Consider the following 67,149-nt stretch of genomic DNA (forward strand, 5'->3'; position numbering starts at 1 on the left):
CCCCCAACATGATCCCAGATCCTCCCAGTGTGGTTCCACTCACTCCAAGTTGCCCAAGCATGACCCCAGTTGCTCCCAGCATGTTCCCAGATGCTCCTACTCCCTCCCAATGTCACTCCCAACGTCATCCCAGTTGCTCCCACTTGCTCCCTGCATGATCCCAGTTCCTCCCAGAGTGCTTCCAGTCACTCCCAGGTGCTCCCAGCATGCTCCTGGTTGCTCCTAGTTACTCCCAACGTCATTTCAATTGCCCCCAGTTGCCCCCAACATGATCCCAGTTCCTACCAGTGTGGTTCCAGTCACTCCCAGTTGCTCCCAGCATGATCCCAGTTGCTCCCAGCATGATCCCAGTTGATCCTAGTCACGCCCAACATCATTCCAGTTGCCCTCAACATGATCCCACTTCCTCCCAGTGTGGTTCCAGTCACTCCCAGTTGCTCCCAGCATGCTCCTGGTTGCTCGTAGTTACTCCTAACGTCATTCCAATTGCCCCCACTTGCCCCCATCATGATCCCAGTTCCTCCCAGTGTGGTTCCAGTCACTCCCAGTTGCTCCCAGCATGATCCCAGTTGATCCTAGTCACGCCCAACATCATTCCAGTTGCCCTCAACATGATCCCGGTTTCTCCCAGTGTGGTACCAGACACTCCCACTTCCTCCCAGCATAATCCCAGTTGCTCCCAGTTTATTCACAGTTCCTTCTAGTCACGTTGAGTCACTCCCAACTTCATTCCAATATCGCCCAGTTGCCACCAACATGATCCCGGTTCCTCCCAGTGCTGTTCCAGTCACTCCCAGTTGCTCCCAGCATGCTCCTGGTTGCTCCTAGTTACTCTTAACCTCATTCCATTTGCCCCCACTTGCCCCCATTATGATCCCGGTTTCTCCCAGTGTGGTTCCAGTCACTCCCAGTTCTCCCAGCATGATCCTTGTTGCTCCAGTCATGTTCCCATTTGCTCCTAGTCCCTCCCAATGTCACTCCCAACGTCATCCCAGTTGCCCACAATTGCCTCTATCATGATCCCAGTTCCTCCCTTAGAGGTTCCAGTCACTCCCAGTTGCTCCCAGCATGATCCTAGTTCCTCCCAGCATGATCCCAGTTCCGCCTAGTCACTCCCAACATCATCCTAGTTGCCCCCAGTTCCCCCCAACATGATCCCAGATCCTCCCAGTGTGGTTCCAGTCACTCCCAGCTGATCCCAGCATGATCCCAGTTCCTCCCAGCATGATCCCAGTTCCGCCTAGTCACTCCCAACATCATCCTAGTTGCCCCCAGTTCCCCCCAACATGATCCCAGTTCCTCCCAGTGTGGTTCCAGTCACTCCCAGTTGCTCCCAGCATGATCCCAGTTGATCCTAGTCACTCCCAGCATCATCCCAGTTGCCACCAACATGATCCTAGATCCTCCCAGTGTGGTTCCACTTACTCCCAGTTGCTCCCAGCACGATCCCAGATCCTCCCATTTGCTCGCAGTTGCTCCTAGTCCCTCCCAATGTCACTCCCAACGTCATTCCGGTTGCTCCTACTTGCTCCCTGCATGATCCAAGTTTCTCTCAGTGTGGATCCAGTCACTCCCAGTTCCCCCCAGCATGCTCCTGATTGCTCCTAGTTACTCCCAATGTCATCCCAGTAGCCCCCAGTTGCCCCAAACATGATCACAGTTTCTCCCAGTGTGGTTCCAGTCACTCCCAGTTGCTCCCAGCATGCTCCTGGTTGCTCGTAGCTACTCCTAAAGTCATTCCAATTGCCCCCACTTGCCCCCATCATGATCCCAGTTCCTCCCAGTGTGGTTCCAGTCACTCCCAGTTGCTCCCAGCATGATCCCAGTTGATCCTGGTCACTCCCAACATCATTCCAGTTGCTCTCAAAACGCTCCCACTTCCTCCCAGTGTGGTACTAGTCACTCCCACTTGCTCCCAGAATGATCCCAGTCGCTCCCAGTCTGCTCCCAGTTGCTCCTAGTCACTTCCAGTCACTCCCAACTTCATTGCAATTGCCCCAGTTCCAACCAACATGATCCCAGATCCTCCCAGTGTGATTCCAGTCACCCCCAGTTGTTCCCAGCATGATCCCAGTTGCCCCCAGCATGATTCCAACTGCTCCCAGTCCCCCCCGATGCACAGAACCTGGTGACCCTCGCCTTCTTTCCTCCCTGGAATCGGGGGACACGGTGACCTCGGGTGACGCGGGTCCTGCCGACTCCTGTCGGGAGAAACCCCGCCGCCGACGTTTCCGCCTCCCGAGCTCAGGGTGCTGCTGCCGGGAAGAAAGCGTTTCGCCGACCCTCGGCCGCCGGCTTCACCCAGTTCCTGCCCGCGGGAATTCCGAACTCGGCGCGACTCCCTGGTCTCTGCAGCCCGGGTCATGACACTCCCTGACCCCTGGGACCCACCGTGACCCCCAACCCCTGCCGCCCCCTGACCCCTCCACCCCTTTGGCACCCCTAGACCGCCGTGACCCCCCTCAGCCCCCTACCCCATCACCCTCTGGGTCACTGGGGAGCACTAGGATGGACTGGGAGGCACTGGGATGGGACTGGGGGGCACTGGGATGGAGTGGAGGGGAGGCTGGGAGAAGACTGGTCCATACTGGGCGCACTGGTGCCGCTGGGCAGGAAGGGAGGTGACGCTGGCGGTGGTGACCTTCCTGACCAACACGGTGGTGGAGGAGCGGCTGCAGGAGCTGTGCCGTGTCCATTGTGCCCTGGTCAGCACCCCAAAACCGGGGGGGACCGCAAAACACACCCAGGACCGCCAAAACACTATGGCGAGACCCCAAAAGCTCTCCAGGACCCCAAAAGCCCCTGGTAGGACCCCAAAAAGTCCCCGCAGGCCCCCAAAGCCTCTGTGGGGATCCCAAACTCCCCCAGTGACATCCCCAAACCCTTCCAGGACCTCCAAAACTCCTTGGTGGGAACCAAAATCCCCCCCAGGCCCGCAAAAGCTCTTGATGGGATCCTCAAAGCCCCCAAGAACCAACCCTAAACCCTTTGGTGGGACCCCCAAAACCCCCAGGATCCTGAGGAGTTGGAGGGAGGGATTTGGGGAGGGGTCCTATGGGGTTTGGGGTGTCCCTGGGTATTTCGGGGGTGCCTGGGGAATTGGGGTCAGACACTGGCGGGTGTTTTGGGGTGCATCACCCCCCCAGCACACGCTGGCCCTGCAGCACCCCCGGGACTCGCTGTGCCCCCCCAGCAGCCCCAGGGGGCCCCGCCCCCCGCCCCTGCGCCCGGCCACGCCCCCACCCCCGCCCCTTTCCGCTCTGGATCCGCCCACCTCCTGCCCCCTTCCGCGGCTGCCACGCCCCCTCATCCTCCCCGCCCATTTTAACCATGGCTCCACCCCTTTCATCCATGGACACGCCCCCTTCCGCGGTCACCCCGCCCCCTCAATCTTCCCGCCCTTTGTAACGGCCATTCCCCTTTCCATTTCCTCACAGACTGAGGCGCGCAGGGGTGCTGGTGCCGCCACAGCTGGCAGGCGACGGTGGGGAAGGGGGGGACGGGGACACGGACACCCTAGCAGGCGGCTGACCGCCCCAGCATGGACTGGTTCCAGTACAACTCCTGCTTATGCCAAGAGGGAGCCTGCTTTGCTGTCGCCAGGTGCGGCCACGTCCTCCGCACAGTGTGCAGGGGCGCAGGTAGGAGCCCCTTCACCCCTGCAAAATGGAGGGGCACACCCCCACTTCCCCCTCACCTTGAACCCCTAAAATGTCAGAAGGGAAGGAGCCCCCTGACCTTAACCTGCTAAAATGGCAGAAGGGAGGGATGCCCTCTCACCTTATATCCATAAAATGGTGGAAGGGAGGGATTCCCGCCCCCCGTCCCATCTTGCCAAACATTTTCCCTCATAACCGCCATTTTGGAGGGGTGCTCGTGTCTGTTTCCTCACGCAGGTCCGTGCCCTGTCTGCGCCACCAACTGCTGCTGCCTCCCCATCTCCGACAAGGCGAGTTACTGCCCCGTCCTGGCTGCCATTTTGAACCCTTCTCCTCCTTCATCCCTGGCCACCATTGTGAACCTTCCTCGTCCTCCATCACTGGTGGCCATCTCCTCCGCTCCCCACAGGTGTGCCTGCAGGAGAAGCTCTTCTTCAAGAGCCCGGCTCAAGCACTTGACCCACAAGTCCCAGGCAAGGAGGAGGAGGAGGATGGAGAGCAGCCCACCCCACCCCAGCCATGGGGCCAGCCCCACAGCTCTGCCCCACAGGTCTGGCGTTTCCAGCGGGCGCAGTCCAACCTGCTGCTGGCCTCTCACAAGGAAGCTGGCCGCCATGTCCTGGACCCCAGCAATAGGTGACACTGTCCTCCCTCAGGGCTGCCATCTTGAGAGGAGTCCACCTTCCTGGAGGCCATCTTGGAAGGGTCTGTCCCCCCACACCCTCTCCCTGCCACCATCTTGGGAAGGTCTGCCCCACATCACAGCCCTGCTCCGGCAGGGTGCTGGAGGCGCTGTGGCTGGAGAACAGGGAGCTGCGCCGCACTCAGGTGACCCCCCCCCCCCACTCCCCCCACCCTTCTCGTTCAGTCCCCCCATCTCTTCCCTGCCCATACTGACCACCCATTTTCTCCCACCACAGCTCTCCCCTGGCTGGCGAGGGGGCAGCAGGTGAGACCCCCGCTGTGAGGTTTCAAAGGGGGGGCTGTGACAGCATTGGCAGTGGCACCCCCATATATCTCCACACACGAGCAGCATGCCCCAGCCGGTCAGCATCCCCTCCCTGGTGCAGACAGGTAGGTGCCCCCCTGCCCTCAAATTTTTGGGGTCCCGCCTATCCCCTATTCCCCCCCCTCTTTACTTATGACGACCACTGGGACCACCCTAGGGGCATCTGGGGTCATACTGGGAGCAAGTGGGACCACACTGGGGGCAACTGGCATCATACTGGGAGCATCTAGGACCATGCTGTGGGACTCTGGGACCATGCTGGGGGCAACTGGAATCATAGTGGGAGTGACTCTCAGGGTAAACTCAGTTATGCATGTAAACCAAAAACTTGGCATACATACTGCACCGAAACGTATTCTCTAGCTTTGCCCTGAAAACCACTGGGGGATTTTTGTATTTTCACATGGAAAACACCCTTACAGAAGCTTCAAGAAGTATCTGTATCGCTGATACACCAATGCAGTGGAGTAAAATGAGTTGAAGACAAAACTGAGTCACCAAACCCACTCTCTTTTCTTCAAATTAGCCATCTGTTCTGTTTCCATCACTTTCAGCTTTGTCTGCCAGATTTCTCTGAAGATTTCTTTGAGGTTTGTTATTAAAGGATCTCCTCCCACATTTCCGTATCATTTTACCTAGAGGAATTCCAGGAAACCAACACTTTTGTAAGCACTATACGTTGCCCATCAACCACGCTTTCTTCTGTGCCTAGCTCCACGTCCAAAGCACAGATCTGAAGGTAGTTGTCAGAACAGCAACTGCAAAAGAACAGCTCTGTGAGGTCCCCAACACGAGTCACAGCTACATTATCACTTCCCACCCCACTTCATCCCTGGTGACACTTGATCAGCCTGACTCATGCTACATGGGCATGAGCCACAAAGGGCAGAGCATGGCTCCCGCAGGCCATGGCCGTCGCAGGGTCACCTGCGACGCCACCAGCCGGGCAGTCCCCAAGGCCCCGTTCCTCTTGCCCCCACGCACCTTCTTTGGTCTGGGCATTGGTGACGTGCAGGTCGCAGCTGGCTGCCGTCAGCTTCTCGGGGCCCATGATCTGGAGCTTGAGGTCACGCAGAGAGATACAGAGGCAGTCGAAGGTGACTGTACCATAGTTCAGCTTGGAGAAGAACTTGTGGTGGACACACGATGTGGTCAGGGCCAGGCGATGCCTGCTCTGCGACGGTATCTACTGTGGCAGATGGCGACGGCGCCCACCCGGCTCCTCCTCGCAGCCTCGTGTCCTGTCACCCCCCAGGCTGTCACTGACCCGTGTCCTTCCTGTCATACGCCTAGCCTGTCATTGACCCGTTTCCCTCCTGTCATTCCCAGGTGTCCCTCCTGTCACCCTGCAGGCTGTCATCACCCCGTGTCCCCTCCTGTCAGCAGCCAGCCAGGACAAGGCAGCCTGGCGGAGATGCAGCGTGCCTTGCCGTGGGGCACTCGGCTGCCAGTGCCGCAGTGACAGTGAAGGGAGAGGACATCTCGGCAACCCGAGCGTGCCAGCCAAAGCTGTGAACAGGCACGCTTACAGCCCTGGGCAGGCTTTTATTCATCCAACCCATGCAGCTGCAGGAAGAGGTGGGAGCTCTGCCGGCAGACAAACAGCCCTGCGCCAGCAGCATGTGCGGAGGTCCAGTGACTGCCGGCTATAGGAGGTGCCCGGGCTGTGGCGACTGTGGTGCTCAATGGCCTCAAGGGGACATGTCCCCGTGCAGCCCCGTGTCACAAAGGGGCAGTGATGTGGCACCTGCCCGGCGCTTGTGAGCACACCTGGCCAGGTCTTGGGATCCTGAAAAGCAGGCCAGCAAAAGCTAGTTGGGCTGAGCTGACCTTCGGGATAACTCAGCTCCTTCCTTTGCTACTTGCGTGCCTACATTTTTCCAGCCAGTTATCATTTACAGCTCAATTCTCAACTTCCATCCTCTTTAAAGGTAATTATGATTTGACTTTCAGGACAGATCATAGAGTAGGTAGATACGGGATGAAAGTACAGGCTGGTCTGTGCCTTCTGAGCTGCAGGCTGAGCTATTACACCTTGATAGGCTGGCCAGAGATGGGCTATGGGTAGAGTTCCTGTTTGCTATTTCCTTACCATATCCTAGGATAGGTAAGTAGGGGGTGGCAGTGTAGTCTGAGGTGTTGGGCTCAGCCTAGAATGACAAGAAGCCTGCCCTGACTGAGGCGGTAGGAAGGGAGACAGAAAAGGAGCACGGCAAAGGCAGACGTTAAAATAGCGGCCGAAAGCCGGTCACTCCTGCATCCAAGGTGAGCAAGTGTGGGCTGGAGAGCCCGAGGGCTCTGCTGCTAAGGCTAGCCACAGGTAAGCAGCAGGTCCTCTTCCGAGAAGGTGACACGCAATGCAGTCTTTCAAAAGGGCCTCGGTAATTGCTGTCAACTGGAGTCCTGTGACAGGGACAGTGGGGCCATCAGCCTGCAGCTTGACAGCGGTTACAAGAGCCACTGAAACACTGTTGATGGTGGATGCTGTTCTGTGGGTTGCATTTGGGGTTTTTTTTTAAGCATCTTGTTGAGCTACAATTATTTCTTTGTGATCAGGAGACGGGATTGGCGCTGATCTTCTCTTTCTGGAGCACGTCCTGACCTCCTTTGTCATCCAAAGCTTTCCCCTCTGTTCCTGAGAGGAGTGATGGCCGCAATGGGGAACGACTCCCGTAAGTAACGGCTTCGCCAGCAGGCTTGGGCTTTGTGAATCCCCAAAGGCAACGGACGTGGCTGGTGCTCCATCCTTGAATGTGCTGACAGCCTAGAGTGAATTCTGGGGCATTTCCTGATAGCAGCCAGACTTATCCAGGTGCTTCCGATTAGACGCAGGAAAACGCTCCTCTGTCACTCCTCTGCCACTAGTACAAGACTTTGAAAGATGACCTTGCTCGTAGAAAGATCTGACATCAGTTGGGTTACCTTCTGTGCTAGATACTTGCTCGTTTTCATCAATTTACAATCAGGAACAGGGGAGACTTGACCTGATAATCCAATTCAAGTCTCGAGAGGGAAAGGAAGGTAGCCCTGGGCACAGAAATCGGAGTGTGGGCTTGTTGGACTTTTGGCACAATAAACAGGGTAACAGCCTATTTTCCAAAGCTGTTTCTTGACCAGTAAGTATCAACGGCAGCATTAGGCTTCCCCCAGTGTTTCTGGGTTGGAGGTTGGAGCTGGTTGTCCTGAGTGCTCCTGTACAGAACTCGACTTTTAAAAATGCTTTTGTGCAACAAAATTGTGTCATCTCTTTTCAAACGTCATTTCCCTGCAGTCATTGCCAAGGAAATGGCTCCACAACAAAGGATCCTCTTTCCCCCGGAGAAGATTTGCATGGATTGGCAGCAAAGACAGAGAGCTGGAGCGGGACTGCACAACCTGGGCAATACGTGCTTCGTCAACTCCGTCCTGCAGTGCCTGACGTACACAGCCCCTCTGGCCAACTACCTGCTCTCTCGTGAGCACAGCCAGTCGTGTGAGTACTTTGAGGAACATTTCCTTGTACATCTGTGGGGCACTTCCCCAGGATTCCCAGAATCTGGAATTTGATTCAGGAGAAAAGCAGCCCTTCTTTGTCGACCCCACAAGGAGCTGTTCTTTGAACGCTCAGGCCTAGCAGCCGCTTGTCTTATCTAGGTGTGTTCACCTTCAGATAGGCACTTCTTTGTAGCCCCGGGTCTTGGTCCCTATTCCTGCAAGTCAACCTCTCTTTGCTTATTGCGCAGAAAACTTCTGTCAGTTAAGCATCCCTCTGAAGAAAGTTTTCTACACACTAAAATGTCCCGAGCTGGTTGGGACGTTGGCACCTTGGGAGGAGTGGAGACTGTTCTTAAAACTTCAGGATCTCCATGAGGCTTCCCATCGCTATGGCTATTTTGCTAACCTGAGGAGCTTGCTTCCCTCCCTCCCTCTCTCCCTCTTCAGGTCGTCAGCAAGACTTCTGCATGATGTGCATAATGGAAGCGCACGTTAACAAGGTCCTGCATTCCTTGGTCAGTGCCATCCAGCCTAGCGCTGTCATCAGTGTCCTCACACGTAAGTCATTTCAGGTGCTTTTACAGGTTTTCTCCCCTTCTTGCAGGAGAGAATTACTAGCTTCTTCCTTCTTAGGAATAGGAGAACATTTCCAGCTTGGCAGGCAGGAAGATGCCCACGAGTTCCTATGCTATACTGTCGATGCCATGCAGAGAGCTTGTCTGAGTGGAAGCAGCAAGTAAGCACAAGCAAATTACCTTTTCAATGTTCCCGAGCCCTTTGGACTCCTTGATGTATTCGCACCAAGGAAAACTTATGCCCAGGGCTTTCTGACAAAACAAGACTCTTGGAGGAGATCACCCTCTGCCTTACCATTTATTTCCAGATTGGACATGTCTTCTCAAGCAACTACCGTCATCCATCAAATATTTGGGGGCTTTCTGAGATCCAGAGGTACTTTTCCGCAACTATTGCTCAACTTGGAATTGTCTGTGCCCTTCTGTTGGCCTGTGATAAACAGCCAATCGTGTGACTGGCATAGTAGGTATGAAGGACGGAAACTGGCACAGCCAGTGACGTCCCCTATCGCTGAGCATTTTGATTTGCCTTCCAGTCACGTGCTTGAGCTGCAAAGCAGTTTCTGATTCCTACGAGGCTTTCCTGGATGTCCCTTTGGATATAAAGGTAAGAGGGTTTATAGCTGTGCTTCAAGACATCCCAAGGCCCCTGTAGCTTTCCGGAATCCATGCGGTCGACTTAAAAACGTATACTGCGACCACAAGAGAGCTTGGTGGAGGGTCGGAAGTGGAATGGGCTGAGTTCTTCTGGGGAGGCCATGGCAGTGGTCTCCTTGGAGGTGCTGGCTTAAAGCTGGACAAGTACGAATTATCCTCTCTGCACCCTTGACGTACTCTCATCCTTCTTCCTTTTGCCCTCCCTCAGCACCCCATCTGGCTCCCAGGCTGATGGGTTGTATCGTTTTCATTATTGATGACCCTGCAGTGCCACAGGGAAGTAGCTCCCGATAGCCCCGGGAATCCCTCAGGATTTCAGTTCCCTGAGGGAAATGTTCAGCATCATACCCTCTTTCTGCCTCCTTCTGGACACTGCTTGCGGGCTCAAAGTGCGTCTCCTCAGCATCAGCTACCTGGGTCTTCTTGTCAACTCCTAGTAAGTGTTTGGGCAAGGGCATTGCCCGCAGCTCACTGCTCTCCTTTCTCACTCCTCCAGGCAGCCTCTTCTGTCACTGCAGCTCTGGAGGACTTTGTGAAACCGGAGCAGCTGGATGGTGAAAACTGCTTTAAATGTAGCAAGTAAGATGATTACTAGCGACCTAGTAGTACTAGATCCTGCGGGAAGGTGCTGCATGTCATTGAGCAGAAGTCATCGTTTCACATAGGCTTAATGCATGATAATGAGACGCAGCTTTTTTTAATATGGCCTTATGGTACTGAATAGCCTTAAAATAGTGTAAGGCTGTGTGAGACATGAAAGCTTGTCTGGTCTTCTTGGGGGAAAATTGGGTGCATTTCAGCACTTGGCTCTGTGCTTGCTTTCAAGGTGTGACAAGATGGTTGCTGCCTCCAAGGGGTTTACAGTCCATTGCGCGCCCAGGGTTCTCACAGTGTGTCTGAAAAGGTTTGAAGATTGCACCGGCAGGAAGATCAGCAAGGTTTGTATGCCACTGGAGGGCAATTTTCTCTTCCCGGAGCAGGAGATTTCCCAAAGCAGTACGCTCTTTCACAAGCTGTTCCTGTGGGGTTTTTCGTATTCCCTTCCGAGGAGAGGAGAGTTCCGGTGGGAAGACAAGCATGTACTCTGCTCCAACAGAGCTGCTTTGGCTGGGAACAGTTTCCTGCCAGCCAAACCATGCCATGTTGAAGGCTATTTCATGTAGTACTTCAGGATCATATCTGAGCCCTCCTGCTCTCCCTGTAGGTTGTGGAGTATCCTGAGTACTTGGATCTTCAGCCATACATGTCCCAGACAGCTGGAGAAGTGCTCCTCTACTCCTTGTATGCTGTCCTGGTGCATCATGGTGACAGCTGTGGTGAAGGACACTATTTGTGCTACACAAAGGTAAAGAGCAACTTCCTTCCTAGCAGGGGAAAAATGTGTGCTGGGGAAGACAAACCTTCCTGGCAGTGTAACTGGCGGCCAAGGGTTGGGGGGAGAAGGTCTCCTTAGGGGCTGGATTGGATTTGTGTTGGCGTACGCTTGGTTCTGTAGTTTTCCGCCCGTGTTTTTGTGGAGAATCCATGCGGTTCATCTCCAGAGACTGATGCCTTTCTTTGCAGGCCAGCAATGGACTGTGGTACAAGATGAACGACATGGCTGTGGATGGTTGTGGCATCGAGACAGTTCTCAGGCAGCAAGCCTATTTACTGTTTTATGTCAGGTGATGACAAGTATTAAAATGTGTTCAGAATACGTTTCCTTTTCCTGTCTTTGCTATTTTTCTTCTCCTCCTCCTGCCTGTTTCTCTTTCTGTCATAGGAGACAATTACTACCTGCCTCCTTCAGTGCTGTTGAATCTGAACTACCCCACGTCAGTCCTTATCTTCCCTTGCCGGGCTTCAGGCTGCTGCCCTGGTGTAAAGTGCTACTTGTCTGCTGTCTGAAGCTGGCTAATGTAGAGAAGAGTAGTTAAAGGGGGCCTACAGGCAAGATGGGGAGGGACTCTCTATCAGGGAGTGTAGTGATAGGACGAGGGGTAACAGTTTTAAAGTGAAAGAGGGAAGATTTAGATTAGATATTAGGAAGAAATTCTTTACGGTGAGGGTGGTGAAACACTGGGAGAGTTTTCCCAGCGGGGTTGTGGATGCCCTCTCCCTGGAGGTGTTCAAGGCCAGGTTGGATGGGGCTTTGAGCAACCTTGTCTAGTGGAAGGTGTCCCTGCCCATGGCAGGGGGCTTGGAACTAGATGATCTTTAAGGTCCCTTCCAACCCACACCATTCAATGATTCTATGATTCTATGAAATGGAGGCTGTAGGGATGATAAAGACGAGGACTTGCTCTGACAGGGGCAGACCTGGTGGGTTAGACCCCAATCAATTTTCCCATTTGTAGTCTTGGTTACATCTTCTGTCTGTTGTAGAAACCGCTCCAAGAAAATGACTGAACCCCAGACAAAGCTGCAAGAACAGCCCTAAATGCAGATCACTCTTTTTTTCTCCAGGTGCTCTGATTTGAAAATGGGAGAAAGGGTGCCTTCCTCACTGGCACCAGCATATGCCTGTTCCTCCCTCAGTCAATGTGGGGCCGACAGCAAGCAGGAGGGTTCTGTGGGACCAGAGGGTCTGCCTCCTAGGACTAAGGTAACCTGGGGAGGTGGGTCAGGGCACCAGATGGACAGCAGGTTTCTTTCTGGGATCTTGGCATTGCTCTCTTCTCCCACCCATGCTGCCGCTTTCTTCATAGCCACTCCTCCCTCTCAAAGCATCCCACCTCCATCCACCCCATTTGTCTGCCTTTGGCCCTTCTGCCTTTGCAGCCCTCCAGGAGAGCCTTTGGGAGGCCCTTAGCTGTCCCCTCCCACAGCTTCTGGGGTTTCCCCACTGTTCAGGTCCTTTCAGCAGGAAACGGCAGGACCTTTGCACAGCTCTCTTTGCAGGACGTGGCGGTGGGCATGGAGGACTCTCCAGAGGACAGCAGCTCCTCTGCACCAGCCAGCACCAGCCAGCTAACCCAGGCAGGTGCACGGGAGGCATCTGCAGGCTGGCCAGGCAGGCTCAGCATCGCCTCCTACGTGGGCTCCTGCTTGCATCGCTTCTTCTGCGGCTGCCTAAGGCTGGTGTCCAGAAGGAAAGCTGCATGCCCGGTCCGCTCTCCACCATTTGCCCCTCTGCACACTGTGCAAGAAGACAGCAACAAAGAGGAGCACGGATTCAGCCCTTCTTCCTGCTGCCAGAGGAACGGTGCCAGGGAGAGGGCCCGGAGCAGATCCCCACAGTGGGGAAGAGAAGTCCGCAGCTGGTTGGTAGACACCACAGACTACGACCACTCAACAGGGAGGAGGAGGAGGAGGAGAAGTAGTCCTCCAAGTCGTGATGACACTCCCAGGGATGGTGCTGCTCCAGGGCCCTCCAACAGCACCTCCCAGTCGGCTCCTGCACCCAGTGCTGCTCAGGAGCAAACCCTGCCAATGCAGAAGCAGAGCAGATCCCTGCAGCAGGGCTACGCTCTCCGCAGCTGGTTTTTGGAGACCACAGACTACCACCACTCAGCGAGGAGGAAGGGGAGGTGGAGAGCAAGTCCTCCACGTCATGACCGAGCCCCAAGGGATGATGCGGCTGCAGGGTCCTCCAATGCCAGCTCCAAGCAGGCTCCCACAGCCAGGGCCGCTCGGGAGAAAGCTCAGCTGCGGCCGAGAGAGCGGAGCAGATCCCCACATCGGGGCTCTGACCTCTGTAGCCAGTTTGTGGACACCACCGAGTGTGACCCCTCAGCAGGGAGGAGGAGGGTTTCAGCACCCCGGAGATGCACATCAGGCAATCACTCGGGGTGTTGAGATCGTGACGGGGGCAGATTGTTGACCTGGATGAGGGAGGAGCACGGCATCTGACTGCTGCAGTGCTAGAGAGGAATTGAGGAATCCAGGAATCCAGGAAGCATCAAAACTTCCCCCAGCAGGGACCAAGCTGCACAAAGGGCACCAGCCGCCCACCCTGTCTCTCCTCCCAGTGCTGCCTCTGGCCAGGAAGAGCTCAGAGAGACCTTCCAGAGACTCGGACAGCTCTGCCGGCTGGCCTGCCTGCCCACAGGTCCCTCCAGGAAGAGCTTTAATCCGTGTTCAGCTTTGGGGATCGCCTTGCAGAAACAACACTCGTTTGCACCCAGCAGGCAGAAAAGCCAAAGCCAGAATTAAAAAGACTCGTTGGCCTTCCCTGTTGAATTTAGAGGGCGTTTCTTTCTCTGTAGGTGTTGCGGCAATTGGTGGAAATACCCAGTCCGAGAAGTTTACATTGTGGGATTTTGAAAGCAGTGTGTTTGCGTGTGCCCGTCTTGCAACCTCTTCTTTTTAAAGATGGAGTTCAAGTCACTTGAATGGATGTGGGCTGGATGAGCCGACAGCGAGCGGGACTGCATCAGACTGAACGGCCGGGCCCTGAGGGTGCTGCTCAGTGGCACCAAGCCTAGTGTGAAGCCAGGAGCTAGCGGTGTCTCCCGGGCGTCAGTACCGGGTCCGATCCTGTTTAACATTTTCCTTAACTAATGGTCTGGGTGATGGGCAGAGTGCACCCTCAGCAAGTTGGCAGGTGACAGCAGGCTGGGAGGAGAGGTGCTTCAGCCAGGGGGTCGTGCTGCCATCCCGAGGGGCCTGGGCAGGCTGGAGAGATGGGCTGACAGAGACCTCACGCAGTTCAGCAAAGGGTGCTGTGCGGGTGACGAGCCTGTGGAGTCTCCATCCTTGGAGATGTTCCACAGCCCTCTGGACATGGTCATGGTCAACCGGCTGCAGGTGGCCCTGCTTGAGCAGGGGGCTGGGACCAGGTGACTTCACCCTCCAGGTGACCTCCTGGGCAGCCTCAAGTAGCCTGTGATTCTGTGAAATGGGTGCCTGGAGGAGGATCCAGCCACCACCCCTGTCGCCCTCAGGCAGCCTTTGACAGCTCCACCAGGAAGTTGCAGCCCCTGGAGAGGAGCCCTGGCAGCAGCAGGTTCTCTGGCCGGAGCTGTGGCCCGTGGGGTCCAGGCGGGAGCAGGGGAACGGTGTGAGGACAGCGCGGCAGAGACGAGGTGCTCTGGGCTGTCCAGCAGCCCCATTCCCTGTGCTCCTGCACTGCTTGGGGGGGTGAGGGGGTCAAGGAGTTGGGAAGGGAGGAGTGAGGCTGAGCCTGGGAAGAGCGGGGCTGGGGGAAGCTGTTCTCGTTTGGGTTTGTTGCTGCTGTCCTGCTCCCTTTTTAATTGGCAACAAACTGGTGTTCTAGTCTACCCGTCAGGGAGGCTTTGTTGCAGTTACAGGTCTTCAAGCAACCCAGCAAAGAAGTTTTCCAAGGCTGCTGTCCCAATGGAAGTGCAGGGTTTGGCTCCGATTGCTCTCTGTGTGGATTGTGTCTGGTGTCAGGCAGGCGCAGAGCAGCTTTCGGACAAGGAATGGGACTACTCCCGGCTTTTTTTTTCTCTTTTGGGGGAGGAATGTGAAGAGAAGAGAAAAATAGGTTTGGAATAGAGAAAACACCTGCCTTGGGTTTTAGGAGAACACTAAAACAAATGACCTGACCCGTCGCCTGTGCCCAAATTGTTGCCATTTTGAGGTCAGGATCTTTTAAAGATGTTTTAAAGCAGGGCCTCAACTTCTTAGGGGAGGAAAAAGTAAAAAAATCATTGATCTGTTTGGACCAGGGACTTGCCCAGTGGTTTTGGACACAATGTTACTAGATCCAACACTGCTATGCAAAATAATACCCCTTCAGTACTGTCAGTAGCCTGCACCCCAAGTAGGAATTACAGCGAGGTCAGATGGGAGACCTCAGAGCAGCGGCCGTGAGCCAGGACCCCACCAGCATGAGCTCCAATGAATGTAAAGTGGGTCCTCGTACTTTCAGCCACCCATGGCTTCGTTAACTCTGTAAGTCCTGTAAGTAAGGGACTATTCTAATAGGTGTTTTCTGACCTAGAATAGGAAGCATCGGATGTACACCAAAGACACATCTAACATACTTTTTTCTCATGCCACACAAACCAGCACTTGATCTGGCCACCTTTACCTGGATGACAAAACAAGCTGGAGTTGCATCTTCTGTCTAACCATGCTCACTCCCCTCAGCCAGGACGTTTCACTATACGTAACTACGCTCGCTTACCAGTTTGAAAAAGTAGCGCGTCCTGGCAGCCACTGCACACGTACCATTCTCTGGGAATGTATTGGTTTTGTGTGGCAAGGTTTTGGTAGCGGGGGGGGGTTACAGGGGTGGCTTCTGTAAGAAACGGCTGGAAGCTTCCCCTGTGTTCGAGAGAGAGCGAGCCCATACTAGCCGGCTCTAAGACGGACCCGCCACTGGCCAAGGCCAAGCCAATCAGTGATAGTGGTAACGCCTCTGTGATAACATTTTTAAGAAGGAAAAAAAGTTGGGACAGGGAGAAACAGCTGCCGGAGTGAGGAGTGAGAACATGTAAGAGAAACAAGCCTGCGGCCACCAAGGTCAGTGCAGAAGGAGGGGGAGGAGATGCTCCAGGCGCCGGAGCAGAGATTCCCCTGCAGCCCCTGGGGAAGACCCTGGTGAGGCAGGCTGTCCCCCTGCAGTCCAGGGAGGTCCACGGTGGAGCAGATCTCCACCTGCAGCCCGTGGAGGACCCCACGCTGGAGCAGGTGGGTTCCCGAAGGAGGCTGTGACCCCGTGGGAACCCCACGCTGGAGCAGGTTCCTGGCAGGACCTGCGGATCTGTGGAGAGAGGAGCCCACGGAGCAGGTTTTCTGGCAGGACTTGTGACCCCGTGGGGGACTCACGCTGGAGCAGTGTGCTCCTGAAGGACTGCACACCATGGAATGGACCCATGCTGGAGCAGTTTGTGAAGAACTGCAGCCTGTGGGAATGGCCCACGTTGGAGGAGTTCGTGGAGGACTGTCTCCCGTGGGTGGGACCCCACGCTGGAGCAGGGGAAGAGTGTGATGAGCCCTCGCCCTGAGGAGGTGAAGCGGCAGAAAATATCGTGTGATGACCGTAAACCCCATCCCTGTCCCCCTGTGCCGCTGGGGGGGCTTGGTGGAGAAATCTGGGAGTGACGTTGTGCCCGGGAAGAAGGGAGGGGTGGTGGGAAGATGTTCTGAGATTTCGTTTTATTTCTCATTACTTTGCTCTGGTTGATTGGTAATAAATTGAGTTAATTTTCCCACATTGAGTCTGTTTTGCCCGTGACGGTAATTAGTGAATGACCTCTCCTGTCCTTATCTCGACCCGCAAGCTTTTTGTTATAATGTTCTCTCTCCCCTGTCCAGCTGAGGATGGGGGAGTGATAGAACGGCTTTGGTGGGCACCTGGTGTTCAGCCAGGGTCAACCCATCTCATCCCTGTTGCCCCCAACATGATCCCAGTTCCTCCCAGTGTGGTTGCAGTCAGTCCCAGTTGCTCCAACTGTGCTTCCAGTTTCTCCTAGTCACTCCCAGTCACTCCCAATATGATCCCAGTTGCCCCCACTCTGATCCCAGTTGCCCCCAGCATGGGCCCAATTGCTCCCAGTGTGATCCCAGTTGCACCCCAACATAGTCGCAGTTACTCCCACTTGCCCCCAGTAGGATCCCAGTTACCCCAGGAGCTGCGTTCCCATGGGGGGGCCCTCCTGGACCCCTTTGAGGTTTTCCCCTTCTACACCATCGGTCACCTCCTCTTTGGGGAGCTGGTAGGGAACCCGGGCATCTGGGGGGGAACCAGGAATGCCAGGGGACACCCAGGAGTTCGGGGCTGTGTCCTTGGGTGGGGGGACTGTTTGGGTTCTGCGGGGACCCAGGCGTCCGGGCACGCAACTCAGCGTTTATTGACCAGGGAGAGGGGCCAGGGCGGTGGCCCAGTTCCTCCCAGTATGATCCCAGTCGCTCCCAGTATGATTCCAGTTGCCAGCAGTGTAGTCCCAGTTGCTCCCAGTATGATCCCCGTCTTGCCCTGCATGATACCAGTTGCTCCCAGGTACCCCAGCATGGTCCCAGGTGCCCCCCAACATAGTCCCACTTGTTCCCAGTTAACCCAGTATGGTCGCAGTTGCCCCCAGTAGGCTCAGAGTCACTCCCAGTACAATTCCAGTCGCTCCCAATACAATCCAGCGCCCCCAGCATGCTCCAAGTCACTCCCAGTATGATTCTGGTTGCTCACGGTATGATCCCAGTTGCCCCGAGTGTGGTCCCACTTGCTGCCAGCATGATCTCACTTGCTTCCAGTGTGGTCCCAGTCACTCCCAGTTGCCCCAGCATGGTCGCAGTTGCCCCCCAACATAGTCTTAATTTCCCCCAGCAAAATCCCCATTGCTCCTAGTCACTTCCAGTCCCTCCCAGTGTGGTCCCACTTGCTCCTAGTATGTTCCCAGTTGTCCCTAGCACGGTCTCAGTTGCTCCAGCTGTGCTTCCAGTTTCTCCTAGTCACTCCCATTCACTCCCAATATGATCCCAGTTGCCCCCACTGTGATCCCAGTTGCTCCCAGTTGCCCCTAGCATGGGCCCACTTGCTCCCAGTGTGATCCCAGTTGCACCCCAGCATAGTCGCAGTTACTCCCAGTTGCTCCCAGCATATCCCACTTGCCCCCAGTGCTCTGCCTGGCCATGGGGCCCCTATAGGAGCGACAGAGCATGCGGCAGGGACAGGGCAGGGGGGCGTTCTCTAGGGCCCCTACAGGGGTCTACAGGGTGCCTACAGGGTGCCTACAGGGCCTGATGGACCCCCCCTCCCCAGCTCTCCCCAGGGCAGCAACTGGTTTCCCTGGAAAGGCTTCGAGTTCTCCGTCCCCTTCACCGAGATGAAGCTGCGGCCGCAGCGCGACCGAGGGGACCCAGGTGTCTGGGGGGGTCCCAGGTGTCCGGGGGGGTCTGCTGGCAAATGACAACAGCTTTCCAAACAAACTGGAACAAGGTTGAAATGTGACAGCTTCGTATTGAACGTTATTCTAAAATAGTCAGGACCAGCTGTGAAGACTGGCTCTCTGTTTGGGGCCACATCCTACCTTTTACAATACAAAAACAAGGCCACTTGGCACAGGAAAAAAACATACCTCTTGGCAGCACCTCCCCACGTCGCATCAGTTCAAAAGATTTAAAGTCCTACCTGTCTTTTCAAAATGAAACCCCTTGATATGTTATTTTTTGTACGTGTTAGCTACCAGCAAGCTTCTACTGGTACCTTTTTTCTGTCACTAGCCTCTTCTCTGCTCCTGTTCAGCTATCACTGCAAATCTCATCACGTTGGATAGTTTACTGAAAATTTATTGTAACCAAAAAGGGACATAACAGGGCTGTAATGGATTCTGCAAAGCATTTTGCTGCTGCTATTCTGTAACAGGTACCACCTTCTTCTGCCAGGCAAGCAAAACAAAATTCAGCTGTGAAATTTTTTGCAGTATACCCCACCCAAACTAATCAACAATGGTTAAAAATAACATGCCCCAGCAAAACCTTTCATGATACATGGCCACAACTCACAATTCTCTACAAAATGTTCACTTCTATAAAGCTCTGATGTAAAACTCAAATAATCAAGCAGCAATATTTTAAGTGCAGCACAGGGTCTTCCATGTCACTATTTGCAACGCTTGAATTCATTTACATTTTAACAAAATTTAATACCGATGACTTGGGAATTAAGTCATTTTTTTAATATCCGTCATTCTATGTAGTGACAGATTTCACGTTTTGCTTATCTTTATCTTTGCTCTCCTTCGATTTTTCCTTCTTGTGTTTGTGGTTTTGGCTCTTCTCCAATTCCGTTTCGCTTCCAATGTGTTTCTTATGCTTCTTGTGACTCTTATGCTTCTTGTGACTCTTATGCTTCTTGTGCTGCTGCTTCTCTTTTTTCTTTTTCTTTTTCTTGCTGTCTTGACTCTCACCTGAGCTGGCACTGCTGCTGTGGCTTCGAGGCTGACTCTCAGGAGGCCTTTGACTACAGCTAACACTGGGACGGCTTTGACTTCTGCTTGCTTCAGGCTGGTCAACTGCAGCAGGTGCTGCCGTATCCTCTTTCACCTTATCAGCAGACTTTTCTTTCGGGTCTTTTGGACTTTTTCCTGCAGCTCCCTCATCTTTTGCAGATACATTACTCTCACTGTCATTTTCATTGTGGTCTTTCTTTGCCTTTTCCTCCATGGCTGCTCTGGTTTCTGGGTGATCTTTTGTCACTTTTGGGTGAACTTTCTGGGGGGTACCAAGAACCTTCTCACCCTTTTGAGAGGAAGATGTTTCAACACTGCCTGTCTTGGGCAACTCCTCCTTCACTTTTTTCGCAGGAGGTTCCATTCCAGGAGATTTTTCACGAAATGAAGGAAATCCTTCATTCTCATCTCCTTTTCTTCTCTCCTGGTGTTTTTTATGTTTATTTCCTTTGCCACCTCCCTGTGGATATTCCACTTCCTTCTCTTTTGATTTGGTAGGATCTTTGATGACAGGGCGCGCTCTTCCGGAAGATTTTTCAGGGTAACTTCCAGCTCTATTACCAGGTGACCTTGACCTAGAACAATAGTTACGACTCTTCCCTTTGCCTCTTCTTGGATACAGCTGCGATGGCGAGTAGGAATGCAAATGGGAACGACAAAATGATCGAGAGTGGGAGCGAGAGGGGGAAGAAGCTGATCTTGACTTGGAGTAGGTATAGAAACTTCTAGAGTAGGACGAAGCACTATAAGGAGGCTTGGACCTTAAAAAAAACACAACACACACACACACACAAGTTAATTCAAAACAGTCACTCTCCCCAGTTTTTTCCTCCCAAATTTGGTTTGAGGTTTTTTGACTCTCCATACACTTATGTTCTTTCAGCTGCTGACATAATGCTACTGCCAGCTGAAGAACTTAATAGCATGTAAAAGTTTCTGCTCACAAGACAGAACAGCTGTTGCTTTGTTAGTGGAAAAACAGAGAGGAAGGCTAAGTCTGTTTCCACTCACTTCTACCACATGAACTACCAGACCTATTGGCCGATTTCAGGTGGTGTATAGTGCCCTCTACTGCTATGTCAATGCACACTTTTTTTCACTACTCTGCAACTACATGCAGCGCAATTCATTGCAGTTGTTGCAGTAAGATGCAAAAAGAGCAAGTCTTAATGGCTACAGTGCAGTATCAAACATCAGGAAAACATGGTTTGGCCTGAAGACAGTAAAGCTCAATTTCAAAATGCCTGCTTAGTCTCTTTAACTTCACTACTTCTTTGGCAATTTGTACAGGATGCAAAATACTTGTACTGCAGTCTTACAATCAACACTTCTAGCCCAACGTCCTAGCAAAATCTTGCACATACCTCTAGCTCTAACCAAGGATAGTGACCGTGCTTCAAGAAAAAGTCGTATCTAAAGGCTTCTAAACTCAGCCTCGAGTAATATGACTCAATGCCATTACTCTAGGAAAGCTACTGACAGCATTACTAAGAGACAGCTATTCAGACTCCTGCCCAAGTGATTTGGGGGATAGAAAACATCAGCTGCCCTGAGTTTTTTCTTCACAAGTTTTTCTTGTTTTTCATTTAACAATGTCAACAAAATTCTAGTGAAAGCCACCAGTTTGCAGTCCAGCTTAAAATCTCTCCGTGTATCCACAGGAGAGAGACAAAAGACGAAATGGAGACAATTGTCTCACTTATCTCCTCCGATGTGCTTTGAGGTAATGGTTACAATCAGAACAGGGAGATGCAGAAAATCCGGCTGCTACACCTATTCAGTTCCCAGCCTCCTCACGGCTCTCAGGAGGTGAAGGGTGTCATTGCAGAGAAGCTTCAGGAAAAGAGACCCCTCTTCCTTAACAACTGCTGCCCCATTATCACTATCAGTCAACTGTAATCTCTGCCATATTTGAGCTAGTAACCTACATATGAAACTCCTATCCCTGCTAATCCCTTGAATCATCCAATCCATCCAATGAGAGAGAGGTGCAGTGGAACTCCCCCTGATTCTTCCAGACAACCTGCTTCTCCATTACAGACATGTAAACCAGTTACCTGGAAAATGAATGCCTCTGCTCCTTTGGAATCTTTTTACGTTCCATCAATTCCTTAGCAAAATCACTGGCAAACTCATCGAGTTTGGACTTTTTCTTTTCCCTGTTAAAATAAGTTTGACCTTTATTACAAAAAGGCACCAAGAAACAAAACATGGCCTATATGAGAAAATATAGACTGCGTGCAAACGCAAAAGGGGAACGTGCTATTTCAGCAAAAACAGTTTAGCATTCCTACAAGTTTTAGGGAAAGTTCTAGAATGACATTTGTCTTGGTTTAGTTTTGCATGTTTACCATCTGCAACAAAAAAAGTATATTGGAAAAAACACTGTCATTTTTGCTTACGTCAGGTGCACTTGAGTGTAACTGCAGCTTGTTATGCCATCAAAATACAAACATGAAGCCCCACGCAGCTTCACTGAGCCAAATACTTACTCCTCTTTAAGACTCCGTTGTTCTCTGTAAAACTCCTCCCTAGAGAAAGGAGATGCTTGTGTCCTTGGGATGGTAAGTGAAGGAGACATGGGTACTGCTCTTGGGACCCAAGCTGATGATGTGTTTGCAGGAGCTGGGGGATATCCTGGAGGGGGGACAGTGCACCCAGCAGATGGAGGCTGGCCAGGTGGAAACTGAGGAGGAAATGGTGGTGGTGGTACCCCCAGTGGAAGAAGAAGTGCATGGTGTGCTGGAGGATACAAGGGAGCTGGAGGCACAGGCACAAAGACTGGTGTTGATTCTGGTAGTGCTGGCGCCTGAGTCCTTTGGGTACACTCACTGTGCAGGCGTCCTCGGTTTGGACCTCTAACGAAACCCGAAAACATGTGTCACTGTTTGTTACACTCTGCCTGATTTTAAAGGGGAAAGCGAAGGAAGCGGGAGCATGGTGGCAAGCACTTCTTGTTCTCAACTTAAGCATTTTTCTCCCTGCTTTCCGTTCACGGGAGATTACACTCATTTCTTGATCCTCATCCTCGCCTTCCACATCCTCACCCCCAACACTCCCCTCGGTCTTCTCTCCTTACACTCAGCTTTGCAGCTGCGGGTGGAGGCTGCCCATGCTTAACAGAGGCTCCCATCTCCCACGTGCCATGTGCCCACCGCCCCTCTGCTACTCCTTGAGACACTTAATATTTCGCACTTCTAACCTTCAAAGTCCTGCACAAATATTAACTCATCTTCTCTCAAACTTCTTTTAACCTCTTCCACATACGCTTCCTGTGCTGTTGCCTCATGATGATGTACTTGGCCTGTTCTTGTCCCTGCATTGGTATTTTCTTGCTTACTGGATCTGAGATTTTAAACCATCTGTGGGATGGATCCCGATTTTTGTTTGGATTTATCTTTGAGATTTTATAAAGACTCTGCACCCTTACAGTCTATCTAACGTCAAGTATATAAAAAAATGAAGGACTGACTTGGCACAGCAATAATAGATAAAACAGACTCTTCTCTTCCCATCGGAGAGAAAGCAGCTGGGCTATTTGAGACGACTAAATTGAAGAACCTCAAAATTGTCCTATAATAACAGCCTTGACTTTTCCAATGATTTGCTCAATCAGAATCAACTAAGTTGTTCAAAAAAGAATGCTGGAGGCTGGTTTCTATTGGGAAATCAATTTCTTCAGCCTTATACAGCAAGTGAGCAAAAGGGTGGCTTTCCACCTGATCCTTTAATTATATTTGATTTTTAGATGCACTTATCGTTTCCTCAGAAAGCGTTCATTTTTCAGAGTCCTCTTTTCAATTATGCACTGGACTTTTATTGTAAATAATCTTACTGTGAGCACATACCCCTTTGTTAAAGCCAATTCCAATTAGGCCATTTAAAAATTAATGACCACTTGTATTCTACACAACTATCGGTGCACACTTACTTCATTATGAATCAGCTGTTGTAGAACTTATGTGTTACAGCCTCATTTAACAGGTTACAAGTATTAATACATTGCATTTCTGTAGAACACTTACAGTTCCCAGCCTGGTCTGCCATCTGCTGAGCAAATTGTACCGGCTCTCGCGGGATGACCTTTTGGAGCAGAGAGAGGAAAAAGCAAAAAATCCCATTCGGTTTATCTGAAGATCATTTTTAAAAAGAAATTCTTTTTACAAAATTAAAAGTTACAGTTCCTTACCAGTGGTGAGTGTTGATTGTCCTTGGGGGCCCAGACGACTTGGTAATGCTGGTTGTCTTAGTACAGGAATCTGACAGCCCTTGTGAATAAATGCAGACAGTTGGCAAATAAGCTCTACTAAAATACAAGAATCGCTGCAAATGTTGAAACAAAGCTTACCTTCTCTTCCAACAAACTGCTGATTGACAGAGGCGAATATGGAGACGCTTCAGCAGCAGTCATCAGAGCAGCAGGAGGTGTAAGAGTCACGAGTGGTGGCGGTGGCAGTGGCAGCTGCTGTTGGTGCCAAATCTGCTGACGGTGCCTTTTTCTGTAACCGGCTCCATTTTTGAAGTTGCTCACAGCCTAGAGGCAGAAGAACATTTACGAAAAGGTAATATGAAACTTCAGCAGATACACAAACAAAAGCCTCCACAGAGCAAAATTACTTGTGTAATTAGCTGTAAATGCTATCAATCCCAAAAGAAATCAACATGCCGATACATGAACACATCACATTAAACACTGATACTAGTGACTGGTAACTCAGAGCGTCTGTATTCAAAGTACTGCCGTGTTAACACAGAATTTGAAAGCGAGGCAATCACCTTAAACAAAAGCGTGACCTGAATTTGCCAGATTGTCTCCAAGGAGCTGTAAGCTTCTGTGATAACAGATAATGTACTGGAAAGGTAAATTTAGCCTTATTCAATTCAACCTTGCTTAAGCAGATGTAAATGAATATTTCCTTCCCTTTCAGCTTTTGACAAAGAGCCTATTCTTACAAGCACTTTACGTAAAAGTCATCATGTTACCCGGCGTAGGCACTTGTTGGCCACTAAAGCATCAGGCGAAACACCTGTCTGATGACACTCTGGGCATCTATGTTCCTCAGATTCCAGTAAGGCTGTTCTAATACCTGTGTACAATTAGAATAATCAAAATAGCATTTAGCCAAACTAAGGAAGTTTTGGGCATTCTAATCAACTATAAAAACACGTATATGATCAACAGGTGAATATGGTCTTGAATGGAGAGCAGAAAGCTATAAAGGTTCAATAGCGTAAAAAATTTCTAGTATGCAGCAAATAACTCTAGAGTTTTGGTATGTCACTGTTGTAACATTTGAAGATGTAGAGTAGGCTGTGTCTTGATGTTTCAGCTAGTCTTCTTCCCACTACATAGTACAGTGAGAAGTCCCCACCCTCAAGGTTAATGAATAAAACTTGTCTCAAAAAAACAAATAGTCGGTTCAAAAAACCATTACTAGGTTCGAGTTCTGAAGGTTTTAAGCAACTCTCCCGTGGAGAAAAATGGGGATTAAATGACTCTAACTATCCGTTTGTTGCAGACCACCATAAATCACCAGAGTTGGCTATATAGTTTTGCATGAGAGAAAGGGCTGTGGGCAACCTAAATGCATTCAATATTCAATACTGCAATCACCTGCACAACCAGCCACTCCTCTCATACTCGTCCTTCCGCATGTAAATTTAACTAAAAAGCTATTTTTTTTACTATTCATTTATTTAACTATTACAGCTCTCTGGCTTTTTTTCCCCTTCCTAGGAGAAGAGCCCTTTCCTATTCAGGGTATACTTAAGTATAAAATAGAACTGGTAACAAAGTAATTTCTCTACCTCCTCTTTCTGCTTTCAGAAGAGCAGATGTGCTGTTTTGAATTAACAAACATGGGAGTTCACACTTACATTCATCACAGTAACTGTTTCCACAGCAGGGAATAATAGCTGCATCAGTCATTATCTCCTTACAAATGAGACATAAAATCTCATCTGGAATAGGAGCATCTGAGGAGGAAGAGGATGGCTCCTCCGGTAAAAAGGGAGGCTTTTCCTTCTTCGTTCTAGCATAAGCTTCCCTGGAGGAGGGGAAAGGGGAAGGAAAAAGAAACAAATTAAGGGTGGGTAAAGGAAAACTTTTCCAAGCTTTGGATATTATGAAAGGAAGACAGGAGATGGAATTCTTCTCACTCCACATTAGCCTTCTAAAACATAGGCATTTAGTTGAAACTACTTTTCTGTCGCCACCACACTAGAATAGGGAGGGGGGAACAATTTTCCCGCTGCAGAGCTCTCCTATTCAGTGGATCAACAAAGAAATTAGCTCAGATGAGCTGGTGGGTCGAGATAAGGACAGGAGAGATCACTCACCAATTATCGTCAAGAGAAAAACAGACTCAGCTTGGGGAAAATTAACTCAATTTATTACAAATCAACCTGAGTAGGGTAATGAGAAATAAAACCAAATCTCAGAACACCTTCCCTCCACCCCTCTCTTCTTCCCAGGCACAGCTTTACTCCCGAATTCTCTACCTACCCTCCCCCCCGCAGCGGCGCAGAGGGACAGGGAATGGGGGTTACGGTCAGCTCATCACACCTTGTCTCTGCCGCTCCTTCCTCCTCAGGGGGAAAACTCCTCACTCTTCCCCTACTCCAGTGCAGGGTCCCTCCCACGGGAGACAGTTCTCCATGAACTTCTCCAGCATGGGTCCTTCCCACGGGCTGCAGTTCTTCACAAACTGCTCCAGCATGTGTCCCTTCCATGGGCTGCAGTCCTTCAGGAGCACACTGCTCCAGCGTGGGTCCCCCACAGGGTCACAAGTCCTGCCAGAAAACCTGCCCCGTGGGCTCCTCTCCACAGATCCGCAGGTCCTGCCAGGAGCCTGCTCCAGCGCGGGCTTCCCACGGGGTCACAGCCTCCTTCGGGAACCCACCTGCTCCGGCGTGGGGTCCTCCACGGGCTGCAGGTGGAGATCTGCTCCACCGTGGACCTCCCTGGACTGCAGGGGGACAGCCTGCCTCACCAGGGTCTTCCCCAGGGGCTGCAGGGGAATCTCTGCTCCGGTGCCTGGAGCATCTCCTCCCCCTCCTTCTGCACTGACCTTGGTGTCTGCAGGCTTGTTTCTCTTACATGTTCTCACTCCTCTCTCCGGCTGCTGTTTTCCCTCTGTCCCAACTTTTTTTCCCTTCTTAAAAATGTTATCACAGAGGCATTACCACTATCACTGATTGCCTCAGCCTTGGCGGGTGGCGGGTCCGTCTTAGAGCCAGCTGGTATTGAACATAGGGGAAGGTTCCAGCAGCTTCTTACAGAAGCCACCCCTGTAACCCCCCCTGCTACCAAAACCTTGCCACACAAAGCCAATACACACGTTTACGCACGGTTTCTCTCGTTCACTTTTTGGTCGGTCCAATTAATTCCGTACTTACACATTAACACATGGTATTGCGTATTTTCCAGTTCTTGTTAGCATAACACCCTCCACATTGGGATCTTTCACCTCCAGCAAGAGACTCCTCGGAATTCCCGTGCTCTTTTTCATTCTGGGCACAGACCCAAAACTTTCATCCTGTTGAGACAAGAAATGCAGACATACCGCATCTTAAGACCCACACTTAAAATGACACTTCAATGATTATTTTAAGCAGCAAGAGCCTTTAATCCTCTCCTTTTACCTAGCAGAAGGGTCGCTCAACTAAAATACTTCTTTTCCTAAATGAATACAGCCAGGATGTTCCGAAGGTTAGAGCAGTGTTTTGAACTCAGCCGACATTCTTTGGCTTACCCTCAGGTTCCTTAAGGGTGAAACAGCCCTTAGCTCACCATCCACTCAGAGAAGAGACACAAACCCGCTCCTCATCCTCCAGAGGGCAATTCAGAGGGTGAGCTTAATTCAGTGCTCTGAATCACTCACTGGGGAAACTTACGTTCACCATCTCTATATGAAGGCTAAATTCATACCTCATGCATGTACATTCAGTGACTAACTTTAAACGGCATGAAGACGCAACCAGAGGCTTGTCTAATTAAAACACACAAATGTTCAGTAGATGGGGTCAACAGAAACATCTTCTTATTATACAAAATACTAAAAACTATGAACTGTCATTAAAAAGAGTTAAAACCAGAAACACTTCCAATCAAATTGAAAAGTACAAAAACATGCATGCAAGTTCACAGAGAAAGATCTATGGACACATTTCATGTCCATGACCTAGAAAAAAGAAAATTGTACATTTCTCATTCCAGGTTTCCCTGGAATTCTGAAAGGCTTTGCAACATTGCCATATAAGCTCTGTATTTCACCCCAAGAGAAACAATGCTTCACGTGAGCATTCATGTACTTGTTACCTAACTGCCAGGGTAAAACAATTAAAAACCAAGTTAACACCCGAAGTCCCCCACATCTTACCCCATTTGTTGGGCAGTTCTTTATGGAATGGCCAGGTTTTCTGCAACGGTGGCAAGTATATGATGATGGAGGTGGACCCAAGGGTTTCTTCATGTAACTACAAGATTTTGGAGAAGAAAAGAACAAGGTATGCATGTGTCTCTCTTGTTCAACCAAACACCTCTACAGTTTTTTCCATAATCTTCAAAGAACAGATCTGACATTATCAACACTTACTTGGTTGGATCATATTGACGGCTGGACTGTATCATCATAGCTTTTATTTTATCCTCTTCAGAAGCATTGGCTTCAGCCAGATTGGCAGTCTGTTTAACAGGCAATTATTTGACACGCACATTAGAAACACGTTTAAGCCCACACAGCCAAAGACAACACCGCTCACCCAGTCCTGTAAAGAGCAGCACAACGCTAGCAGAGGTTGCATGAAACAGCTGCTTAGAGACAATACCGTTGTCCTGAAGATGTTCTGGGGAGCCCTTACACCGTTATTACATGGTGTTTGTGTGCTACAAGAGCTACTTGACAAGAGCGTTCTTGGGCACTCAAAACCTTAGGCCCTGTTTGTACCTTACAGAAAGACTTGCGTAACCAACCCAATGGTCTTCCAAGTGGACCGAAGGCATATGTAGACAACATGACACAATCCAGTATTTTTAAGGTGATTTTTAAGCTCCAGCCTCTTTGAAGAAGACATCCACTGTACATTTAATTCAGAAAGATGCATGCAAGTATCCTTATTTACATTTTGCAGCATTAAAAAAAGGGACACACAACTTTTTGCTTGCTGAAATGCAGCTTCCCACACAGAAGCATTAAAAGCAAGCAATCTGTTTAGAATCCCTCAGCAAGACAAAAGATACTTGTCACTACAAATTTGACCATCATGGCTGGAGGCAGTCCACACTGCACGCTTCCCCCTCTACTAACTTCTTCATATTAAGTGATTTAAGTACAGGAAGCACAACCTGCATTTTTTTTCCAGTTGACTGTGTCCTTTTCACATACAAATTGTAATATCAACCTTATGCAGAAATAGACCTTTCAAATTAATGAAGCCAGCTGTTTTTTCAAAGTAGTATTTGTTCCAATGTTTTTATTTCACACTAGTCCAGATCCAAGCAGGGTCTAAGGGAGAGGCTGTAAAGGATGGGGACCTTCAAGCACCTAGCATTCAGACCAACCACTCAGATCAACCCCTCATGGTTCTGTTTTTATATGCGTTCATTCACAAAAGCAACCAACTAGTTTCAACATTCTATTAAATGGATGTTTCATAGACACCATTTTTTCCTCCACAGTAACATAATCCAGATCAACGCCTATGAAATCATTTCCTTTAACATTTACAGAAAACTTTACAGATACTTGACTAATTTCTTTGAACCCAAACAGTTTACAAAACACATCCAAAACCCACAACACATTAGTAGGAATAGACCAAAATTCAGATATGGCATTTCACACGTAGTAATAATAAACCAGAAAACTCTTAACATATCACCTCCATGCCAAGCCAGTCTGCACTAAAGAGCTCAGAGTAAGTAACAGGTTTCAGCTGCTTTACATTACGTTCCTGTATTTTTCTGAAATACTGAAATTCTCTCAAAAGCTTAAATGTGTACACCACAAGGACACTTCTTCATATTTTAGAGTTAAATTGGGCATAAGTTTACAGAACCAAGGACATGTTTAGGGACAGCACTAATGGAGACCAAGTTCTTTTGGTGGCTACCTTCCAAACATTTTTTCCCGCCTCCCCAGATGCACACAATTTAATTTCTTCAGTGAGAAGGGAAAGAAGTGACCAGTGTGAAGAGATTCCTCTTTCTTGGAAATGAACTCCAGCCTTCATTTTCAGAAGAGAGAACTAGCTCCTCTGCATTAGGCCCTGCCTTCTCTAAGCTTTGCAAATGTAAAGACTAGTTATTTCATTGGCGAGCACTATGCCTTTTCACAAAGTGCAGCCAGTAGTGCTTTCCCAGAGGAAGGTACACATTGTTGAGCGAAAAATGCAAGCAGTTCCATTAAAACATGGCATTACAACAGTTCCAGAAGGTCACATCTGCTAATATGCCACATACACACATCAGTGTATTCCTAGAAACAATCAGGTGCACTTTCACACTTTACACAGGCTGCATTCAAACAAATTAGATTATGTTGTCTACCGTCTATATACTAGTATTTATGAAACTGTGCAGCATTAAAAGAATGGATCTGTAACTTTAATGGCTCGAAATTCAAAAACAGCCATGCAATTGTCCATGTTACAGAAACGATTCTCTTTTGGCTGTTGCACGCTCCCCCCTCCAAATGGCCGTAACTTACAGCCCATTCAATTCTTCTGTAAAAACTGTTGGTTTCCAATGCAAAATTAATGAATCATATGAGAAATGGCGAACAGCTTCTGAAATGCTGCTTCTCTGTGTCTGGAAGATGCGTAATAGTGCAACATTACGTTGAGGCTGATAAGGTACTCCCCTTCTATCTTCCCATAGTGGGAACTACTCTTTACAGGCTAGTACCAAAATAGACACACATTTTAAAGTTAAAATGAATACTTTAAATGAATAAAAATTAAATTACAGTTTTGTTCCCATTACAACAGTTATCCAGCTATAGATCACAGTATAAGGTTTTAAGAAACAAAGCAAACACTTTTTTTCTTTTAAGAATTTGACAAGAATATATACATATACCTTAGCAAGGTGGGCCAGAGAAAGAGATGCAGGAGACTCATCTATCTGTTCACAAAAAATTAAACACATATTCAAGTTCTACAGTCAAAACATAGCAATAGTTAACGTCTACTGTAGTCTGAAAGTCTGCACTATATCCTCTGAGTGCCACTGACAGGGGCACTGCCAACCCCGTGGAATTTGTGTTTGCTCAAAACAAAGTCCAAACCTATGGCACCTTAAGAGTGCCTGTGTGGTTAATGAGAAGAAACTAAAATAAGCAAACCCGCACGACATCAACTTACTGCTCCACACTATCTCAGAGAGGGACCCTTGTCAAAGGCTCACATCTGTCAATTTTCAGCTAAAAAGGATTTCGGTTTATTTGAGAAGGAAGCATCACTACAGGAGACTTATTTGCGGTGTAGCTTGTAAATTAATCAGTTAACATCTCATCACTTCTAAATGCACACAGTTATGCTTTTATGAAGGCAGTAGCTGCCTGGCAAAATCAAGCACAGGCGTATCGGCCCTCAACCATGAACTCTTCCCCTCCTGTCACGAAGTTTAAAAATGCCAAACTCACCATACCCCACAACACCCAAATAAAAACACCAAGCCAGAACATCAGCCATGAAAGTAAACCACCACTTTGTCTAGAAAAAAACCCGACTGCTCAAATTAGTGAAATAAAGGTGTTTCCCATGACAGAGCAGCCTACAAAAACAGAGAATACTGATGTCTTGTATTTTATTAGACCACAGGCCATACTATCCAAATTAGTTTGGGAAGCGTGAGAATTTAATATTACGCTCCTTACTATCAGAGCAAAACCAATTTTTAATGATGGTGAAAACACGGAGTCAGAGCACAGTCCTGTAATTTTTTTCTCCACTGCAACCACACTCCTCCCTCCCACTGACCTCCTGGAACACCCTGCAGGAGTCAAGCCCTCAGGCCACTAGTTTCTAATAGGCTGCAGTGTTTACTGAGAACTAATAGTGAAATGCTGCTTTTCCACAAGTAAACAGGGTAACACTTAGCTTGTTCCTTTTCCAGAATATGGAATTATATTATGCCACAAGCAGCAGTTAAGCTTACACTAGCAAAACATGATCAGAAAGACACCTGAATCACTGCTTATTAGGTCTTCAGTTGTTCAAAAATGTAGAATAAAGTGTCACGGCATAAACTGAACAGCTCTCCTCAAGACGTCACTAAATGGATCGGAGGAGAGATTAAAACCCTTCCTTGGAAAAAAGCCCTTGTCCTTTATTACCTAAAGTTGCAGAAGAATTCAAGGGAGCAGTTTTAGCAGATTCTGGGGACAAAATATTTACAGGCAAAAGATGCTTCCTCACTCCAGTTAATCATGTCTTCTCTAGATGTTTAGGAAAGCACAGACAACATGACTCTAACACTAACTGAAACATTCGTGAAAACGTGCCTTTGGAGAGGAGCACCCTGATCTGGAACAAGAGGCCGCCTTTCCACTGCAAACCTTACCAGAAGATTCAACTCTCCTCCCCTTCACAACATTTGGTACCCACCCACTTCTGTCAAAAGGGAAGTCTGATCAAGTATTTTGAAGCTTCATGCCCCACATGCCACTCTTCTTCACGTGTGGAAAAACAGGCCTATGTTCTCTCATGGCAGGCACAACCATTATCACTTTGCGGGTTTTCAGAAGCAAACAAGGAATTGGGAAAGCTCTCTATTGGAGTCTGGCATTAAACAGGCTAGTATTGACCAGTAACTGAAACATAACAGTTCATAGTAGTCCTTGTATTTTTTTAGGAAGCCGTTATTCTATGGCCTGCAGGCAACAGTCTGATTACTTAAAGGAGATGAAAGCGCTCCTTTCTATGAACAGTTACCACAAGCAGCAAAGAGAAAATTCATGTACTATTTAGGACGTTTGCCCAACGACCATCTTCCAATGATCCTACATTCTTGTGTCTTTGGTTTTTTCCTTTGAATTTCTACTGAAGTATTTCCTGCCAGTCCCTCCAATCGGTCAAGTAGAAACAACACCTCCATGAAACTTGTACACAAACCTAAGGTAATACTGCAGAAGAATTGGGGAAAAAAACCCAAACCAAAAAAAAATCCCACCCAAAGTAAGCGAATAAAGAAAACCCTCAAAAAACCAGAATCAACAGTCAATGTATCAACTCCCATTTCAGACAGAAGACTAAACAGAAACTCACATAAAGCAAGTGGGAAAGGGGACAGAAAATAGGAGGAAAAGGCTAATCTCACTGCTGGAGTGCTGCATTTAAATTACAGTGGTTTCCTAAAACCCAATAGCTTGGTTAAACTGAAAATTCAGCCACGAAGGATCACAGCTGTGCTTGACGGTGCTAAAACAATGCGCATGACTCTCTGCATTTCTGCAGCCTCTGAGGACTAATACCAGCTAGAGCTCCTTGCAGTTACTGAAATAGGAATACGAAAACAAATAGGACTCACTTTCTTGATTTGGCAGTAGGAACAGTAGGACAGCAGCACAGATTTGGAAGTGTAGAATGACAGCTAACGTAAGAGCAAGACAATTAAGAAATAGTCAAAGTATAAGTTTTTGTGCATCCTTTTTAAAAAAAAATCTGGACTGATTTTAACATTGCTGCTTTACTGTTCAACAATAATTGGCAAGCCTTCCCAGTGATTTATTCAGACCACGCTAAGATCCAGGTTTTGCTTTGAAATACATGCAGAAAGATGTTTATTTCAAATAACAAAACAAAACAACCCCCACACACACACACTTTAGACCAAGACCTGAGTTAGCTTTAAGAATACCGCTAACTGTGCTCCAACGCTAAAAGCACCTGAGGCTGCAGTGCTTTTACTCTGTGAGGAGGGCGGGGGACGGGACACGACGACTTGTACAGAGAGATGCAAGGCTTCTACCCTCCCTATGGCTACCCACAACCCACATCAGGTACCGTCAGAGCAAACAAGAAGGGAACAGTTTTGCTTTGTCTTCCTTTTAATTAGTTCTAACTAACACTAAGTCTTCCCTCCCACTCCAGGATTTTTCCTTTCTTAAAAAAAAATTTTTTTGGAGACATCTATCTAAGCTTATGGTAAGATGCTACTTAGAAATGTAATACAAAGACACCAGGGAACACACGAGGCTGAAAGAATGGTAACCTTATTGATGAAGATGAGATTTATGTTTATACACAAGCTAGTAAACAAAGAGAAAACTAACTCTTTCCAAGAAATAAAACCCCATCTCAATTAGATCAAATACTATAAACGTGGTTTACATAAATGCGTTACATTAACTGCTGGCGTCACTGGGCTCACAGTGACAGGCTTTCATGTCCAAAAAGGAATTTGAACCAGTCAGTGATAGAATTATGGAAGTCAGGTTTAGGCTTAGTGGTTTTACACCAACGTACAAGAAGTTTTCCACTTTAAGTTCATTGTATACCATTCCACGAGAATCAGAGGCTGTATTCTTCAGAGAACACAACCCCAGAGCTCATGCATTTCTAGATTAAGTTACCCGAACAGCTGATCAAGGGATCAGATCCAATGATCCAGGGTTAGTGCAAAGCCTCACACCATTCTAGTGAAGAAAAAGCAGTTAGACTTCAAGATGAAAGATAAAAACCAACAAATAGGAATTTTTACATTATAAGGGCTATTTTGAAAAGCACAGTTACACCTAGCCTTCGACCCAAGTCGCAAATCCAGATCTAGACCATTACCGGTTAGGTATGTCCTGGTGTGACTTCTCTCTAGTTTAGCAGCCAAATGACAGTGTTTTCTAACCTGAAGAAAAATCCTGCCCCTTTTCCAAATGGAAATTCAGAGTGGGGGTATACTAAAGAAAGGCTTAACCTTTGGGAAATCAAAGCAGCATCCAACCCCGAAGCCACCCAGATCCAAAAATGTACTGCAGGCAGAAGTTCAGAAAAATGTCAGGGATTTTACCCACAAATACACCAGGCTCTAACCTTGTGTCAAAATCTGTACACTGGGTTTTAGATATTTTCATTTGCAGACAAACTATTAAACTAAACCGCTTCATCAGATAGACTGGAAAGATCAAATGCAGAACTTCCGAATACCACTTTGCGTAGCAACCATATTTAAATCCATGGCAATCTCTTAAAGACGCACATGTACTCAGAGGGGCCCAAATCATATCACTTCAATTATACACTTTTAGGAACAAATACCCAAGCATTTAAGGACATGAAAAGGAAACATTTAGCTGCACGTGACTATCCTCAAAATGTATGGGATATGTTGGTTTGGGTATTTGTTTGGACCCCCAGGTCAAAAGTAAGAAACAGTACCAAGTTTAACCACAGTGGTTTCTCAGTGGGTTTTGATAACATTTTCAAAACCCATTAGGAAAAGAGTATTTTAAAAAAAAAGCTAAGTGATATAATGTGGAAATGGCAGAAAATTCACTCCAAACAATTTGGATTGCAAGAAACAAAAAGCACAAAACAACCTACAAACAAAACAATGTACAAACATACACATTACTAGCTATACACAGATGTAGAACACGGCACCACGTTCAGTTGTGCAAACCTCGGACCTACATGACCTAAAAGCGATCATACATTACCTGTGCAACACAAAGTCGTACAGGAAATATTCTAGCATACTCAATGTGAAATGCAATGCATCACTAGGCACCAATACCAATATTTACATTAGAACTGTGCAAATGATGGCATTACCCAGTTTTTCCTACGCCGAATCAAAGACATTGTCTTTACAACATAGACCAGGTTTTACTGGAATACATAATTAGTTAATGTTTGGAAAATTAATACAAGGCTACGTTGTTTAGAATTAAGAGCCGTGTGTAGAAAAAAGTGTGAGATTGTGTTTTTACATACTGCTTTTGATGTTCCACTCACTGCCTCAGTACGACTTCTGGAAGAAGAAAAGAAGGTGATCAGAATTTCAAGTAAAGCACTTGTACCCAGCATAAAGCAGTGACAACAGATTATGAAACCTGAACCTCAAAACATTATGTTCTGATAGTCTAGGGAATGGGAAATGTATTCATATACCTAAACTGTTCTCTCTTGGCACATTCAGTGCAACTAAAAAAAACCAACAACCCAACCCAAATCCCGTTTCTACTTTGTCACAAATTAAGATGTACAGTTACAGAACACAACAGTGCAAGAGGAAGTCCTCAGGTATTTTGTCTCTGCTGCGTCAGTATCAAAAAGATGACGTCTGTCTCACAGCTTGGTGTTCTTAAATAATCAACTATCAAAATACAAAGGCAACTTTAACCAATCTGTACATATCTAGTATTACAAATGGGTACCAGATACAGTACTTTAATTTCCAAGAAAGAACACTGACGTTCTAGACACTTTGAAGTGCAAGTTTACTTCAGAGAAAACAGTCAGTCATCTGACAAAGAAATAACAAAAACGGCAGCAGCACAGGCTTTAGAACAGAGTTTCTTTGTGAAAGCCCAAGCACTGTATTCAGAGAGCTACTACATTTAGCCATGAAAGTGCCAAAATACTAAATGTGTTACATATGCAATATTGACTAAAAATAGTAGTAGAAATGTCACCTGAAAGCAGTTTCTGGGGTTTGGTGTGATTTAGGAGCCCTGTGACAAAAAAGAAAAGGCCTTACTTGCCAGAATTTGCTTTAGGATAATCTTGAAAAGCCTACGATCTTTTTGGCAATAGTCATTACATTTGAAAACTTGCTGAGATTCCACACACTTATTGATCTGTATCTGCATGCCACTCATCATGAATCAGACGTGCAGCCCTTGATCTAGTTAACAAACAATTCATACGTCATCCAAAGCGTCCCATGAGCAGAGACAATTCAAAGGCTGCTGTGGAATTTACGTACAAATAGAAAGGCTCGTGCTTCCTGCCACTGCTAGAATACCACCAGGCTCGCAAGTACAGCCACGTACCTCCTGAAGATGAGGAAGTACAGGGAAATACTTTAGATTACCACACAATGGTTTCTTCATCCATTTACCTTGAAGAACATACAACAAGGTGAGTAACCCATTTTTGAAGGCCTCTCCACCGTTATAGCATACATTCCTCGTTCCCAAACATTAACCACACTACCAGTTGTTTCTGCAATGTTTCCAGCTGAAGGAATAGAAAGCTCATCTGCCTGGTTCATTTTCAACACTACAACAGCAGCGCCATTCTTTCCTTATCCCCACATCCAGGTCTTGGTTTGATCTTTGATGCCAGCAGCATCTCTCCTCTCATTTCAGGGCAGTATTAAGATACCAGGAGAGAGCGCCAGCCAACCAGAAACGGAGGATGCGTTGACAAGGTGCCACTAAGCACACATATTTAAGTTAAACATGGCCAAAACAAGGCCATCGTTATAAGCACAACACTGTGGCGTCCTGAACCCCTAGGTAGTGCCTGAAAGCACTGCAGCAACTACTGAAGGAATATACCCAAAGTTTACAGGCAGAGTCACAGCAATCAGGGGTTTTTGCTCGCAAATGCTTCACAGGTACCAGGATGCTGCTGTACTGTTTTTTCGAGACACACCGTAACTCACCAGTCTACTTTACTGACTGAGAACCAACATGAGAAAGACATGGCAAAACCACAAGCTAATAATACCTACTAATTGTGGGGGAGAGGCGTCTCTTCAAGAAGGCTGGAAAACATGAATGTTCAAACAATGCTAATGTAGCTGAATACATACATGACAGCAATAATCCTGTAGTCAGCATTGCATGTGGATAGCTGTAAGTTTAACCAACACATCCGATTCTCTGTCCTTCAGAAATCTGAGGAATATAGGTTGAAAACCTGGAGCACGGATATCAACTTAGGGTAAAAACAGACTTAGATAACTAGTAACGCTTGGTAACGTGCTGAACTGCTTAGTGAGTTTCAAGTTTGGAAAGGGTTAACTATTCCTTTGTTGTACTCGCTCAAAAGGTGATACACGTTAGGAGAGTGTTCTTTTTCTCTTGCCTGAAATGGACATTGTCCTTAGGAAACTAACAGGAATCACTTATGAATGGAACTTCTGGTTTGCATGGTTTGCCAGCTGGCAACCCTTGGTCTTTCCTCTGTGTCTGGTATGCAAAACACCCACATTTGGGGGGTAAGATTACCTGCCATATCCCACCCTGCCTCCCCCAAATGCAAGAAATAGTCAAACACTGACTATCAGACTCTTCTGAGGTGGGAACAAATTAGAAGTTTACACAACAATGCCTATCTGTCTTTACTATAAAAGCAATCAAATCAAACACATAAAATAAGGAATCTCTCCACGTAGAGGAAATGGGATCTACAACTTGGCTCTCAGAAGAATCAACCCCAAGAACAAACCCAATGGAATCATCTTAAAAGCTACCATTGTTGCAGTTTGAACCCCATCTCCCAGCAGGCCAAAACATGTAAGTCTGCTTTGCGACAGATCTATTAAAATCTAGCCCATGACAACAAAAATTAACAGCAGCTTTAACAAGAAAGATACAATCTGAATGCCTCTTGTCAACTCATATCAGTTTGAAAGTTAATGCACTGAAACCCCTAACCAAGAATACAATGCTTTACGGATACTTACGTAACACAGGTTTTGCTGGTGACTTTAACTCCTCCAGCAGGGATTCTTCTAACAATTACTGATGAGTTCCTACGAATCAGGGCATTACCATCTGTGTATTCTGAAAACAACATCAATACAGAAAAAGAATCTGCCAGTTTACGAGAACCTATATCAATACATAATTACACAACATTTCAGAGAATCCCTTTACCGATAGAAAAGCAAAATCTGATATGTAACATTGTGCTTTTATGGTCCCAACACACTGAAAGTACATTTCAAGAAACCTTCAGGTTTGATCATCAAACACAAGCAGCACAATCTTTTTCATGTTTCTAAAATGGTTGGAATGCCAACAGCAAAATGGTCTCAAAGGTCACTGAAGCGGAGTCTGCTAATGCATGAGGTTCTTCCCCGATCTAGCTTAAGTTGCTTTTGCTTCTGTTAGGCTACAAAACCAACAGAGCTTTGGAGAAAAACCAACCACAGCAAAGTCTCACCTGCATAAACCAGATTCTGAAGTCTGACTAGCTTGCCCTGCAACAAAAGAGTCCCTCAGCTAAAGCATGACAACTCTGCGCCATTGCTTTCGTAGCTGTTAACTGTATCAATTCCCCCGTGCTGCTAGTGGCCAAGACTGACAGAACACAGAAGAGCGCCTGCCATCTCTGTCTATTCCTTGGAGCTTAATCCATCAACACCGCCGCTTCTCAGCTGCTCAGCGCTCTACATGTAAATGGAAACAAAACCGGCAATGCTAGCATTTGGATCAGAGAAATCTGGGGGGGTTTTGAGCTTGCTTTCACAAGTAGGGCAGAACTGGCTCCAACTAAAGTGCTATCTCCCCTCTGAAGCTTATCATCTAGTTTGAATTAACCCAAGGGACATGAATTGGGTGTCAATAGTTGTGGATGCCCCGTCCCTGGGCTTTTGAGCAACTTGGTCTCGTGGAAGGTGTCCCTGCCCGTGGCAGGCAGGTTGGACCTAGATGATCTTTCAGGTCCCTTCCAACCCAAACCATTCCCTGAGTCTAGGATTCTATGAATTCTTGTGATTCATTTTGCAGAGCTGAGAGACTCAAACAAAATTCCTTATGACGACAGCCGTGAAAAGCCTTTTGAAAAGAGCGTGTGCCTGAAGCTACCCGTGCTTTGCCTGGGCTTACACCATGTTAGTCTTTGAAGAGGAGGAAAGCCTTCTGACTGTCTACATAAGGCCCAAACAATCAAAAAAACAAACTACCTGAGACACTTTGACTGTGTAAGCTTAAAATGCAAAGATCTCTCCATGAGAGTGGTTTTTATATTGTCCTTATACAAGCTGGATATGACTAAATATTTTAAATCACTATCAGCAGCCATTCCCTGTAATCTGCCTACAGTTTTAAATATTAAAAGCTCTTACCTTTGCAGACCCAATCAGAACAATGGTCTGAAAACCAAAGATGCTCTATATCTAGTCAAGCTCTGTCAGGGTGATTTTGCCCAGTGATCACACACAAAACAGGAATATTTCACAATTTATGCTTCATTTTTCAGTATATTATTCCTACAGGCAGGAATCTCTCTTACCCCAAAACTCACCTACCAGAAGACATTATTTCAACAATGAAACGAACATTTTACTTCTATTTCCAAATGACAGAAAGCTTCTTCAGAAAACTGAGAAATCATTTAGCTGAAACTAATTCCTGATCCTCCCCCCCAGGGAACCAAACAGCACGTTTCCTCTGGACGTCCGAGGAGGTTCAATTTGTGGGAGAAAGGACTACTAATGATGAAAACAAAAGCTTTTACAGAAGTCATATATCCTGAAAGCAACCCCTAGAGCTCTTCTCAAAGCAGAAACTCTGACCCTTCCACAGCCACCTGTCAAGAAAGGCCTGCGCTGGGACTTTTGGATGAAGAAGGAGCTGAAGCAGTACTGGGGCCCAGGCAGGCAACTGGGAGATCATGGCAGCTGCAGATCTAGAAGCCCAAACCAGCTGTTTCGACCTGCTGAATGGAGTCATACAGAGCGTTCTTTCTGGGCCAGATCACAAACCGCTGCACTGACATTTCAGACATAGAGGACAAGCAACAGCGGCTCCACAAAAAGGCAGGAGTTTGCTACGCCTGTGCTGAACTGAGGATTACTCTAGTTCTGCAGCAGATTTACAAGTGGCAGCACCTCGCCTAGGAAGAGACTGTATACATGAGGACAGTAACCAATGCATTTATTCACAAATGATGCAAGCCTGCAGAGGTCAATTCAAACATGCCCAACAGTGATGCAAAAAGAGGACTAAGTCCTCTTCTAGTACTTGGTGACAATTCATTGACCATTAGAAGAGAAGCATTGACACCTGCCTTCTGAATAGACTTATCCTTGAATGTGTGTGCATATATATATATATCTATCTATATCTATCTTGTGATATATGATTGTTTTGAATTCGCTTGTTAAGTGCACCATGAAGAGAGGTCCAGCCATCTAGGAAGAGACTGATATAAAACTGAATTCCCCTTAAAAGTCCATCAGTGCACATTTAAATGGATCAGCTGAAGAGTGACAATAGCGCGGTGAAGGAAAGGCTTTCTTTGTATAGGACAGTTATCCCGGCACCTATTTGTATTTGGTACTGAAGTATCCCACCAGCTTGGTCACTGTGTCAGAGCATTTGTGGAAGAGTGTTTACATACAGCAGAGTCCATTGCTGAGTTAGTTCTGTGAAGGGGCCTGATACCAATTGGCTTTAATACATTTATTTTTCCTTTGCCTCTATTAACTGAATTAATTTTGGTGATGAAATTTTATGAGAGGTGAAGCCAAACAATGTCGCCTAAAAAGTCAACTTTTTTCTTTTTTTAAATAGGGAAGGACTAAATCTGGCGCACTATTCCTGAAGTCCCTCTCAACTTGAATTTAACAGATGCCAGCTTAGTCTAACAGCTCTCAGACTGAACTGGTGTCTCCCAGCAGGAACCTGTTCCCCATGGGCAGCAGCATCCCCTAGCAGAGACTCGGCAACTACCAGGACCTGCAAAGCAGTGTCACACTGCCTCACCTCGTGACTCCACATCTGCAAAGTGAGCGGTGACGTCATGCCCAACAAGGCTACTTTTCACACTTGGCCAAGCAGCGCTCCAATAGAAATGTTCAGCAAAGCTGGAGGTAACAACATTCTTGATTCCTATTCCCTGATAGCACAACACGTGTTTTTTGTTTTACTGGCAGAGATGGCCAGTAAGGGGCTACTGGGCTTTTGTCAATCTGACCTGTCATTAAAAGTAAGGATCCCGTTAACTCAGAAAGCTTGCAAAAGCCAAGGAAGATTTGGATGTTATCTCAAAGTCAAGAGCAGAAGAGACATAACAGTCTAAAAGACAAGAAATTTAGTATGCTTGAAAGACCCAAGGGAAAGAAGTATTTCATGGAGGCAGACAAGTTAAACAAGAGCTACTTTGACTGCTGCCTCATACGGACTCGGAAATCTTACATCAGCTACTGCATTAGTGTCCACAACCTTCTTCCTGCAAAAAAGTACAAGCAGCTCAGGTTATGCTCTGCTTCGCACTGAATGCACAATTTAACAATCCCATTTTTAAATTCACCTATACTTCTGAAAAACTGCTAGCTTTCTGTCACATGTATGCTATCAACAGGTTACTGAAAAAAGCTCCTACTTTATTTTACGGCCTGCTTTAATCCACCGTTTGGAGTCTGACAGCCGCGCAAAAGCACCTCTCCGAGCACTATGCAGAGAAGTATTTTCACCCAGATAAAGTACAGAAGCTCTTCAGAACAGAAGTCATCAGAAGGCAAGCCTATATGTGCAATGACAAAGAAAAGCCTTTGCTAGCCTTAGATGCCTTGCCAACCAGCTGTTATGCTACTGGGGAAAGGATTTGCAGAGTAAGAGCTGACAAGGACTACTAACATGCCAGACTCTCCCTACCAGAAAAGAGGGTAACTCCCGAGAACACGTTTTCCCCCTAGCGCTTAAAAATATGCCTTCTCACGATGCGAGTTTTTAGCTCTCTTCTAATCAACACCACTTGCACACTTTGCGACAAACAAATCATCGGTGTAGCTGCACTGAAAGCACTGCCTTGAAACATCCTGATGAACAGACTGGACTCCTATTTCTGGATTTTCAGCTTCCACCCAGGCAGGTATCCCTGATCTCACCTCCAACTGGTATATCATCATCTCCTGAATGAGCTAGCTCAGGAGGTCAGACAGTTCATGGAGCTTTCATTTGCATTATTGTCACACAGTACTGTGCTCCAAAAGAGCACCTGTATTGCTCTGAAAGGATGAGTCAATAAAATCTGGCATACTTGCAGTCATTAATCTGATTATACAGACCGCCTGATGCCTTCATGTCTTATTGGCACTGCTCGCTGCTTCAGCATGTGACTGGGAAAGCGAAAGCAATGCTGGAGGCAACGTGGTAATGTCCCAAACGGAGCCTGCCCTAAGCACCTGGCCAAGGGACATTAACCTAGCTGACAGCACACCCCCGAGAGGTCCCAAACCTGCTGCTGACAGAGTCCAAGCAGCTGACTGCCAGACAGGCAGTGCATGAGCTCCACTGCAACGTCTCGGTTTTTGAATGGGTACTTACATGACTTACCCTCAGCTCAGCCTGGGAAACGGGGAACGCCATACCCTTTCTGAAAGCTCTACAAAAGAATGCTGCATGGCAGCCCAAGAATTAATTGCACTCGGAGCTGTCATCAAAGCAATCCCCCGTACTAGCACTGCAACACAATATGCCACAGTGAAGGACAAGGTTTAAAAGTTGCTTAAAGTCTTCTCTAAAATGCTACGTTTGCACAGTGCTGCAGACATTCCAGTAGACACAGAGACAGACTGACATCAGCTGTGAGGCCAGATGATTTCATTCACAGTTAGCATGGGGTTTTTCTGAAGACATCGCATTGTGGCACTGCTAAAACTGTCAAGTGCATGCTGCAACACTGAACTCAAGCAAGTTCTGCATTCAAGAGACAGTCTTCTAGGAGCACTATTCTTCCTTAAAACTCTTCATCGGAGACCAGTTCTGAGACCCATTTTTGCTTTTCTATTTTCTTGCATTTTGCCTGATAAGCAGAATAGCACATTCTCCAAGTGTTTGGAGTCAGAATGGTACAGGCCAGGAAAGAGTGTGCAAGAGACCTGCGTTCGGGAGTTTGCAGTTCTTCCACAATACTGTGAGAACATCCTATTACAAAAGACAGGTCAAGAAATCCAGATCAAATTCAAAGGAGGCAAGTTTGAAGGCATCATTCTGGCCTAGAGGCTTTTGGAAGGCAATTCTGCCTTTATAGAACATGCCTCCATAGTAAGCTTGGAAGAGGACACCCACACTCCCTCCCTATTTTTAAAATAGGTCCCAACCATCCATTTTGCCTTCCCAACATCTTAAAAAGAGTCCTTCCTATCATTTTTTCCCACTGCTATTTAAAATCCTGTTTCCTTTTAACCGATATTAACATTGCTTCTCCTACTAGATCTCCATTATGAAAAGTAACCGTTACTGAACTGTAAAGCTTAGAGTGCTTGGAAAAATCTGAGCAAGTAGGCCATCTTCACTCAAGGTTCACTTTGCTCTTTCCAAGATCATTTCAACATTTAGGCAGGACTCCAGCACAGACAAAGTTAGAAAAAACTCAGTCCTTTATGTCCACATGGAAGAATTCCAAACACCCCTTTTAGGCAGAATATCCTGGTCTACATTTTTCCTTTACCTTCTGAAGGTGAGCTTAAGCATCTAGATCTGATTAATAAACACTGAAATTCACGGTTACGCATATAAGCCAAAATCTTGGCATACATACATATTACACCAAAATGTACTCTCTAGCTTTGCTCAGAAAACCACTGGGGGACTTTTGCATTTTCCCATCAAAAACACCCTTACAGAAGCTTCAGGAAGTATCTGTATCACTGATATACCAATGCAGTGGAGTAAAATGAGTTGAAGACAAAACTAAGTCACCAAAACCACTTTTTTTGCTTCAAATTAGCCATCTGTTCTGTTTCCATCACTTTCAGCTTTGTCTGCCAGATTTCTCTGAAGATTTCTTTGAGGTTTGTTATTAAAGGATCTCCTCCCACATTTCCTTATCATTTTACCTAGAGGAATTCCAGGAAACCAACACTTTTGTAAGCACTAGACGTCGCCCATCAACCACGCTTTCTTCTGTGCCTAGCTCCACGTCTAAAGCACAGATCTGACGGTAGTTGTCAGATCAGCAACAGCAAAAGAACAGCTCCGTGAGGTCCCCAACACAAGTCACAGCTACCGCTTGTGGCCGAATCACATTATCGCTTCCCACCACGCTTCATCCCTGGCAATGCTTGCCCTCCTGGTCCCCCTGCACACCGGCAGGATGGGCCCCAGGCTGACTCATGCTATGTGGGGATGAGCCACAAAGGGCAGAGCATGGCTCCCACAGGCCATGGCCGTCACGGGGTCGTCTACGACGCCGCCAGCCAGGCAGTCCCCGAGGCCCCGTGCCTGTTGCCCCCACGCACCTTCTTTGGTCTGGGCGTTGGTGATCAGCAGGTCGCAGCTGGCTGCCGTCAGCTTCTCGCGGACCATGATCTGGAGCTTGAGGTCACGCAGAGAGATGTAGAGGCCGTCGAAGGTGACCATATCATAGTTCAGCTTGGAGAAGAACTTGTAGTGGACACAGGACATGGTCGGGGCCAGGCGACACGACAGCGTCTACCGTGGCAGATGGAGGTGATGCTCGCCCGGCTCCTCCTCGCAGCCCAGGCGGGCAGGCGGATGATGGGGAGAGGCCCTGTGAGAGACTGAAAGAGTTAATGTCTCAAACATGGCGGTGGGCCAAGTTCTACGACGAACTCTGCTTAACAACGAACCCTGCACAGCAAGGAACCACAGGTGAAAAGAAGCCAATCGGCACAGATCAGCACAGACATCAGCAACGGGATGGGGAGGCCATGCCGGGGGGTGTGCAGCTCTGTGTTCTGCTATGCTGATCTGATATGCTGAGCAGGGCAGCTCACCATGCATGGCCAAAGATCCAACAATGGTCATGTCTGCAGGGAAGGAGGAGTTACTCCCCAAATGACCTCCAAGCCCAGCGATCCATTTCCCAAAGGTTCTGAAAGCACAAACCGCACATGACGCTTACCTAGTCTAATGAGTTCAAGCGCCCGCCTGAAGGAGGGGCAAGGATGATAAAAGGACACAAACTGAAGCCCCACCAGAACTGGACCCCTAGGCTGACTGGACCAACGCTGGACCCAGGACCAGTGAAATCTTTCTCTTTTCCTTTTACTCCCTCTGCCTTGCTCTCTCTTTCCCTCTCCCTTCCCATAATCCTTACACCTCATCCCTTTAAGACTTAAAACCGCTGACCAAGTCTGGGACTAGGAGTGGATTCAGCCGCCACTACGCTCTCCTCTGAGAAGGAGTCTAGAAAGCAAGGGGGTCTGCTCTGAACCTCCAGACTCAACAGGAGGGACCTCCTTCTGCCCTGAATTGATGCATATGGTTACCACGGGTTACACAGTCTAAAACACTCATCTTGTGCTTTGCCTGGGAGAACCAGGGTAAAAGCAGTAGCCTCAAGCCTAACCTGGCACTTGGGCCCTGCATTGCTGCCGTCCCAGTTCTTAAGAAAGGCAATTCACAATTGCACTTGTGACCGGTACCCCCATGCTCCTGACACCTCGTAGGACGGTTAGCAAAACGAATGCCATTTTATGAGGCAAACAGCCATGCTCTGTGACCAAGCTGGCCACTTATCAGTCCCCTTTCCCCCCTGCACCAGGCCCTGGAGGTCCCGCGCACCAGGCAGACTTCTTCCCCCGCTCCCTATCAGCCTCAAGGTTCCTGGGTGCCAGGCTGACTTTTTCGCTCCTTATGGGCCTCAAAGGTCCCAGGAACCTGGCCAGCCAGGTTCTGATGACCCTGGCACACAACTGGGAAGCGCAGCAGCACGCAGAGCACCGCCTATAAAATCAAACAGAACTTTTTCCCTCTTCTCATCCGAGGGCTAATTGGTGGAGGAAATGAAAATGACACCTTCCCCTCCCGTGGGGCAGAGGCTTTCTGCCTTCATACACATCAAACTGGATGGGAATGGTGTGAACCTCACGGAGCCACGTGGGTCTTCCACCTGCCCTATATACACCAAACTAACAGCACTTAAATAACGACACTTTAATAATGGGCAGGTACCCACTGGACACCCAGTGGAACGAGCTGATTTTCCTGCTCTCTCTAACCCACAAACCCTTTAAAACCCCCACTGTCAGCCTGTCATTTCTGTCACGCTGGCACCAGGCAAGGGCCTATGGAAACCCATTTCTAAATGGGGAATCGAATCCCTTGAGCCATCACTGAGTCCCAGACACCCAACCAACAAGGCTGTGATGACCCCATCGCAGAGAATTAACAGAAGGACAAACAGGAGGAGAATAAAAAGAAAGAAGACAAACAGGACGAACTGGTGGACCGCAGGAGGAGGAGGAAGGGAATGAAGAGGACGAGGAACATAGAAAGAGAATGAGAACAAGGAGGAAGAAGAGAGAGAAAAGAAGGAAGAGTAAGAACATGGGGAGGAGCAAGAGGAGGAGAAAGACGAGGTGGAGGAGGACCACAAGGAACAGGTGGCACAGGACTAGGAGCAGGAGGAAAAACAGGGAGAGAAGAAGGATGGGCAAGAGGAGGAACAGAGCACAGGAACAAGATACCGAACAGGAGGAGGAGAACAAACATGTGAAAGAAGAGAAAAGAAGTGGAGGAAGAGGAGTAGGACAAGAAGGAGGAGGAGGAGGTAGAGGGGCAGGAAGAGGAGAATGAGGAAGAAAATGGAGAAGGAGAATGAAGAGGAATGGGAACAGGAGGAGGAGGAAGACAGAGAGAAGGAAGAGGAGGATGACATACGGGATGAAGAGGAACAGAACAAAGAGGAGGCAGTGGAGGAGGTGGGGGAGAAAGGGGAAAAGAAGGAGGATGAGAAGCAACAAGAGGATGAGCAAGAGGTTGAACAGGAGAAGGACGACTAACAGGAGAAGAGGATTAGGGTGAAGTTGTGGAGGAGGAGTGGGAGGAAGGGGGAGGAAGAGGACAACTAGAGCAACAACAAACAGGAGGACAGACAGAAGGAGGAGAAGAAGGGTAAAAGAATGACAATGAAGAGGAGTAGGAACAGGCGGTGGAGGAAGACAACCAGGCCCAGTAAGACGGGCAGAAGAGGAGGAAGCAGTGCGAGCTAAATGTTCTGAGGCACATGTACAGCAACGGACAATGAGAAATTACAAATAAATATACTTGGAAACACGTCCCCATGGTCGCCTTTTTTTCCTTTTTCCCTTCCAGGTGACACTGGTCAAGCCCCAGGCACCTGCAGCCAGTCGCTGTACACAGCTCCCCTAATGCTGGATATCTGATACACGTTTAATAAAAGAACGCACCCCCAGAGATTTTGTCTGTTCACCTTGAGCTGCGGAGAAGGTGTTTATGTGGGTGAGGACAATCTGCTTTCTCCCTTTAATTTTTACACCTCAGTAAAAACACTGCATGATTCAGACTAGAGGACAGCACGGAATTCAAAGGGTAAGCGACCAAGAAGGCTCCAACCACACATTTTCACCTGATTGCCTTAAAAACCCCTGAGTTTGGATCCCGATTGCCCACTTCAGCCTGGAATAGGCCCATTCCTCATCTGAAAGCTACTGCATGCTGGCTGAGGACAGACACAATCCACACAGAGAGCAATGAGAGCTCACCCCTGCGCTCCCCTCAGTCACATTTCCTTGGAAAACTTCTTTGACGGGTTGTTTGAAAACCTGTAACTGCAAGAACCAGGAAGAAAACTTCCCTGATGGGTTGACTGGAACTTCCCAGCTGTGGTAAAACCACCCTCCCGCCGTACTTCCATTTCACAAGAGCCAGCAGCACAGCTTGCGTGGGGGGAAGGCACCAGGAAGACCTTGGGGCCGAGAAACGAGCACAAGCATCTGCCAAGGGAGCTGCGTCCAACCAGGAGCGCTCCCCATTGCTTCTCTGACAACAAAGCCCCGGTGAGTGCTCCCACCACGAGGGAGAAACAACTTCCACTTCTGCAAACCCCTGTTGATGAAAGACTGCCAACAGAGATGGGGCCGTCCAGGAGTACGAGAACCACATGAAGGCCAGAAGAAAGCCAAGGCACCTGCTCTGACCGCCCCCCTCCAAAGCGTGGCGGCCTCCTGTCAGAGAGGAGGCAACTCTACCTTCCCCTGCCCTGCTGGCGTGAAACATCGGTCTCCAGATGTCAGGGCTCGGGCTGCCGACACTTGGCGTACCAGCAGGAACGCTTTGGCCTATGTGCCCAGTGTTCCCAGAGCTTTCTGCTGGCCTTTGCACAGCTCACAGCCCAGGAAAGGTGCGTCTCGGGCCACCACCTGCTTTTCAGTTTGCCATCCCGACCAAGCCAAGCTGTGATACGAGAACTTTGGTCCTCCCTGTCTCCCAAGGAAAGCTAGAGATGGCTTGATCACCATCGAGCTCCTGTGGGATAGAAAGAAAACTTGTCAGGCAGCAGGCGCATCCTGTTGTGTAGGCTTTGAACTAGCCTGGTGAAAAAGCTGACCAGCAGATTATGCTACGTAAGAAAAAGCTCCTACGTGAAGATGGCTTTGAAGACACGTGCAAGAGAACTTGACCGACAGTGACCTTGCCTATGCAGGTGGGTCTGCTGTTAGAAGAGACCAGACAGAAACGAGCTGAAAGTGGCAAAGTTGCAACAAAATAGTGCAAACACAGCTAATAAATAGGCATTTAGCCTGCTTGCATGCGGGAGTTGTGTGGACAAACACTCGAAAGTGAATGGTAACAGGTGATCTCACGGCCAAAGCCAAGAGGGTTTTTTAGACTGTAAAAATGAATATGTGAGTAGCCTTCAGATTGCATATAAGGAGTCAAGCATTCTTATGGGGGATACTTCTCAGGCTCCCAGCTGAGAGGCACCTTTATGGCTGACAATAAAAAGGGGGTTCATCTAGTGTGTACATCTGCTACCTTCTTTCCTGTACCCACGCGTGAACTCAAAGAGAAGAAAAGCGCAAGCAAATCCATTTTGGTAAAAGTTGAGGTCAACATTTAAACAACAAAATGAACAGTTATGCTGGCCCTTCCTTACATCTTGATTGTACCTTCCTTTGACCTCTAACTAAGCACATTCCCTTCTACCCACAGTCTTTCCTCCCAGACACACAGCTCTCTTACATAAGAAACATAAGCTACAAAAGAAAAAAAAACTGCTTTGGTGAAGACCAAAACACCCATCATTTTCTCAAACTCTTCACTGCCCCATCTGACAGTCAAGGGATAGGATCTCCTAAAGGCTCTTGCATAGGCACTGCCCTGAAAACCCCGCACTGCTTCTCTACCAGTGCACAAAGAGATTAGCAGGGGTTTCATTTTTGAGTCGATGTAGACAGTTTCTGAAATTAGACAAGTAAACTTTAACGAGGATAACTGTATTGGTTTTGTTTGGCAAGGTTTTGGTAGCGGGGGGGGGGTTACAGGGGTGGCTTCTGTAAGAAACTGCTGGAAGCTTCCCCTGTGTTCGAGAGAGAGCGAGCCCATACTAGCCGGCTCTGAGACGGACCCGCCACTGGCCAAGGCCGAGCCAATCAGTGATAGTGGTAACGCCTCTGTGATAACATTTTTAAGAAGGAAAAAAGTTGGGACGGAGAGAAACTGCCGCCGGAGTGAGGAGTGAGAACATGTAAGAGAAACAAGCCTGCGGCCACCAAGGTCAGTGCAGAAGGAGGGGGAGGAGATGCTCCAGGCGCCGGAGCAGAGATTCCCCTGCAGCCCGTGGTGAAGACCCTGGTGAGGCAGGCTGTCCCCCTGCAGTCCAGGGAGGTCCACGGTGGAGCAGATCTCCACCTGTAGCCCGTGGAGGACCCCACGCCGGAGCAGGTGGGTTCCCGAAGGAGGCTGTGACCCCGTGGGAACCCCGCGCTGGAGCAGGTTCCTGGCAGGACCTGCGGATCTGTGGAGAGAGGAGCCCACGGAGCAGGCTTTCTGGCAGGACTTGTGACCCCGTGGGGGACCCGCGCTGGAGCAGTGTGCTCCTGAAGGACTGCACACCGTGGAATGGACCCATGCTGGAGCAGTTCGTGAAGAACTGCAGCCCGTGGGAATGGCCCACGTTGGAGGAGTTCGTGGAGGACTGTCTCCTGTGGGTGGGACCCCACGCTGGAGCAGGGGAAGAGTGTGATCAGCCCTCGTCCTGAGGAGGTGAAGCGGCAGAAAATAACGTGTGATGACCATAAACCCCATCCCTGTCCCCCTGTGCCGCTGGGGGGGCTTGGTGGTGAAATCCGGGAGGGTAGTTGTGCCCAGGAAGAACGGAGGGGTGGTGGGAAGGTGTTCTGAGATTTCATTTTACTTCTCATTACCTTGCTCTGGTTGATTTGTAATAAATTGAGTATGTTTTGCAAATTGAGTCTGTTTTGCCCGTGACGGTAATAGTGAATGATCTCTCCTGTCCTTATCTCGACCCGCGAGCCTTTTGTTATATTTTCTCTCCCCTATCCAGCTGAGGATGGGGGAGTGATAGAACGGCTTTGGTGGGCACCTGGTGTTCAGCCAGGGTTAACCCATCACCCTTTGCCTTCCATCTGGCAACCAACAGGGATGCGGACCCGGCAGCACAGATCAGTGCCAGGCACAAACCACCACCCTACACACAGGGAAAGCACGACAAGTCAGATGCAATATCCAGTAATCGCAAAAAAATGGCTCTTGACATCAGTTCTCCGTATGATCACGTTAGTTCTTTTACTCAGACACAGAAATCAGGAGTGATTTCTTTGTCTTTTGCTGAAGTAGACTTTCAAGTAGATATTGCCAAAGAATGCAAAAGCAACCAAAAAAAAAGGTTAAAGCAGGTACTTGCATCCTCACTAGCTGCATATCATTGAAGCGTTTCTCACATTCTCTTCTCTACTCTAAAGGGTCCCCACTTCAGATGCACTTGAGTTACATTACCGTTAAGCACACACCACTAGCAGACATTTCTCTAGACTGAAGGCTGACAGCAGTGTACAAGGACAGCTGTCCTGGGTTTGGCTGGGATAGAATTCATTTTCTTTCTAGTAGCCAGTAAAGTGTTATGTTTGGGTTCAGCTGGTAACACACTGACTTTTTCAGTTGTTGCTAAGTAGTATTTATGCTAAGGCAAGGATTTTCCAGCTTCTCATGCCCAGCCAGCAAGAAGGCTGGAGGGGCACAAGAAGTTGGGAGGTGACACAGCCAGGACAGCTGAGCCAAACTAGCCAAAGGGGTATTGCATACTGTGTGACGTCATGTGCAGTATATAAACTGCGGGGAGTTGGGCGGAGGGGGTGAGCTGCTGCTTGGGATCTAACTGGGCATCGGTCAGCGAGTGGTGAGCAATTGTACTGTGCATCACTTGTTTTGTAGATTCCAATCCTTTCAATGTTATTAATGTCATTTTATTATTGTTACTATTATCATTAATTAGTTTCTTCTTTTCTGTTCTATTAAACTGTTCTTATCTCAACTCACAAGTTTTTCTTTTTTTCCCCCCAATCCTCTCCCCCATCCTACTGGGTGGGAGGTGGGGGGGGGGGAAGTGAGCAAGCGGCTGCCTGGTGCTTAGTTGCTGGGTGGGCTTAAACACTGACAACAGTCCTTTCTGGACATCTCACTCCTGGGTAGAAATCCTAGACACTTCCTTTAAGGAAGGAAATCCAGAGAGCTACAATAAGCTTTTTAAACCAAGCACCGCAAATAAGAAGCTGTCGTGGTTTAACCCCAGCTGAGATTGACATAAGAACAGTTTAATAGAACAGAAGAGAAGAAACTAATTGATGATCATGATAACAATAATACAATTGCAATAGTGATAATAATAAAGATTGGAATATACAAGTGATGCACAAGGCAATTGCTCACCACACACCGACTGACACCCAGTTAGTCCCCAAGTGGCAACTCCTCCCACCCCCACTCCCCCCAGCTTATATACTGGGCATGACATCACATGGTAGGGAATACCCCGGTGGCCACTTTGGCTCAGCTGTCCTGGCTGTGTCCCCTCCCAACTTCTTGTGCCCCTCCAGCCTTCTTGCTGACTGGGCATGAGAAGCTGCAAAACCCTTGACTTGGTATAAATACTACTTAGCAACAACTGAAAACGTCAGTGTGTTATCAACATTCTTCTCATACTGATGCCAAAACACAGCACTATACCAGCTACTAGGAAGACAACTCTATCCCAGCCGAAACCAGGACACAAGCAAACAGACAGACAACAAATGACAGGTAAAACTCTGAGGCACAAATGAGGAACAAAAGGTCTCCCATTCAGTCCACTACCCTTCACAAAACAGAAGCGGCTTAAAGAAATGCCTGCAAAGAAACTGCAGATGGAAGATGACTCTGGTAAGTCCAGTACAAGCGACCAACGTGGAAACAGCAGTGATGACCCTCCTCCTGCTCCCCCTACGAGCTCTTCACCTGCCACGTGAAGAGGCAAAACCAAGGATGATCGAATTGGAGCTGACAAGAAATTGCCCCCCCCAAATCCAAAATGATCAAGAAATCTATTTGAAATGGCAAGGTTCACGTCCACTGTCATGGATGATGAACCTCACCCTAAGCACACATTGTGCCCTGAGGTAGGAGCCAAGGACTGCATGAAGTCACCACCACGAGCACATGTTCAAACCCAAAGCATCCAGAACGCACAGACAAACCTCCACCATTTCTCAGCAATGCTTCAAGTCACGCGACACTCAGTCCAGCACTTTACAAAACGTCACTGAACTTAACGATAGCAGCCTCCCCGCAGGTTTTTTACTCATGAGCAAAAACCAAAGAGCCACGTTCCCTTGGGAAACCCTTGTCCTTCCGTGTGGCTGGTGTCTTCCCATAGCTCTTCCTCAAGGCAGGAGAAATGACCATGAATTTGGAAGTCCACATACATTCAGAAGTACACTTCGTCCTCTGGCAGTCATTACCTATGGGCCAGAAAACCTCTCACCTCTCCCCACAATTGCCCGTCAGACATCTGGCAGTCATCTTCCATTAACCGCAAGTCTTCCCTACCTACCTACCTACACACCAACCCACCAGAAATGAGTCAGACCGCACCAGAACTGCCACTGCCCAACCACGGCGGCACTGGCAAGCCCTCCTCAGGCCGGAATGCCTGAGAAACATCCCTGCGCTGCTCCGGATCTCACCAAAACCAGGGGTGGAGGAAGGCTGCTTTGGTGGCCTCCAAGAGAACCAGCTCACCTGGGCTGCTCTGCGGCCACCGGGCACCTTTGCTGTCAGGCAGGTCCCAGCGTTGCTGTCACGTGCAATTGGCTGTCACCTCCGTGCAGGATGCTCTCCAGCAGACAGCACGTCTCTTGCTCTCCCTGCGGACAAGATCAAAAGGTAGCAATGAGGGTTTGCTTTGCCCCATCCCCAGGGTGCCACAAGAGAGACCTGCCACCCCCAAATCAGCTGTGTGACGTGGACACCCCGTACGAGCTGCAGAGATGGGTCAGGACTGGCTGGGGGGAGCGGGCAAGCCATTCTGTCACGCAGCCTGCGCTGGCAGAAAGCAGAGCTGAGAGAACGGGGGAAGCCCAGGGCAGCCGGCGGTGGGGCCCAGCAGAGTGCAGCGCCTGCAGAAATGCCCGGGTCCTTGAGACTCTGCCCCAGGGCTGCAGCACGGGGCCGACACCAGCTGGGGCTTCACTGGGAAAAACCAGGCAGGGCTGACCCTGGCAGCCTGCACGCATACCCAGCCCTGGGATTTGACAACCTGTCCCTCTGCCTATCGCTGCCACAGGATTCAGAAAGCAGTGCCGCCGGCCCTGCCGTGGTCCTGAGCCACCGCTTGACAGATGGGTCTTCAGCCAGCAGGCCTAAAAAGAGGAAAAACTGCCCAGAATTAAGCTGTGCTCAAGTGTTTGCAGGCAGCACGGTTTTCTGAGGTACCTGGTGGTGCCACTCCTGGGGAGCACTCAAGAAACAAGGGCGGCCGCTTGTACCTGCAGGCAGGTGGTGGAGTGTGTGCAGCGTGAGTGAGCGGTGGTTTGTGTGGCTGTTGAATGGGTTCGGGCCTTAAATGTGTCCAGCGTGCTACGCCTGGTTCCTTCTTCCTTGCAGGTGGTCTTTAGAGCGGAAACAGGTTTTTTTAAAAGCAAAACCAACAAGCAAACAAACAAAAACACAGCTGGGTAAGCTTTTTCCCCCCAGCTGGCCTTTTTTTCCCCCGTCCTAAACACTCGGCAAGGTGGTGACTGTCACCAGTGTCAGGGCGCAGGACTGGGCCCCAGGCAGGGCTTTTGCAGGCAGCACATTTCTCGAGGCTCCTGGGGAGTGCTCAAGAAATGGGGGCAGCTGCCCAGAACTGCTCTTTGTGGTCCCTCCCCATCACTCTCTGTCCAGCCCCCTGCCCCCAGTTGTTATGCCTCCCGCTCTCTCTTTAGTCCATCGCTGTTTTCTTCCTCCTCTTTCTTTCTTTCTCTGACTCTCTGCCTGTATTTTCTAATCCCTCTCCGGCTGTCCCAGAGCCCCGTGCTATTTTTTCCTTTCTCCGCACCTCTCTGTCCCGCTCCCTGTACAAGGAAGGAAGGAAAATGACAGTACGGCCACGCAGAGCGTGTGTGCGCACGTGCAGGGCTGTGTACCTAGGAAGCCTCGTGTTGTAAGAGCTGCAAGGCACCAGCGTGTTCTCTTGGGTGGAGGACAGTCGAGTGAGTGGAGCTACAGAAGAGGAAAGGAGGAAAGGACAGACAGATGAGGGAAAGAAGTGCCTGAACTCTAAACTTTGCCTGGCAGGGCAGAGAGCAGGAACTCGGGCGAGTCCTGGGCCCTTGGGGTCACGTCACCCCTCTTCTGTGTCCCAGTCCCTCCCTGCCCCATCCCCTTTCCCTCCGCGTAAGTTTTCTTGCTCCCCGGTTGTCACGTCCCACCTGTGGGGAGGGGGGAAGGGACCGAGATCTGCAAAACCCCTCCGTGTGGATTAAGGTGAGGTTACACTCCAGGTCCACACACAGACACCCACTTTGAGGGGAGAAGCCTAGAGAACGAATATTCTGTCAACATTGGCCCCCTCACAGGTCTAGCTTCTACCGAAGCGATGTGGCTCTCTGGGAAACCAAGGTTAAGGCCTTGCCTTAACAACTTGAAGAGAAAGGGGGGTGGGGGGAGAGAGCTCACCAGCCCCGGCTCCAGCGTCGCAACTGCCAGCCGGGGAATTCGGTGTCGGGAGGGAGTGAGACAGGGTGTTTCTCACTCCTGCCTGCCCCTGTTTGTCGGCCCCAGGTCCTGGCCTTCTGGAAGCTTCTCCCGCCCCTGTTCCAGGAGTGGCCGAGACCCCCGTCAGTCAGGAGAAGGGACGCCGGGCCCCTCCCCGCGACGTCCATGTTGGGTCTCTCGGGGCGTTGCCCAGGCTCTCAGGACCGTCCCTTGGGGCTCGACCCTCACACCTGGACCTCTCCTCCTCTCTGGGACGGGGCTCTGCTCCCTGACCCCCCTTTCCCTCTCCTCCAAGGCTCTCTCTTCCTCTGCCACCCCACCTCTCCCTGGACTTGCCTCGGCTTTTCCCTCTTTCCTGCTCCCCGGCCCTCGGTCTTGCCGTCAGTCCGTGGATAATCCAAAGTTTTACTGAAGCAAGCAGCAAACAGGCAAAACAGCGCTGGGCGGCCGGGCAGTCTCCGCTCTACCAAGGGCGCGCCCACCCTCCCTTCAGAGTCCCCCTTTTATAGTTTTTTTGTTGCTGGGTTAGAGTCCAGAGTCCGGGCCCACGTGGGCTTGTTTAGTATCTCTGGTGCCTTGTTACTGGGGGAGTCGTAGTCTTCTTCTGTGCTTCTGGTCATCTGGAGCATGCGTACTTTCAAATACATCCTTATTAGGCACTGAAAGCTAATACAGCTTGCTGGCTTAGCAAGACATTGCAGTTACAAAGTTTCCAATCGCACCTGCTTGCAAAGGCCAACACTGCCCTGCAAAAACTGACGCACTGTGCAAGGCTTTACAGAACCGGTTTGATTAACAAACACATAAAATAAATTTATCACAATCGGCACCCCTCTCTTCTGTCCCATCATCTCTCTGGCCTGTTCCCTGCCCTGAACCTGAACCCCAACCCCCCGGCCCAGGACCCCCGAAATCCTCTCGGGCCCCTGCCATCCCCAGCATCCCCCCGCAGTGGGACCCCCATGTCCCCAGCACCGTCACAGCCCCCAGTGTCCTCATTCCCCGCCATGACGCAGGTGCCCTCCCCTCCCGCCATGACACGGTGTCCTTGTCCCCCCCAAATGTCCTTGGGTCCCCTCCTGCCCCCCGACGGTGTCCCCCAGGACATGGTGTCCCCTGTGCCCCTCCGGCCATGGTGGCACTGTCCCCATGTCCCCACAGCCACAGCGTCCCCATGCCGGCATTGTCCGCAGGGCATGCTGTCCCCCATGTCCCCATCCCCAGGGTGGTGTCCCCAGGGTGGTGTCCCCCATGTCCCCATCCCCAGGGTGGTGTCCCTTGCCCTGGGGTAGGGTGTCCCCAGGCTGTCCCCAGGGTGCCCCCCTGCGTGTCTCCATGGTGTCCCCCCCAGTGTCTCCGTGTCCCCAGGTGTGGGAGATCAGCTTGCTCTTCCCTAGGGGGGGTGGGCTCTTGGTGGCAGCGCATGGCACTGGTGGCCCTGCAGGACGGGGGTGCTGCGGGGGCGGTCCCATGGGTGCTGGGGGGACATCGGGGGGGGGGTCCCATGGCTGCTGGAGGATGCCCACCTCTGCTCCCTGCACGCCCGCTGCGTCACCCTCAACCCGGAGGACCTGCAGCTGGCCTGGTGCCAGCAGGGGCTGGAGGTGGGGGTGGTCTGAGGGACACCCCCACCCACTGCAGGCAACCCAATACATGGGTGTTGTTGAACTGCCCCCCCGGGGGGTTGCTGTTGCTGCTGGGGTGGGTCTGGCAGGGGGGCCATGGGTGCTGGGGGGGGACATTGGGGGGTCCTATGGGTGCTGGGGGGACCTCTGAGGGGGTGCTAGGGGTGCTGGGGGGGGACCCTACGTGCCAGGAAGGGGGCCTGGGGTGGGGCCGTGGGTGCTGAGCGGGTCTTATGGGAGATGGGGGGGGGGTCCTCAGGGTGCTGAGAGGGCTCTAGGAGGGTCCCGTGGGTGCAGGGCGGGGGTTGGGGCACCTCTTCCTTGGGGGTGCAGTTTGGGGGGGATGGGGGTACTGAGGGGGTGATGGAGGGTGTGGCTGGGGGCGGGGCTTCAAGGGGGTGTGGCTTCCCGGGTCCCCCCTCGAATATAGGCACTCCTCCGGGGTGCACCCCACGTTGCCCCCCCCCCAGGAATGGCAGTCGCGCTGCTGCTGCTGGTAAAGGGCGGGGGGGGGCAGGGGTCTGCTGGGCGCTGCACCTCCACCGCCTCACCTGCCGGCACGGGCCGTCCTGCACGTGTGCCTGGGGGGGCAGTGAGTTTGGGGGGCACCCCAAAGCTGACACCCCCCACCCAAACCCCCAAACCTGCCTCTGCACCCCCCGCAAACCACAACCTACCCCTTGGGGACCCCCAGACACTGATCCCCCCCCAGCCACCCCTAAACCTGCCCCGGGACCCCCACCCCCCCCCATCCCATTAGGGACCCCAAAATCACCCTTAGAGCCCCTCCCATCCCCCTCGGGTGCCCCGAAACCCTCTTAAAGAACCCCAATATCCCCTCAGGACCCTGCAACATTCCCCTGGAGTCCCCCAATATCCACAATACGCCCTTAGAGATCCCCAAAGCTCCCTTAGTGCCCCACCCTAGCACACCCCAATATCCTCTCTAGGGACCCCAATACCATCTTGGGACCCTCAAACCCTCTTAGGGACCCCAAACCCCCTTAGGCTCCCCAAAACCCCCTTAGGACCCCCAATGCCACCCATGGGGACCCCAAAACCCCCTTAAAGGCCCCTTATATCTCCCTGGGACACCTCAATACCCTCTAAACGTCTCCTATATTCCTCTGGGCCACCCCAAAACCCCTTCAGGGTCCCCAAACCCCTGCTTAGGGCCCCCCAGGACCCCGCTGGAGACACCAACACTCCCCCCGAAACTATGCTCTCACATGGGGGGGGGCCTGGACCCCTTAGGGACCCCTCTATCCCCCTGGGACACCCCAAAACTCCCTTGGAGACCCCCAAAACCTGCCTGGGACCATCCCCCCCAAGCCTCACTTAGGGCCCCCCAAAGCCCCCTTCGACCACCTGTATCCCCTTAGGACACCCTAAAATCCCCTTAAGGTACCACAGAACTCCCTTGGGGTCTCCCAATACCCCCCTGTGCCCCCAAACCCCCTTCTGACACCCCCCCCACCACCACCCCGCAGGAGCTGTGTTCCCACAGTGGGCCCCTGTCACGACCAGGGCTGGACAGACCAGGGGGTCCTGTTGAATTCGGCATTCCCTCAGGCTAAATTAAGGTGAAACTGAACTTGGGAGGTAGAACAGGAGGCGGTGGGCTTTCTCACAACAGGAGTTGGAGCGGAGCTACCTCAGGGACCCGTGTCGCCTGTGGTGACCATGTCCATCACTTCAGGGCAGAAGGAGATCCCTCCCGTTGGGTCAGGAGGTTCAGAGCAGACCCCCTTGCTTTCTAGGCTCCTTCTCAGAGAAGAGCCTGGGGGCGGCTGAATCCACTCCCAGTCCCAGACTTGGTCAGCGGTTTATCCCTTTATAAAGGGAGGAGGCGTAGGGATTGTGGGAAAGCAAAAGGAAAGAGAGAACAAGACAGAGAGAGAAAGATTTCACCGGTCCTGGGTCCAGCGTTGGGCCAGTCTGCCGAGGGCTCCAGTCCCGGTGGGCTTGCGCACGACGTGGGGCTTCAGTTTGTGTGCTCCTCCTTGGCCCTCCTTCGGGCGGGCACTCGAACTCATTAGGTGTCCTGATCAGTTGGTGAGCTTTTGGGCTTGGGGGTCGTTTGGGGAATAACCTCCCCCTCCCTGCAGACGCGGTCTTTGGCCATGCAGGGTGAGCTGTGCTGCTGAGTGTACCGGAACAGCACATCAGAACAGGGAGCTGGGCACCCTCCGGCACCCCCCTCCTGTTGCTGATGGGTGCTGATCCGCTGCTTTTGCCCTGGGGTTCCTTGCTATGGGGAGTCGGTCAGTTGAGCAGAACTTGCCCCCCCGCAGTGTTTGAGACATTAACTCCTTCAGTCTCTCATAGGCCCCCCTGGGCCCCTTTGAGGTTTTCCCCTTCTACACCATCGGTCGCCTCCTCTTCGGGGAGCTGGTAGGGGACCCAGGAGTCCGGGAGGGGACCCAAGCATGCACCACTTGTATATCCCAATCCTTTTAGTAGTAGTAGCAGTAGTAGTAGTATGGTCATTTTAGTATTGTTATTCCTGTCATTATTAGTTTCTTCCTTTCTGTCCTACTAAACTGTTCCTGTCTCAACCCACGAGTTTGACTTTTTTTCCCCCAATTCTCTTCTAGAGATGGGTGTTCTATATGGGGTTGGGGACGCTGTATGGGGTTTGGAGGGGTGGTCATGGGCGTATTATGGGGCTGGGATGATCTATTTAGGTGGTTTAGGGTCTATATGGTGCCGGAGGTGGTAGTATATGGTCTATAAGGGGCTGGGGAGTCCACAGGACTGTGGGCAGGGGCTGCCTGGGGCTGCCTGCTGCCTGTGTGCTGAGACATCTGGGGCTGCCTGCACCCCTGGACACCCTGGTCCACTACCCGGACACCTGGGGCTGCCTGCATGTCCAGATGAATGGGTCCTCCTGCTGCCTGCATCCCCGGACGCCTGGGTCCTTCCCCGGATGCCTGCGTTCATAGCTGTTGATCTGGATTACGTTACTGCGGAGAAAAAAACGGTATCCATGAAACATCCATTTAAAAGAGTGTTGAAAGTAGCTGGATGCTTTTGGCAATGACCGCATATAAAAACAAAACCATGAGTGGTTGATCTGAATGCTAGGTGCTTGAAGGTCCCCATCCTTTACAGCCTCTCCCTTAGACCCTGCTTGGATCTGGACTAGTGTGAAATAAAAACATTGGAACAAATACTGCTTTGAAAAAACAGCTGGCTTCATTAATTTGAAAGGTCTATTTCTGCATAAGGTTGATATTACAATTTGTATGTGAAAAGGACACAGTCAACTGGAAAAAAAATGCAGGTTGTGCTTCCTGTACTTAAATCACTTAATATGAAGAAGTTAGTAGAGGGGGAAGCATGCAGTGTGGACTGCCTCCAGCACCTGATGGTCAAATTTGTAGTGACAAGAATCTTTTGTCTTGCTGAGGGATTCTAAACAGATTGCTTGCTTTTAATGCTTCTGTGTGGGAAGCTGCATTTCAGCAAGCAAAAAGTTGTGTGTCCCTTTTTTTAATGCTGCAAAATGTAAATAAGGATACTTGCATGCATCTTTCTGAATTAAATGTACAGTGGATGTCTTCTTCAAAGAGGCTGGAGCTTAAAAATCACCTTAAAAATACTGGATCGTGTCATGTTGTCTACATATGCCTTCGGTCCACCTGGAAGACCATTGGGTTGGTTACGCAAGTCTTTCTGTAAGGTACAAACAGAGCCTAAGGTTTTGAGTGCCCAAGAACGCTCTTGTCAGGTAGGTTAACATGCACACAAACACCATGTAATAACGGTGTAAGGGCTCCCCAGAACATCTTCAGGACAACGGTATTGTCTCTAAGCAGCTGTTTTCATGCAACCTCTGCTAGCGTTGTGCTGCTCTTTACAGGACTGGGTGAGCGGTGTTGTCTTTGGCTGTGTGGGCTTAAACGTGTTTCTAATGTGCGTGTCAAATAATTGCCTGTTAAACAGACTGCCAATCTGGCTGAAGCCAAAGCTTCCGAAGAAGATTAAATAAAAGCTATGATGACGCAGTCCAGCCATGAATATGATCCAATCAAGTAAGTGTTGATAACGTCAAATCTGTTCTGCTGGGTCCAAACGAGTGTTGTTTCTGCAAGGCGATCCCCAAAGCTGAACACGGATTAAAGCTCTTCCTGGAGGGACCTGTGGGCAGGCAGGCCAGCCGGCAGAGCTGTCCGAGTCTCTGGAAGGTCTCTCTGAGCTCTTCCTGGCCAGAGGCAGCACTGGGAGGAGAGACAGGGTGGGCTGCTGGTGCCCTTTGTGCAGCTTGGTCCCGGCTAGGGGAGGTTTTGATGCTTCCTGGATTCCTGGATTCCTCTTCCTCTCCGGCACTGCAGCAGTCGGATGCCGTGCTCCTTCCTCATCCAGGTCGACAATCTGCCCCCGTCACCATCTCAGCACCCTGGGTGATTGCCTGATGGGCATCCCTTAAGGATCCCCTCCATCACCCTGGGGCACTTCAAAACTCCCTTGGAGACCCCAAAACCTGCCTTGGACCACCCCCCCAAAGCTCATTTAGGGCCCCCCAAAGCCCCCTTGGGCCCCCCAGCGCCAAGGGCCAGCGTCCGGGCCCTCGACCTGCTCTCAGTGCTGCGGGCGAGCAAAGCCGTGGGGCCAGGCCCTATAGGGGCTATATGGCCTTGGGCGGGGGGCAGCTATATGGAGCTCGGGGGGGGGGTTCTGTGTGGCTGGGGGTGAGGATGTGGGGCTGGGGAGGGGGGTTATAGGGTCTATATAGGGCTGGGCAGAGGGTTTCTAGGGTCTATATGGGCCTTGGAGGGGTCTATATGGGAGACAGGGAGGAGCCAAGGAGAGTTTACACTAAGTCAAGGATTTTCCAGCTTCTCCTGCCCAGCCAGCAAGAAGGCTGGAGGGGCACAAGGAGTTGGGAGGGGACACAGTCAGGGCAGCTGACGCAAACTGGCCAACGGGGTATTCCATACCCTATGATGTCATGCCTAGTATATAAACTGGGGGGAGTGGGGGTGGGGGTAATCACCGCTCAGGGACTAACTGGGCATCGGTCGGCGGGTGGTGAGCAATTGCATTGCACATCACTGGTATATTCCAATCCTTTTATTATTACTATTGTCATTTTAGCATTGTTATTACTATCACTATTAGTTTCTTCCTTTCTGTCCTATTAAACTGTTCTTATCTCAACCCACGAGTTTGACTTCTTTTCCCCCAATTCTCTCCCCCATCCCACTCCGTGGGGGGGAAGCAAGCGAGCGAGCGGCTGCGTGGTGCTGAGTTGCCGGCTGGGGTTAAACCCTGACAAAGGTGTGGGAGGGGCTGAGGGTAGAGGGTCTCTATGGAGAAGGGTGTTCTATATGGGGTTGGGGGGGCTGTATGGGGTTTGGAGGGGCGGTTGTGGGACTTTTATGGGGCTGGGGTGATCTATATGGGGGTGTGTGTGTTTTAGGATCTATATGGCTCTGGGGGGGATTATATGGTCCATATGGGGCTGGGGGAGTCTATAGAACTGTGGGGAGGGTCTACAGGGTTGGAAAGAGTGGCCTATAAGGTCTATACGGCCCGAGGGGGGAGAAAAACTATGGGGTTTATATGAGGCTGAGGGGAGTTATAGGGCATCTGGGTCGGGGGGGGCATCTAGCCCTGGACACCCTGGTCCGTTACCTGGACACCTGGGGCTGCCTGCATGTCCAGATGACCGGGTCCTCCTGTGACAGTGGGATCTATAAGGTCCAGGGGGATCTATAGGGTCCAGAGGGATCTATATGGCCCAGGGCAGGGAATAACAGAGGGATCCAGGCAGTCCAGGGGATCTAGATGGTCCAGGCTTGGGGGGAAGCAGGGATCCATAGGGTCCTGCGGGAGTGTGTGTGTGTGTGTATATAGCTTCCAGGAGAAATCTTTAGGGCCTGGAGGGGGAGTGGGATCCATGGGGTCTGGGGGAATCTACAGGGGCTGGGTTCAGTGAAAGGAGGGAATTATAAGGTTGGGGGGGCGGAATCTACAGGGTCCAAGGGGGGAAAGGTAGTGATCTATAGGGTCTGGGGGGATCTGTAGGGCTAGAGGGAGGGAAGGGAGGGAGGGATCTATAGGGTCTGGGGGGATCTGTAGGGCTAGAGGGAGGGAAGGGAGGGAGGGATCTATAGGGTCTGGGGGATAGGTACGGACAAGGGGAGGGAGAAATCTATAGGGTCGGGTTCTATGGGGTCAGGGAAGGGACTATAGCGTCCGGGGGGGCGGCAGGGATCCATAGGGTGGGGTTCTCCCCCCACTCCCTGTGGGGCCGCGGGGTCCGTCGGGGCGATGGCGGGGGGGCGGGGGGCTTGGGGCGGGGCATGGCGAGGCCACGCCCACTGCGGGGAGGGGGGAAGGACCCCGGGTGTTCGGGGGGTCACGGGGGGGGGGGAACCCAAAAGTTCGGGTCCCACCCTCCGTCACACACACACCCCCCGGCTCCCCCCTCCTGACCTCACAGCCCCGCTAGGGCATCAGGCCGCCCAACGTGACGTCACACCCGACACCCCCCCACAACCTGCGGCCGCCGCCGCCCGGATTCAAACCTCCCGCCGCGTCGCCCCGTATGACGTCATTTCGGCTCGCCCGCCCGCCCACCGTCCGACCAACAGGCGCCCGCGCGGCCGCTCTGCGCCGCCGGAGGCCGCGTCTCGATGGTGCCCTGGAGGTGCAGAGAGGGGACGGGAGGGGGAGAAGCAGCCGCGGGGTGGCATTAGCATAAATTTGCATGGCTCCTCCCCCAGCCGCAGGGCACCCCGGCGGACCCAGGCGTCCGGACAAGCAGCTCAGCGTTTCTTGACCGGGGAGGTGGGGCAGGCTTCCGCCCCTGTTGCTCCCAGGACGATCCCAGTCTCGCCCAGCATGATCCCAGTTGCCAGCAGCGTAGTCCCACTTGCTCCCAGTATGATCCCCGTCTTGCCCTGCATGATACCAGTTGCTCCCAGGTACCCCAGCATGGTCCCAGGTGCCCCCCAACATAGTCCCACTTGCTCCCAGTTAACCCAGTATGGTCGCAGTTGCCCCCAGCAGGCTCAGAGTCACTCCCAGTACAATTCCAGTCGCTCCCAATACGATCCCAGTTGCCCCCAGCATGCTCCAAGTGACTACCAGGATGATTCTGGTTGCTCACGGTATGATCCCAGTTGCCCCGAGTGTGGTCCCACTTGCTGCCAGCATGATCTCACTTGCTTCCAGTGTGGTCCCAGTCACTCCCAGTTGCCCCCCAACATAGTCCTAATTGCCCCCAGGAAAATCCCGGCTGCTCCTAGTCACTTCCAGTCCCTCCCAGTGTGGTCCCACTTGCTCCTAGTATGTTCCCGCTTGTCCCCAGCACGGTCCCAATTGCTCCCACTGTTCTCCCAGTTGCCCCCGATTGCCACCATCATGATCCCAGTTCCTCCCCGAGTGGTTCCAGTCACTCCCAGTTGCTCCAATCATGTTCTCATTGGCTCTTAGTCCCTCCCAATGTCACTCCCAACGTCATTCCGCTTGCACCCCCTTGCTCCCAGCATGATCCCAGTACCTCCCAGTGTGGTACCAGTCACTCCCACTTGCTCCCAGCATGATCGCAGTTGCTCCCAGTCTGCTCCCAGTTGCTCCTAGTCACTTCGAGTCACTCCCAACTTCATTCCAATTGCACCACTTGTCTCCATCATGATCCCAGATCCTCCCAGTGTGGTACCAGTCACTCCCAGTTGCTCCCAGCATGATCCACTTGCTCCCAGCATGATCCCAGTTGCTTCAAGTCACTCCCAACATCATCCTAGTTGCACCCAGTTCCCCCCAACATGATCCCATTTCCTCCCAGAGTAATTCCAGTCACTCCCAGTTGCTCCAGTCATGTTCCCGTTTGCTCCCAGTGCCTCCCAATGTTACTCCCAATGTCATTCCAGATGCCCCCACCTGATCCCAACATGATCCCACGTCCACCCAGTGTGGTTCCAGTCACTCCCAGTTGCTCCCAGCATGATCCTAGTTGCTCCAAACATGTTCCCATTTGCTCCTAGTCCCTCCCAATGTCACTCCCAGCGTCATTCCAGTTGCTCCCACTTCCTCCCAGCATGATCCCAGTTCCTCCCAGTGTGGTACCACTCACTCCCACTTGCTCCCAGCATGATCGCAGTTGCTCCCAGTCTGCTCCCAGTTGCTCCTACTCACTTTGAGTCACTCCCAACTTCATTCCAATTGCCCCAGTTGCCCCCACAATGATCCCACTTCCTCCCAGTGTGGTTCCAGTTACTCTCAGTTGCTCCCAGCATGATTCCAGTTGCTCCAAGCATGATCCCAGCTCCTCCTAGTCCTCCCAATGTCACTCCCAACATCATTCTAGTTGCCCCCAGTTTCCCCCAACATGATCCCAGTTCCTCCCAGTGTGGTTCCAGCCACTCCCAGTTGCTCCCAGCATGATGGCAGTTGCTCCAATCATGTTCCCACGTCCTCCTAGTAACTCCCAACGTCAATTCCAACGTCATCCCAGTTGCCCCCAATTCCCCCCCACATGAACCCAGTTCCTCCCAGTGTGGTTCCAGTCACTCCCAATTGCTCCCATCATGTTCCCATTTGCTCCTCGTCCCTCCCAATGTCACTCCCAACGTCATCCCAGTTGCCCCCAGTTCCCCCCAACATGATCCCACTAACTGCCACTGTGGTTCCAGTCACTCCCAGTTGCTCCCAGCATGATCCCAGTTGATCCAACTCTGCTCTCAGTTGCTCCTAGTCACTTCCAGCCACTCCCAACTTCATTCCAATTGCCCCAGTTGTCCCCAACATGATCCCAGCTCCTCCCAGTGTGGTTCCAGTCACACCCAGTTCCTCCCAGCAGGTTGCTCCTAGTTACTCCCAACGTCATTCCCATTGCCCCCAATTGCCCCCAACATGATCCCGGTTCCTCTCAGTGTGGTTCCAGTCACTCCCAGTTGCTCCCAGCATGATCCCAGTTGCTCCAATCTGTTGAGGAATGGTTAGTGGAACAGGGTCACAAGTCTGTGTAGGCTTTGTGCAAGCAAGAAGATTTCTGCTGAGACAAGACGGCGACGAAAGTAAGGAACTTTGTGAAGAGAAGTTGTGGCTGAAGAAATGTAAAAATAAGTAGCCTGTAACTGCAAGTACGTGCAGTATGGGAGTGTAGCCTTTTTATCCTGTAACCAATAAGAGAATGACTAGTAGGCATATGTTAGAGAAATCATATAAATGAGCCCTGTTAGGAATAAAGATTGAAGACGCTTGCAGGATCTCATATTGAGTGTTCCGTGTCTTCCCTGCTCGAAACTCTCCGCAAAGTGGCGCCCGAACAGGGACAAACAGGGACCAGCAGGGACCCACAAGGACTCAGGAACACCAGACGCCAACAGGGACTTACACTTTCCCTGTGGAAACCAGCAGAGAGGAGCAGATGGATGGAAAAGTCCTGCCGTGCAGCCAGCAGGGGACGAAAGCTTGTTTGTGCGGGCACAGAGAAGCCGCGTCTGGAGATTCTAAGAATTCTTTGCCGTCCGTCCGCTACCTCCTCTTCGGAAGTGCTGCATTGAAAACGCTGGCCAGCGTACATCAAAGGAGAAAGGAAATATGGAAAAAGAGGTAGCTTTACAGTTATTACAAAGAATTTTAGAAAAGAACGGAGCCAATTGTGTTAAACAGTTGGCAGGGCTGGTGGCACTAGGCACAGCCAAAGGATTCTTTGGGGGTCCCGGGCAATTGTTTTCTGTAGATGAGTGGAGAAAATATGGAGATATGTTATGGGATGCTATTATAGATGAAAAGAAGGAAAGTAAGGAATATAAGAAATTATTGAAAGCATGGAGAGAAACCATAAATGCTTTAAAGAGATATCATTGTGAAAAGAAAGTAGCTGCTGTGGCAACAACAACCCTAGAGGAAGAAATGCCCAGCAAGGGGGTAACAGATAGAGAGCCTGGGAAAATTACAATAGATTATAGATATGATGCAATTCCTAGTACCTGTGCATCAGTTACAGTGAAAAGGCCAGTGAAATCACCGTCTCCTACTCCTCCAGAACCTGCTGCACCTTTGTTAAGTGATGAGGAGGCTGCAGAGGAGGAGGAGGGGGAGGTGGAGTTTCCTGATCCTCCACCTGTGACAGAGTTAGAAAAGTTATCTATATCTTCTAGCGGGAAACTGGCTACCAAGAAACAGCTATCAAGAATAGACTGGAGCTCATTAGCTACTCACGCTGCAGCTGAAGGAAATTTTGAAGTGGTTGCTGCTGCCGCTGGTATGCAGGCTTTGCCGGTTATTTTTACACCTGTACCAGGAGGACAGCAAGCTGCCTATCATGCTTTAGACTGGAAACTGTTAATGCAGTTACGAGCAACGGTCAGTGAATCAGGGGTACAAAGTGAACCAGTTCCGCAGTTGTTAAATTACATCTGGAATACGCATGTGTTAACGCCAGAAGATATTAAAGGGGTATTTCGTATGGCGTTAACCCCCTCGCAGT

At 50.0% G+C, this 67,149-nt stretch overlaps 1 protein-coding gene across 1 annotated transcript; it reads right to left on the reverse strand.

The window, feature by feature from the left end:
* Positions 1–16,885: 16,885 nt before the first annotated feature.
* On the reverse strand, positions 16,886–44,520 carry LOC126037049 (E3 ubiquitin-protein ligase RBBP6-like). The gene is made up of 16 exons (XM_049797276.1): positions 44,355–44,520; positions 37,848–37,947; positions 35,144–35,180; positions 30,291–30,335; positions 27,808–27,896; positions 27,592–27,688; positions 26,609–26,748; positions 25,088–25,257; positions 24,194–24,297; positions 23,559–23,744; positions 23,400–23,478; positions 23,236–23,296; positions 21,703–22,068; positions 21,268–21,369; positions 19,772–19,971; positions 16,886–16,998 (listed from the first exon to the last, which is right to left on the reverse strand). The coding sequence occupies exons 1-16, from the start codon at positions 44,518–44,520 to the stop codon at positions 16,886–16,888; spliced, it is 2,055 nt and encodes a 684-aa protein (XP_049653233.1).
* Positions 44,521–67,149: the final 22,629 nt, after the last annotated feature.

This window comes from Accipiter gentilis, unplaced genomic scaffold (genome assembly GCF_929443795.1).
Source record: "Accipiter gentilis unplaced genomic scaffold, bAccGen1.1, whole genome shotgun sequence".
Lineage (NCBI taxonomy): Eukaryota > Metazoa > Chordata > Aves > Accipitriformes > Accipitridae > Astur > Astur gentilis.

Excerpts from the sequence above, each read along its gene's own strand:
- LOC126037049 (XM_049797276.1), bottom strand. The coding sequence starts at position 44,520 with ATGTCCTGTGTCCACTACAAGTTCTTCTCCAAGCTGAACTATGATATG. Across the intron at positions 35,181-37,847 it reads ACCAGCAAAACCTGTGTTAC|AAGTCGTACTGAGGCAGTGA; the intron begins GTAAGTATCCGT and ends TTCTTCTTCCAG. Across the intron at positions 23,479-23,558 it reads GCAGTTTGTTGGAAGAGAAG|GGCTGTCAGATTCCTGTACT; the intron begins GTAAGCTTTGTT and ends TTTATTCACAAG.